The sequence below is a fragment of the Lathyrus oleraceus genome, chromosome 3, assembly GCF_024323335.1.
Source record: "Lathyrus oleraceus cultivar Zhongwan6 chromosome 3, CAAS_Psat_ZW6_1.0, whole genome shotgun sequence".
Classification (NCBI taxonomy): domain Eukaryota; kingdom Viridiplantae; phylum Streptophyta; class Magnoliopsida; order Fabales; family Fabaceae; genus Lathyrus; species Lathyrus oleraceus.
In genome coordinates this window covers 413783167-413855255 of record NC_066581.1, presented here as the reverse complement: position 1 = coordinate 413855255, position 72089 = coordinate 413783167, and the positions used below count along the sequence as shown (strand labels likewise).

The 72089-nt window shown below is 41.4% G+C and overlaps 2 long non-coding RNA genes across 8 annotated transcripts; both read right to left on the bottom strand.

The window, feature by feature from the left end:
• Positions 1-24122: 24122 nt before the first annotated feature.
• LOC127127983 (uncharacterized) lies at positions 24123-63600 on the bottom strand. Of its 7 annotated transcripts, none has more exons than XR_007805585.1 (9): positions 27149-27473; positions 26578-27037; positions 26365-26453; positions 26236-26283; positions 25835-26158; positions 25577-25692; positions 25294-25422; positions 24846-25163; positions 24123-24755 (listed from the first exon to the last, which is right to left on the bottom strand). It is a non-coding gene; the product is annotated as an uncharacterized LOC127127983 (long non-coding RNA). The 7 variants fall into 7 exon arrangements; XR_007805586.1 differs by having other exon boundaries at positions 24123-25163; positions 25835-25972; positions 26097-26158; XR_007805587.1 differs by having other exon boundaries at positions 24123-25163; positions 25835-25967; positions 26097-26158.
• Positions 48428-49589, bottom strand: LOC127127984 (uncharacterized). The gene is made up of 3 exons (XR_007805588.1): positions 49252-49589; positions 48910-49127; positions 48428-48832 (listed from the first exon to the last, which is right to left on the bottom strand). It is a non-coding gene; the product is annotated as an uncharacterized LOC127127984 (long non-coding RNA).
• Positions 63601-72089: the final 8489 nt, after the last annotated feature.

Genomic DNA, 72089 nt, shown 5'->3' with positions numbered 1-72089 from the left:
ACATAAACAAAGAAAAGCAAAATATGGATGTCAGATGCCAATCTGTCTGGGCTTACTCTAACCTCCACAGTATGGTCCTAGGAATACAAATGCCAACTTGCAGGGACTTACAGTTGTATCCTCACATACAAACAAACAAAGCAACATGTGATCATAGGAAAGCAAATGCCAACTTGCAGGGACTTACAATTGCAACCTCACATACAATCAAATGCATCAAGCAAAGAGATGAGTGGCCAATGTGATGGTCTTATACTCACTTCCATATCATAGGAGCAATGGCCAATGAATGGTCTTACAATTGTCCTCAATGGGCAAACAACAATGATAATGTCACAAAGACAAATGAGATGATTATGCATTGATGAGCAATAAATGTTGATAAATGCATAGAGCATACAAGCAAGCATGTGCATATGAAACAATCAAGCAATCAATGAAGTCAATCAGCACACACTATAACCAAACAAGGAGGCTCATACAAAAGGGTTAGGCACTGAGGCCAACTGGAATAGGGTCAAAAGTTGCTCTTAACCTTGCCATTGAGAGGCTAAGGTGAAGCAGATGAAAGGATATGAGGGGTGTGCCTCATTGCTCTTATCCCTGATCAGGGAGAGCATTTGAATATCAGAAAGTGTGGGAGTTCAGAAAGTAGGAACTCTCTCCACAGATATTGACTCGATAGATCTTGGGTTTGGACCTCAATGCTACAACCATGTAATGGGAGCAAGGAGAAGACTCACAGAATAGTAGGGGATAGGCTACTTATCCCTTTGATCTACCAATTGCCTTACTTGAAGGACTTTTCCTGCTTGGGACAAAATTAAACACACACAAGCATTGCCTCTTAAGGAGGACTTCAGACAGTTGCCTGGCCAAATAACAGGCCAGGTCTTCCAGACTACATGAAGAAAGAGGGATTATACCTCAAAGCAAATTGCTAAATAGCAAAGCAAAGCAAGTTCAAAGAACTTAAGCAACTAATGGTACCTGAAATAGTCAAACAAATCAGTACACAGTTCAACAGTTAAAGCAAAAGGAGTTGGGAAACAGTCAACACAGAAAAACAAGTGTGCAAAGCACAAGACCCAAATCATATGAGTCAAGCCTCCTACAAAACAAAGATTAGCACATGATATATAATCAAGCTCAATCAAATTTGCATGATCTCTTTGAGGCATTTGTAGTTTAACCTGAAACATGAACTCAATCATAAGCCAAGAAGACCACTAGGACAAGCCTAGGGTAAAAAATAAATGAGAAAGTCAAAACAGCAAATGAAAGTCAACCAAAATCAAGTTTAAACATTTAAGAAGCAAACTCAATTGGTCCCACATCCATATCATTCATCATCATGATTTCATAAGCAAAAGAAGTCAAAGCATGGCAAATGAAAGCTCAGAGAGGTCAACAGTAAGACTTAGCTCAAAACCAATCATAATCAACTCCAAAAATCATCAAATAATTCATGCTCAATAACAATCCATAACATGACATGCATATAAAATTTCAGCTCAATTGGATCATGGGAAGATGGTCAATTAAAATCAGGAAGTCCAAACAATTTCAATCATGCCCAAAGAAGTCAAATATACATGTATCAACTTCAAAAAATCCTAACTAAATGAAAACGGATGAGAAATGGATGGGATCAACACCAATGCAAAGCTCAAGATGTCTAGTATGCACATGCAAAATTTCATGATCATCCAATGAAGTATGAGAATTTCCCAAATGAAATGGCAAGATGTATCACACAAAGTCAACAATTGACTAGGCAGAGAATAAAAATCTCAAACAAATAGGAAATGGCATAATTAATTCCAAGAAAAATCACAAGTCAACTAGACATATAAGAGAAGGTTCATGCAAAATTTCACATCAATTGGAGGTCAGGAAGCATGTCAACAAAAATCATGAAATTGCATAACATTGGTGTGACACAAATTGTCACACCCTACTTCCAAAATTCATATCTCACAAGCCACATGTGATAAATTCAAGAACTCTACATCAAAACAAACATGAATGAGTGTACATTAACCACAAAAAATTTCAGGGGCATTGGATACATCATCACAATTTCACAAAAGAAATGGCAAAAGGTGTAAAATGTGCATACATGTCAAGAAACCTAATACCATTTAAAATCCAGCCGACCAAAAATTCAGCAAAAATCATGATAAAATAATAGACATTCATGTGAATATGATGGAAAAAATTTCATGAATTTTGGAGTTGAAATGAGTGAGAAATGATTTTTAGAAGTTAAGCAATCAATTTGGAATAACATGAACAACATAACATGATTCAATGGTCAAAGTGTTGACCGAGTGGCATTTTTGAAATTACCACACTCATTGGACAAAACGCAGCGCTTAGGGAGGGCAAATGAAATGTTCTCATTGGTTGTCACCAATGGAACAGTAACTCATGCAGAAAATTCAAACCAACAGCAACCAATCGTGTTTTCTGGAAAAATGGCCATTAGGGTTTAAGGAAACTTAGGGTTTTAACAGCAGCTACACCTTCATGTTCATCATCATGGAAAAACGAATTTCAAACAGAATTATGTAAACAGCATGGCAATGGTATTCGTGCCACATCAAACAGCAACAAACCAAACACGGTTGGGGAAGGAAAACTGGAAAAATGCTAGGGTTTGTTACAGCAACAGGGCAACTTCATCTTCATGCAACCAACAACATTGAAAACGAAATCCAACTAGAATTGTCCAATCAGCATGGCAACGAAACACTATCATCATGCAACATCATACAGTAACAAACCAAACACAATTTCACATGAATTTTGAGCAGATTCTAGGGTTTGTAAACTACAGTAGAGCTTCATCTCCTTCATTCAAATCGTGGAAAATCAAACTACCCAGAACATGAAATTAAGCATGGCAGTCAACACAACAAACATCCAGCATCATAAATCCAGCAAGCATTAACATTAATTCGAGCTAATCATCAAGGAATCTTGCAAAACAAACATGACTAACAAACTTTAAACTCAGATTTCTCCTAGCATAGTTAACCAATTCAAGTGATACAAGGTTCACAATACTCAGCAAGGCAAGGACTACACATGACATAGCAAAATTTTGAGAAAAGAAGAACTCAAAATCTTACTTGATTTGGAAGAAATGGAGGAGACAGGTGTTATTTTGATGATACAAGCTCAAACAGGTCTCCCTTATGCTTTGAAATGATGAATACTTGAAGCTATTTGGCTCAGCAAGGCTTGGAATCACTCCAATCTCGATTTGCCATTGTTGTGCTTTGGAGAAAACAGAGCTCGAAATGAGCTTCCAGCTGGTGCTTTGTGCTGCAAAAGGCTCTCAAATGTTGGCCAGATGATGGAACAAACAAGAACTGCTCGAGTGCTTTGGTGGTTTTGGCAGAAAAATGCAAAGGTGTGAAAATGCAAATTGAGAGAGAATGAGAGTTTCTGATCGTGTTATGGTTGCTGCTAGGTTTAGAATGACAGAAAATGTCCCTTATATTTGCTGTTTAACATTGTTAATGAAGGTGCTAAGCTTGGTTAACTCAAATGAAGTGAATTTGCATTTTGCTAATTTTTGACATATGCACATGGAGGTGTATGGTTCTGGCCGAGTTTGGGCCTTGAACATGTTTCAAATACCATCTTAAACAGATCCCAAATGGCCAAATGTGCTGAAAAGGGCTAAATCAAAAAGTCAACTTTTTTTCACACTTGAATTTAAATAAGACAAGTCCAAAAATGCCATTTTTCATGGTGTGGTTTTGATGAATGATGAATACATTTTTGGAAAGAGGGGAACAAATGGAGCTTGTAGGAAAAAACCCCACCAAAATTGGCCAAATGGTTCATGAGATATGGCCTTTTGAAGTTCACAAATTTTTGAAATTGAATTGATCATAACTTGACAACCATACATGGGAATTGAGAGTTCTTGGACTTTTTGGAAATGGGAGAACAAGATCTTCAACTTTCATGTTGGGAAAAAATTCATTTGAAGCTTTTATCATGATGCAAGATTAAGATCAAGAAGTTTCCATTTTTGGCAGTTAAAATTACAGGTCCACTTTCTATTTTGGGAAATTTTCTGTTTGACCTCAAATTCTTCCATGATGAGGTTTGCATGATATATGAGGCTTGTATGGACATGAATGAGCTCCTTCAAATCAATTCCATCCATCAAATCATTGATTAAATCCACAGTTGACCAAGTTTGACTTTCTAGGGTTTTGCCTGACTGAAGCATGTTCTGGTGAATTCCAAACCCTAATTCCTTGAGAACTTGATTCCAAGTGATGTCCCAAGTCATATGAACTCTTGATTATTGATCATGGTGCCCAAATTCTGCAAGAATGGCCACCATCCATTGCTTAATGGCTGATTTGACTGACTTTGACCTAATTGCTGATGATTGCTTCAACTGCAAATAACATGGTTAGCTGACAATTTTTTGTACTTTTTGGTTAGTAAACATATGAAAGGTGTATGGTTCTGGCCGAGTTTGGGCCTTGAACATGTTTCAAATACCATCTTAAACAGATCCCAAATGGCCAAATGTGCTGAAAAGGGCTAAATCAAAAAGTCAACTTTTTTTCACACTTGAATTTAAATAAGACAAGTCCAAAAATGCCATTTTTCATGGTGTGGTTTTGATGAATGATGAATACATTTTTGGAAAGAGGGGAACAAATGGAGCTTGTAGGAAAAAACCCCACCAAAATTGGCCAAATGGTTCATGAGATATGGCCTTTTGAAGTTCACAAATTTTTGAAATTGAATTGATCATAACTTGACAACCATACATGGGAATTGAGAGTTCTTGGACTTTTTGGAAATGGGAGAACAAGATCTTCAACTTTCATGTTGGGAAAAAATTCATTTGAAGCTTTTATCATGATGCAAGATTAAGATCAAGAAGTTTCCATTTTTGGCAGTTAAAATTACAGGTCCACTTTCTATTTTGGGAAATTTCTGTTTGACCTCAAATTCTTCCATGATGAGGTTTGGCATGATATATGAGGCTTGTATGGACATGAATGAGCTCCTTCAAATCAATTCCATCCATCAAATCATTGATTAAATCCACAGTTGACCAAGTTTGACTTTCTAGGGTTTTGCCTGACTGAAGCATGTTCTGGTGAATTCCAAACCCTAATTCCTTGAGAACTTGATTCCAAGTGATGTCCCAAGTCATATGAACTCTTGATTATTGATCATGGTGCCCAAATTCTGCAAGAATGGCCACCATCCATTGCTTAATGGCTGATTTGACTGACTTTGACCTAATTGCTGATGATTGCTTCAACTGCAAATAACATGGTTAGCTGACAATATTTTTGTACTTTTTGGTTAGTAAACATATGAAAAGCAAAGATATACAAATGCAAGACATGCTTGGTGATCAAGAACCACACTCACAAGGCAACCTACCCACTAGGAGGGGAGCTAGGGCATGCAATGATCCTTGAGGCCATGATATGATATGATATGGGCCATGAGGGATCTTAGGGCCAAAATTGGGGTCTTACAGATGCCCCTATTTAAGGTCATTCTAGCCGGAGAAGTGAAGTTTAGAAATCTTCATCTCGACGCGGTAGAATGGGCTTAAATAACAGTAATGAGACAAATTTTGGTCCCTAAGAGACCTCATGATGCAAATGTATGCATGCAAAAGACACAAATTCTGTGGGGGGAATATGATTCACACAGAATAAAAGACGATCCATCGGAGTAATACACTCACCAGGCACAGATACTCTAACAAGACTCTAGTTGGGGATAAACTGACACAGCGTGAACAAGACACGACTCTGATTAGGGAATACAGAAAAAAGATTGGAGACCTCACTGGGGAGTGAAGGACTCACACTGAGGAAAAGAATTCCAAAGGAAAATAAATCCATTGGAGAGACACAAGCTGACTCCTGGGGAGAAGCAACAGGAAAGACTTCACTGAGGAAGCACCAAAGAAATGAGATGTTACCGGTATAAGGGTAACAAACTCAGGAAAATCTGACTCCACAGGGGGACCAAGGTCATAATAGGGAGCAGAAAGGAAGGAACACCAAGGATACCGGGTTGTAGGTATGTAACAGGTGACCGACCAAAGACGTGAATTGGTGTGTGTTCCAAAACACTCATCATCCTGAAGAGAGCGAAAGCAAACTTGTTTATAGGATGGATATTTGATTCTGTAAAGAATGCAAATCTTACTCAGTTGGGGGAACAAACAAAGTGTTCGACAAAAGAGTGCATGAGACATATTATTCATAGCCGTCAAAACGTGAATAATGTACTCGCATGGAAAATTATCCTGAACCGGGTTGTAGGTTGTTTATAGGATAAAATCCGAAATCGTGCATTGGTTTGTGTTCCAAGACACTCATCACCCTGAAGAAAGCTAGAACAGCAGACTTGTTTATAGGATGGATATTCGAATCCACAACGGGAAAACGAATCTTACTCGACTGGGGAAGATCAACAAAGGATTCCAACTAAAGAGCGCATGAGATATATCATTCATAGCCGTCAAAACGTGACTAATAACCTCGCATGGAAGATTATCCTTAACCGGGTTGTAGGTTGTTTATAGGATAAAATCCGAAGACGTGAATTGGTGTGTGTTCCAAGACACTCATCACCCTGAAGAAAGCTAGAACAACAGACTTTTTTATAGGATGGACATTCGATTCCACAAAGAATACGAATCTTGCTCAGCTGGGGAAAATCAACAAAGGACTCCAACCAAAGAGCGCATGAGACATATTATTCATTACCGGCAGACCGTGAATAATATACTCGAAAGGAAAATTATCCTGAACCGGTTACTGGGTTGTTTATAGGATAAAATCCGAAATCGTGAATTGGTTTGTGTTCCAAAACACTCATCACCCTGAAGAAAGCTAGAACAGCAGACTTGTTTATAGGATGGCCGAAAAAACATGAATTGGTGTGTGTTCCAAAACACTCATCATCCAAAACACAAACTGGTTAAAGGATGGATATTCGATTCTACAAAGAATACGAATCTTGCTCAGCTGGGAAAATCAACAAAGGATTCCAACTAAAGAGCGCATGAGACATATTATTCATTACCGGCAGACCGTGGATAAGATACTCGCATGAGATATATTATCTATTACCGTCAGAACGTAGATAATAAACTCGCATGGTAAGAAACACCAGAGATACCGGTTACTGGGTATATAATAGGTGATCTACCGAAAACGTGAATTGGATTTCACTTCCAAAACACTCATCATCCAAAACACAAATTGGTTAAAGGATGGATATTTGATTCTACAAAGAATACGAATCTTACTCAACTGGGGACACAAACCCAAAGAGTGCATGAGATATAATATCCATTACCAGCAGACCGTGGATAAGATACTCGCATGAGATATATTATCTATTACCGTCAGAACGTAGATAATAAACTCGCATGGTAAGAAACACCAGAGATACCGGTTACTGGGTATATAATAGGTGTTCTACCGAAAACGTGAATTGGATTTCACTTCCAAAACACTCATCATCCAAAACACAAACTGGTTAAAGGATGGATATTCGATTCTACAAAGAATACGAATCTTGCTCAGCTGGGAAAATCAACAAAGGATTCCAACTAAAGAGCGCATGAGACATATTATTCATTACCGGCAGACCGTGAATAATATACTCGCATGGAAGATTATCCACAACCGGTTACTGGGTCAATAAGGATAAATCAACCGAAAAGAAAGGCATCGGGATACCAAACTAGGTATATAATAATGACCAATCAAGAGGAGCAACAGACATTACCAACAAAAGGGTAAATGAAAGACAATCTGCTGAGGATTCATTGATGAAAATCAAATATCCGGGGAACACAATCACTGACACAAGGTGAAAGGACCCGCTGGGGATAAAATTGCTAGCATACGGCAATTATCCGCAAAAGACTTGCTGGGGATATAAGTGCTGATCTGAGCAACTTATCCAAGCAAAGGAAAATCAACATCAAGAACTAGATGAAGATAACCACGAAATTAGGGTTTACATCTACCGAATACGGGGTAGAAGACCAACAAATCCGCGTGGGGATAGAACAAATCACAAATCCGCACGGGAAACCAAGATAGGGTTATATCAAACCACAAACTGCTGGAGAGCAGGAAAATAGGGTTTATAACTACCGACTGAGGTAGAAAACCAAAACTTTGGCTGGAGAATAAAAGGTGTATAACCACAAATTCTGTCAAGAAAGCCAGGACAAATAGGACTTATAACTACCGGTATGAGGGTAGAGGCCCGAAACTACTCCGCTGGGGAACAACCCGCTGGGAAGCACAAGACATTGACAAATAGCCAATTCGGGAATGATCCGAAAAGACGGACTGAATCAAGACACGTCCTAATGAGGATATAACTCAAATAGGAAAATCCATCCCAATATATGTGTTGGGAGGAAACGGAAGAAACCGTCATCCACGAGGATATATCTCGGTGGGGAACTACAGAAGAAAAGACAACATTTTCTGCTTATGGGCTGACTCTAAGTGGAGAGATTTATAACACCCGACATCTGCTTGGGGAGATCTGTAAAGAGATCTATATCACCATAGCAGGAGACACGACAAACAAAAGATATATGGCAAGAAATGCAACATGAATATCTGAATGTTTATGAATATGCATGAATATGCGTGATTTATGTTTGATGAATGCTGACAAAACAGACAATTCTAACACAAACAGGTTCAGGAACCAAAACGCCCGGCATTATACTTCCAGGGGAAAAACCAGCTGGAGAGCCAATCTGCGGAGATCTATATGCTGAGAAGCAAAGATCTGCAGGTACTGCTGAAGAAGCAGCGAGTCGGAGATATCAGGAAACAACCCAATCAGGGTACAGAAAGTCACAACGGGCAGGAGCCACCAAGACAAATCTGTCGGGGAACAAGAGAAAATCCAAGATATCTGCAAGGGATCCCAGTGTCAACTGAGAAACAAAGAGTGCATAAGCACGAACTGCTGTAGAAGCAAATCCACATAACTCCGCTGGGGAACAGCCCACTGAGGGAGAATGATATCATCCAAATAGAATCTAACTGCATAAGCAACTCTACTGGGGAACAACTGTCGGCTACTCTCTTGGGGAACAACCCACTGAGGGAGGACAGCTCAAACAAGTAGATTCTGCAACGAACCTCTCTACTTGGGGAGAATATACATAGCAAACTGATCACAACAAGTAGATTCTGCAATACAAGCCACTCTACTGGGGATCACAAACAGTCAGGAGATCAATCCGTTTACTGGAGGCCAAAGCCATCATCCAACCATATTGGGGATTGAAGGAGCAATCAACGGGCAAAACTGCCACAACAAACGCTCTGCAGACTAAGCTGAGGAAAAGATGGTTGCAATATACTGGGATGTCAACCCAATCAACCACTGAATAAGAAAATAAATCCTGCTCTGCTGAAGAGAATAACTCTGATGGAGAGATAGCAACAATTCCGCAGACGACTTCGCCGGGGAAAAGGTAAAGTACCGGGTATCAAACCGCTTACTTACCGAGTCTTCAAAAAGAAAGCGATCGTGCTGAGGAAACAGACAATTCCGCTGGCAACTGCACTGGGAAGAGTGATAACAACTCTGCTCGCGAATCCGATGGGGATATCAACAACAGCTCTACTCATGACTGTGTTGAGGAGACAAATAAAGTCTGGGGCAGGCGACCCACTGGAGAAAGTGACGGGGCACCAGGATGACAAACCATCAACCGCCGAACCTTCACAAGAAAACACCCATGCTGGGGAAAACTGCTGCTGGAGAAAACAAAGTCTTCAACAACACTCTGTTTGCGACTATACTGGGGAACAACCCCACCAACAACTTTGTTTGAGGAACAACCCCAACAAAGATCTGAAGAAAGAAGATACCACCAAACCAGGAATATAAACAAATGTCTTACCTGTTGGAAATCATGCCACCCTCGGGAGAGCACTGAGATATTCTTGAGTATCTTTTCAATCTTGTGAATGTTCACTTTGTTTAAAGCAATATTTTTTTTGAAAAATTTGATTTGTTTAAAACAATGACATTTTATCAATTTAAAACATGCAAAACATTTGTTGGATTGAAACAAATAAGAGTGCAAATAATTGGATAAAAAGCTCAAATTGATTTGATGGAATGGTAGTCTGCAAATGGCAAGACTCCATAGATCTGTACAAATTTGAAATCAGTGATATATATTGGAAGAGGGCTACATTGAACATAATGATCCTTTCTCTACCAATTTGAATCTCGATGTATCCGAAGCTTCGGTTGACGACGAATCGAGAATCTTCTGACGAAATGACGACTGATGAACCAGAAAGTCTTGTCAGGGTGCAGTTACTTGCCAAATCCCTAATTTTTGCCTAGATTGCCCCAGGGTGAGGTACTCAATCTAGCGGGATGCAAATATTCTCTTTTTCTCAAGTCTCTAACTTTTGCCTGGATCGCCCTTTCGGGTTCTCCACCGAGACGCTCATTTTTGCCTAAGCCGCCCTTTCGGGTTTTCAACTTAGCGAGCCATTCTGTTTTTCATTTGCATATACTTTTTTTTTCTAGGCAAAGTATCTCTTGACTGCATCTGAATTCACAGGACGAGTGAAATCCTCCCCATCCATTGCTGTAAGCATCAAAGCTCCGCCTGAAAAGGCTCTCTTAACAACATATGGACCCTCGTAATTTGGAGCCCACTTGCCCCTTGAATTGGGCGCGAAAGAAAAAACTTTCTTGAGCACAAGGTCACCTTCTCGGAACATACGAGGCTTGACCTTCTTATCGAATGTTTTCTTCATTCTTTGCTGATATAACTGACCATGGCACATGGCAGTTAAACGCTTCTCTTCAATTAAATTCAGTTGGTCGTAACGACTCTGAATCCATTCAGCATCAGTCAACTAGGGACTTGAGGGTATAATTTTTCTTTTTTTCCTTTGGAAAAAGATTTGAAAATTTTTCCTGTTTTTTGATTTTTTCTTCTTTTTTCACCCTCTTTTTTTTTTTTTTTTTTTTTGATTTTTTTTTTTTTGATTTTTATTGCATTTGCAATGCCCCAGTTTGACTGTTTTGCTGATTCTCATGATACAGCTGAATGAGCTCCTTTCGTGCTCAAGAAGGCGAGTAATCTCATCAGGAATCCCCTTCAACATCATCTTCCTCTGCCTCAAATACAAGGAATTCAAGATTGGGAGATGGCGTTGGATCGTTATGTTCAATGGGTTTAGAAATCCCTGCATAATGATTCTGGATAATGAAAAGCTTTTGAATTTAAACAAGCAAATCATTTACGCAGATGAAAAAGCTGTTTTATTGTTTTTCAGGGTTTTTTGTGATCACTGATTTCATGCAAAAGCAAAAAGTGAAAACAAAGGAAAAACAAATGTTTAACAATGCATTAATTGAATGAAAACATCATTGTATTAAATGCTGCCAACAATGTCATCACTTCTCCTTTTGGCATGGGAGAAGGGTTTTAAACAAAGTGAACAAATCATGCTGATTTATGAATGACCGTAGGAACATCCACAGCGACCCAATTGTGGCAGACACCACCAGGAATGATGAAATTGTTCAGGTCTTCTGCATCTTCTTCCAAGATAGCAGCAGCTTCTTCTTCGGGTTGATCGTTATGGATGAATCCTCCACTTGCGAACAAGCCTTGCTCCTTAAGTGCCCCAGAACAGTAGCCAATGCCAGCCCGGGATTGGTTAACCAGGAATAAATCCGTCAACAGTACTAAGTCTGGCAAAATCCTCTTCGAGTTCACAATTCTCTTGCTCAGGATGATCCATCAATCTGGCAGAGATGGCTCTGGTATAATACCGGCAAAGTGCGTCTTCAAAATAAATGAAGATCGCAGGGTCAGACCACAGGACGGGAGACCGGAACAAAACACCTGCTTATGCAAATGATGCATGAAGTGTTTGTGCATATGCTTGTTTTTTATATCAAAGGAACCCGAGGGTTTTATTTGCAAACTTTGAAATATTTAAGCATTTTGATCATATATGAGAATGTCTCATCAGATATATCAGGTGAAAAAATTTTCCCGGTTTTTTCATGTTTTGAAATTTTTTGCAAATAAACTCCTTTGAGTTCCTTGAAAATTTTCTTTTTTCTGATGACATGGATGCGGATGAATGCGTGAATGCATGAATGCAACAATCACACTCAAGGATCAAGCAAGGCACACCAAACAAAGGTCGTGGGAAAGCTCTATGTATCCCTAATATCAATCATCCATTTTGGTGGATTTAGGTTTTCATCTTATCGACACCCAAGTTCCATTGATATTAACGGTACATGAACCGGTTCTGACATTCTTAATATCAACCAGCCGCTTTGGTGGATTTTAGGTTTTACACCTGATCCGGGATCCATTGATATTAACAATGTTTGAACGACTCAACCACGAATCACGGGTTTGTTGAGAGTCACGAGCATGGAGTCTCGGTTAAGAACCACCCAAAGGGAGTGTACTAGGGTTTAAACCTGCCAGACATGTTCTATCAGAGGTTCCCATAATCATCGTTCCATCTTTCGAATATTATCGGAGGAACGAATACTCGTATTCCAAGAATATTCTCAAGAGAAACTCTTATGAGTGTAGTATCGCGTAACAATCGTATCAGAACTGACATCTGAACGACCTCCGCACTACGGTCCTAAAAATAGGCCAGGATGGGTTTGGTAAACTAAGGTCCTTGGCTTCTGCGGAACATGATTGAAAGAATAATGCCTAACCACAAATAACTTGTGTGACATTATTAATTCAACATGACCTCCACCAAGTGAATGGACTCGCAAGTCAACTGGCTAAGGAATACTCCACACCAGTCAACAAGACTATGCCATTCTCCTATCCTAGAGAGCACTCGAGTTCGGGTATAGAACTCATCTCACAGATCACCAAAGCAAACAACAATTGTATATCAAGCAATTCAATCATTACAATCAATACAGTTATCCCAAATTGTACAAAAATATGTCATATAACAAATAACAATATAGCACAACAAGGGTGAAAAGTAGGCAATACCACCAGGGATCAATTCTTCCCCAGCAGAGTCGCCACTTTTCTGTAGCGGTGTATTCGTCGCTATATGATTTATTGATTAAACCATAAGCAAGGTATACAATGAAATTTCGAGTCGCCACCGCACTTTTATTTATCCAAAGGATTGGCTAAAAAAGCGAACAAAAGCCTAAGAAGTTTTACACGTAGAAAACTAATAAAAAGATCAGAGAGTCTGGGTAAGGGGTAAATTACGCAATGGGAAGGTGTTAGGCACCCATCACGTCCTAGGTACTCCTAGGGAGCCCTTTTCACACTTGTTGTAATAAATTGTTATTTGTTATGACATAAATATTGTGCAAACATGATTGGGATGATGAGAAAAGAATATACAATTTTTATTGGATTTAAACGGATGAACCCGCTGCCTACGTACCTTCCATCAAAGGTAAGGATCAAAACGCCGTAGTTCGGCTAAAAGATTTCCAAAAGTTGGTGGATTCAATTTTAAACAATAGCACTGAGGCTTTTCATTATCAATGGGAGAACACTCGACCAAGACCAACATCCACCATGCGAGGATAGCTTCGACGTACTAGAGGGGTTAACCCTGTTTTCAGTACGGAAGTCTTACTGTCGACTCACTAAAGATAAGGTGAGGTTTACATCAACCACAATGATAATTGAAACCTATGGCTAATGCATGAAAAGATTAACAATGGACAAAGCCAAAACAAGTGAATGGGTGAAGTTAATTGATTGTGATTATGAAAATGAAGTCAAAGTATGATTAAGATTGATTTGAAAGAAGTATTATGAAATGGGGTTTGAAAAAAAGTCAAGGACTTGGGGTCCAGGTTTTTAGTTTGAAAACATGAAGATGTTTGCACAATATCTATGTCAAGTTTGAAATCAATGTGTGAAAAGGTTTAGGACATAATGGGGATGAATGGATGAAGATGGATTGTAAAACTTCTTAGAAGGTTCACCTCTTGAGATCATATAGGGGATGATTCAAGTGTGTCCTTTGGAATGAGCAATGGATAATAACAAACAGACAAGAAAGTCAACAAAAGCGGATATCGGATGCCAATCACTGGGCTTATACCAATCTCCTAAAATAAAACTGGATATCAGATGCCACTCAATGGTCTTACACTAATTCTCCTCAAACAAAGAAACAAGAATGAAATATGGAAATCAACTGCCAATCTATCTGGACTTAGGTTAACTCCACATATGATCATAGGAAAACCAATGCCACATTACAGGGACTTACAATGGATCCTCACATACAAGAACAAAAGCAACATATGATCATAGGAAAGCAAATGCCAACTTACAGGGACTTATAATTGCAACCTCACATAAACAAAGAAAAGCAAAATATGGATGTCAGATGCCAATCTGTCTGGGCTTACTCTAACCTCCACAGTATGGTCCTAGGAATACAAATGCCAACTTGCAGGGACTTACAGTTGTATCCTCACATACAAACAAACAAAGCAACATGTGATCATAGGAAAGCAAATGCCAACTTGCAGGGACTTACAATTGCAACCTCACATACAATCAAATGCATCAAGCAAAGAGATGAGTGGCCAATGTGATGGTCTTATACTCACTTCCATATCATAGGAGCAATGGCCAATGAATGGTCTTACAATTGTCCTCAATGGGCAAACAACAATGATAATGTCACAAAGACAAATGAGATGATTATGCATTAATGAGCAATAAATGTTGATAAATGCATAGAGCATACAAGCAAGCATGTGCATATGAAACAATCAAGCAATCAATGAAGTCAATCAGCACACACTATAACCAAACAAGGAGGCTCATACAAAAGGGTTAGGCACTGAGGCCAACTGGAATAGGGTCAAAAGTTGCTCTTAACCTTGCCATTGAGAGGCTAAGGTGAAGCAGATGAAAGGATATGAGGGGTGTGCCTCATTGCTCTTATCCCTGATCAGGGAGAGCATTTGAATATCAGAAAGTGTGGGAGTTCAGAAAGTAGTAACTCTCTCCACAGATATTGACTCGATAGATCTTGGGTTTGGACCTCAATGCTACAACCATGTAATGGGAGCAAGGAGAAGACTCACAGAATAGTAGGGGATAGGCTACTTATCCCTTTGATCTACCAATTGCCTTACTTGAAGGACTTTTCCTGCTTGGGACAAAATTAAACACACACAAGCATTGCCTCTTAAGGAGGACTTCAGACAGTTGCCTGGCCAAATAACAGGCCAGGTCTTCCAGACTACATGAAGAAAGAGGGATTATACCTCAAAGCAAATTGCTAAATAGCAAAGCAAAGCAAGTTCAAAGAACTTAAGCAACTAATGGTACCTGAAATAGTCAAACAAATCAGTACACAGTTCAACAGTTAAAGCAAAAGGAGTTGGGAAACAGTCAACACAGAAAAACAAGTGTGCAAAGCACAAGACCCAAATCATATAAGTCAAGCCTCCTACAAAACAAAGATTAGCACATGATATATAATCAAGCTCAATCAAATTTGCATGATCTCTTTGAGGCATTTGTAGTTTAACCTGAAACATGAACTCAATCATAAGCCAAGAAGACCACTAGGACAAGCCTAGGGTAAAAAATAAATGAGAAAGTCAAAACAGCAAATGAAAGTCAACCAAAATCAAGTTTAAACATTTAAGAAGCAAACTCAATTGGTCCCACATCCATATCATTCATCATCATGATTTCATAAGCAAAAGAAGTCAAAGCATGGCAAATGAAAGCTCATAGAGGTCAACAGCAAGACTTAGCTCAAAACCAATCATAATCAACTCCAAAAATCATCAAATAATTCATGCTCAATAACAATCCATAACATGACATGCATATAAAATTTCAGCTCAATTGGATCATGGGAAGATGGTCAATTAAAATCAGGAAGTCCAAACAATTTCAATCATGCCCAAAGAAGTCAAATATACATGTATCAACTTCAAAAAATCCTAACTAAACGAAAACAGATGAGAAATGGATGGGATCAACACCAATGCAAAGCTCAAGATGTCTAGTATGCACATGTAAAATTTCATGATCATCCAATGAAGTATGAGAATTTCCCAAATGAAATGGCAAGATGTATCACACAAAGTCAACAATTGACTAGGAAGAGAAGAAAAATCTCAAACAAATAGGAAATGGCATAATTAATTCCAAGAACAATCACAAGTCAACTAGACATATAAGAGAAGGTTCATGCAAAATTTCACATCAATTGGAGGTCAGGAAGCATGTCAACAAAAATCATGAAATTGCATAACATTGGTGTGACACAAATTGTCACACCCTACTTCCAAAATTCATATCTCACAAGCCACATATGATAAATTCAAGAACTCTACAGCAAAACAAACATGAATGAGTGTAGATTAACCACAAAAAATTTCAGGGGCATTGGATACATCATCACAATTTCACAAAAGAAATGGCAAAAGGTGTAAAATGTGCATACATGTCAAGAAACCTAATACCATTTAAAATCCAGCCGACCAAAAATTCAGCAAAAATCATGATAAAATAATAGACATTCATGTGAATATGATGGAAAATATTTCATGAATTTTGGAGTTGAAATGAGTGAGAAATGATTTTTAGAAGTTAAGCAATCAATTTGGAATAACATGAACAACATAACATGATTCAATGGTCAAAGTGTTGACCGAGTGGCATTTTTGAAATTACCACACTCATTGGACAAAACGCAGCGCTTAGGGAGGGCAAATGAAATGTTCTCATTAGTTGTCACCAATGGAACAGTAACTCATGCAGAAAATTCAAACCAACAGCAACCAATCGTGTTTTCTGGAAAAATGGCCATTAGGGTTTAAGGAAACTTAGGGTTTTAACAGCAGCTACACCTTCATGTTCATCATCATGGAAAAACGAATTTCAAACAGAATTATGTAAACAGCATGGCAATGATATTCGTGCCACATCAAACAGTAACAAACCAAACACGGTTGGGGAAGGAAAACTGGAAAAATGCTAGGGTTTGTTACAGCAACAGGGCAACTTCATCTTCATGCAACCAACAACATTGAAAACGAAATCCAACTAGAATTGTCCAATCAGCATGGCAACGAAACACTATCATCATGCAACATCATACAGTAACAAACCAAACACAATTTCACATGAATTTTGAGCAGATTCTAGGGTTTGTAAACTACAGTAGAGCTTCATCTCCTTCATTCAAATCGTGGAAAATCAAACTACCCAGAACATGAAATTAAGCATGGCAGTCAACACAACAAACATCCAGCATCATAAATCCAGCAAGCATTAACATTAATTCGAGCTAATCATCAAGGAATCTTGCAAAACAAACATGACTAACAAACTTTAAACTCAGATTTCTCCTAGCATAGTTAACCAATTCAAGTGATACAAGGTTCACAATACTCAGCAAGGCAAGGACTACACATGACATAGCAAAATTTTGAGAAAAGAAGAACTCGAAATCTTACTTGATTTGGAAGAAATGGAGGAGACAGGTGTTATTTTGATGATACAAGCTCAAACAGGTCTCCCTTATGCTTTGAAATGATGAATACTTGAAGCTATTTGGCTCAGCAAGGCTTGGAATCACTCCAATCTCGATTTGCCATTGTTGTGCTTTGGAGAAAACAGAGCTCGAAATGAGCTTCCAGCTGGTGCTTTGTGCTGCAAAAGGCTCTCAAATGTTGGCCAGATGATGGAACAAACAAGAACTGCTCGAGTGCTTTGGTGGTTTTGGCAGAAAAATGCAAAGGTGTGAAAATGCAAATTGAGAGAGAATGAGAGTTTCTGATCGTGTTATGGCTGCTGCTAGGTTTAGAATGACAGAAAATGTCCCTTATATTTGCTGTTTAACATTGTTAATGAAGGTGCTAAGCTTGGTTAACTCAAATGAAGTGAATTTGCATTTTGCTAATTTTTGACATATGCACATGGAGGTGTATGGTTCTGGCCGAGTTTGGGCCTTGAACATGTTTCAAATACCATCTTAAACAGATCCCAAATGGCCAAATGTGCTGAAAAGGGCTAAATCAAAAAGTCAACTTTTTTTCACACTTGAATTTAAATAAGACAAGTCCAAAAATGCCATTTTGCATGGTGTGGTTTTGATGAATGATGAATACATTTTTGGAAAGAGGGGAACAAATGGAGCTTGTAGGAAAAAACCCCACCAAAATTGGCCAAATGGTTCATGAGATATGGCCTTTTGAAGTTCACAAATTTTTGAAATTGAATTGATCATAACTTGACAACCATACATGGGAATTGAGAGTTCTTGGACTTTTTGGAAATGGGAGAACAAGATCTTCAACTTTCATGTTGGGCAAAAATTCATTTGAAGCTTTTATCATGATGCAAGATTAAGATCAAGAAGTTTCCATTTTTGGCAGTTAAAATTACAGGTCCACTTTCTATTTTGGGAAATTTTCTGTTTGACCTCAAATTCTTCCATGATGAGGTTTGGCATGATATATGAGGCTTGTATGGACATGAATGAGCTCCTTCAAATCAATTCCATCCATCAAATCATTGATTAAATCCACAGTTGACCAAGTTTGACTTTCTAGGGTTTTGCCTGACTGAAGCATGTTCTGGTGAATTCCAAACCCTAATTCCTTGAGAACTTGATTCCAAGTGATGTCCCAAGTCATATGAACTCTTGATTATTGATCATGGTGCCCAAATTCTGTAAGAATGGCCACCATCCATTGCTTAATGGCTGATTTGACTGACTTTGACCTAATTGCTGATGATTGCTTCAACTGCAAATAACATGGTTAGCTGACAATATTTTTGTACTTTTTGGTTAGTAAACATATGAAAAGCAAAGATATACAAATGCAAGACATGCTTGGTGATCAAGAACCACACTCACAAGGCAACCTACCCACTAGGAGGGGAGCTAGGGCATGCAATGATCCTTGAGGCCATGATATGATATGATATGGGCCATGAGGGATCTTAGGGCCAAAATTGGGGTCTTACAGGCGTCCCTGGATACATGGGGCTGGAGCAGTGTCGCCAACTCTCCCTCAGAAGCTGAAGTATGTGTGGAATGGTCAGGTTGTGACTGTGTGCGGCGAGGAGGACATTCTTGTGAGTCATCTATCTTCCTTCAAGTATGTGGAGATGGATGGCGAGGTTCATGAAACGTTGTGCCAGGCTTTTGAGACCATTGCTATTGAGAAGATAGCGTTTGTGGAGTAGAAGAAGCCAGGTGTCTCAATTGCATTGTACAAGCAAGCTTTAGAGGTTGTCAACTCGGGCAATGCAGAAGGTTGGGGCAAGATGGTTGACATGCCCGTGAAAGAAGACAAATTCGGTATTGGTTACCAACCTCTTCAGTTAGAGCAAGGGGTTCAGAAAGGGCCGAGTACCTTCACCAGCGCTGGGTTGATGAACCATGGTGATGTATTTGCAGCCAGTAGTGAAGATGGTGACAGTGACTATGATGTGGACAACTGGGTGCGCCCTTGTGCTCCAGGGGAGATGGTGAATAATTGGACAGCCGAAGAAATGGTCCAAGTTACTCTTCAGACAGAGTAATTTTCTTTTGTTTTTCATTCTGCACAAAACCCTACGTTCTTCCCGTGGCGTAGTGGTTCATTGTAGGGCCACATCATGTTTTCAATGATTATCATTAATAAAGGACGTTTTGCAAACAAATTTGTGCTCACTGTCTTTCTGTTTTTGTTTTTGTTTTTCAAAACAATAAAAATGGAAATGTTTTTTGTTTTTGTGATTTTCTTGAACTCTTTTCTAAAATAAAGCATTAAACATGCATAATCGATCTCACGGAATCCGCTAAAAACAGTTCTGTTATGGCTCAGTAAGATTTCGATAATCCCATATACCAAGCCGAAGAGGAGAGTGAGGAAGGTTGTGAACTCCCTAAAGAACTGGTCAGATTATTGAAACAGGAGGAGAGGGTCATTCAGCCTCATCAGGAGGAGTTGGAAATTATTAACCTGGGTACTGAGGACGCCAGGAGAGAGATCAAGATCGGGGCTGCTTTAAAGGAATCTGTCAAGAGAGGGCTGATTGAAATGCTGAAAGAATATGTGGAGATATTCGCTTGGTCGTATCAAGATATGCCTGGGTTGGATACATATATTGTGGTGCACAGGCTACCTCTCAGAGAAGATTGTCCTTCGGTAAAGCAGAAGCTTCGCAGAACTAGTCCTGATATGGCTGTCAAGATCAAAGAGGAAGTACAGAAGCAATTGGATGCGGGTTTTCTGGCAGTTACCAATTATCCCTCGTGGGTGGCCAACATCGTTCCCGTGCCGAAGAAGGATGGCAAAGTCAGGATGTGTGTCGATTACCGGGATTTAAACAGTGCCAGTCCGAAAGATGACTTCCCGTTACCTCACATTGATGTATTGGTTGATAACACTGCTCAATCCTCGGTTTTCTCTTTCATGGATGGTTTCTCTGGCTATAATCAGATCAAGATGGTGCCAGAAGACATGGAAAAGACGACATTCATTACACCTTGGGGCATGTTCTGCTATAAGGTGATGCCATTTGGGCTGAAGAATGCAGGTGCTACCTATTAGAGGGCTATGACAACTCTCTTTCATGACATGATGCACAAAGAAATTGAAGTGTACGTGGATGATATGATTGCGAAGTCTCAGACAGAAGAGGAGCACTTGGTAAACCTGCATAAGTTGTTTGAAAGGGTGAGAAGGTTCAAACTGAGGCTGAATCCGAACAAGTGTACGTTTGGGGTGAGATCCGGGAAGCTGTTAGGCTTCATTGTCAGTGAGAAAGGGATTGAGGTTGATCCAGCGAAAGTAAAAGCTATTCAAGAAATGCCTGAACCGAGAACTGAAAAGCAGGTTCGTGGGTTTTTAGGGAGATTGAACTACATTGCACGATTCATATCTCACCTAACCGCCACGTGCGAACCGATTTTCAAATTGCTAAGAAAAGATCAAGCAATCAGGTGGAACCGTGATTGTCAAAAAGCTTTTGATAAGATAAAAGAGTATTTGCAGAAACCTCCAATCCTTATACCTCTAGTTCCTGGGAGGCCTCTGATAATGTACCTTTCAGTGACCGAGAATTCGATGGGGTGTGTATTGGGACATCATGACGAGTCTGGTCGAAAAGAGCATGCTATATACTACCTTAGCAAAAATTTTACCGACTGTGAAATAAGATATTCGCAGCTCGAGAAAACTTGCTGTGCTTTGGCCTGGGCTGCTCGCCGACTGAGACAGTATATGTTGAACCATACTACCTTGTTGATTTCTAAGATGGATCCAGTGAAGTACATCTTTGAAAAGCCGGCTCTCACCGGACGAGTGGCTCGTTGGCAGATGATTTTAACTGAGTATGATATCCAGTATACGTCGTAGAAGGCCATCAAAGGTAGTATTCTATCTGACTACCTTGCCGAGCAACCGATTGATGATTATCAGCCGATGATGTTTGAATTCCCTGATGAAGACATCATGTATCTAAAGATGAAAGATTGTGAAGAGCCTCTTGACGAGGAAGGACCGGATCCTGATGACAAGTGGACATTGATGTTTGATGGGGCAGTTAATGTGAATGGTAACGGTGTTGAGTCAGTGCTTATCAATCCTAAAGGTGCTCACATACCTTTTTCTGCCAGATTGACGTTTGAGGTAACCAACAACGAGGCTAAGTATGAGGCTTGTATCATGGGTATTGAAGAAGCCATCGATCTAAGGATCAAAACTCTGGACATCTATGGAGATTCAACTCTAGTGATTAACCAAGTCAATGGAGATTGGAATACTCATCAGTCGCATTTGATTCCTTATCGAGATTACACCAGAAGAATTCTGAATTTCTTCAAGATAGTGAAGCTGTATCATGTACCCCGAGATGAAAATCAGATGGCTGATGCTTTGGATACTTTGTCTTCTATGATCAAAGTCCATTGGTGGAATCATGTGCCACACGTTGCTGTGAATCGACTCGAGAGGCCTGCGTATGTGTTTGCAGCCGAGTTTGTAGTTGATGAGAAGCCGTGGTACTATGACATTAAGAATTTCCTCAAGAGTCAGGAGTATCCTGAAGGAGCGTCAAAGAATGTCAAGAAAACCCTAAGAAGGCTAGCTGGAAGCTTTTATTTGAATCAGGATGATGTGTTGTACAAGAGAAACTTTGACATGGTTCTGCTCAGATGCGTGGATAGACACGAAGCAGACATGTTGATGCAAGAAGTACACGAAGGATCTTTCGGTACCCATTCAGGTGGTCATGCAATGTCAAAAAAGTTATTGAGAGCCGGTTATTACTGGATGACTATTGAATCCGATTGTTTCAAATACGCTAGGAAGTGCCATAAATGTCAGATATATGCAGATAAGGTGCATGTGCCACTGAGCCCTCTGAATGTCATGAATTCGCCTTGGCCGTTCGCGATGTGGGGCATCGATATGATTAGGAAGATTGAACCTACTGTGTCTAATGGACATCGCTTCATCCTGGTTGCGATTGATTATTTCACCAAGTGGGTGGAAGCAGCTTCCTATGCTAATGTTACCAAACAGGTGGTTGCCCGGTTCATCAAGAAGGAGATTATCTGTCGTTATGGGGTTCCTGAGAGAATCATTACTAACAATGGTTCGAATCTCAATAACAAGATGATGAAGGAGCTTTGCAGAGATTTTAAGATCGAACACCACAACTCTTCTCCTTACAGACCAAAGATGAATGGTGCTGTAGAGGCGGCAAACAAGAATATTAAGAAGATCGTGCAGAAGATGGTCGTAACATACAAGGATTGGCATGAGATGTTGCCTTTCGCTTTGCATGGGTACCGTACCTCAGTATGTACGTCGACCGAGGCAACCCCTTACTCCCTTGTGTATGGTATGGAAGCAGTCCTACCGGTTGAAGTGGAGATTCCTTCTTTGAGAGTCCTGTTAGATGTCAAGCTGGACGAAGCTGAGTGGATTCGGACAAGGTTTAATGAGTTGAGCCTTATCGAAGAGAGGCGGTTAACAGCTGTGTGCCATGGGCAACTGTATCAAAGAAGGATGAAGAAGGCATTTGATCAGAAAGTGCGTCCTCGAAGCTATCAGGTAGGTGATTTGGTCATGAAGAGGATCCTTCCTCCCGGTACAGATAACAGGGGCAAATGGACTCCGAATTACGAAGGTCCATATGTTGTTAAGAAGGTCTTCTCCGGTGGAGCCTTGATGCTTACAACTATGGATGGTGAAGATTTTCCGTCCCCTGTTAACTCAGATGTAGTCAAAAAATACTTCGCATAAAGAGACCCGCTAGGCAAAAAGAATAAAATAGTCCAGGCAAAAAAGGGCATCCCGGCGAACCAAAAAAAAAAAGAAAAAGGTTCGGGCAAAAGTTTGGGATAAAGAATAAAAAGAATATGTACACCCGGTAAGTCAAAAACCCGCAAGGGAGGCTTAGGCAAAAATGGGTATCCCGGTGGATTGAAAATCCGAAAGGGCGATCCAGGCAAAAGAGGGATTAAAGCGAAGGCTACAGTCTGAGTTATCTGTACTTCATCGCGCTTCATCGTCTACCATCTCGAAGGATATGACCAGTCCAATCATTCTTCTCAGAAAGCAAGGAATTTAGGGGGAATTGACCAGTCCAATCATTCCAGTGTGTGTGCATTCTTTGAGCAGTTAATTAGCAACCTTATTCTATTCTTTTTAGCGTGTGTCATACCCCGATTTTGGTCCTAAAATTTTTATGTTTGTTTGGCATGCTTGGCCTAACCTTACTTTGGTTTTATATGAGGATTGGTTTTTGATCCAAAGTCATGGTGTTGTGATTGTGGATACATCTATGGTCTGGGTCATCTGAACAACCAAGTTTCTTGTTTTTCCAGCCACTTGCCAGTCATGTTATTGGTTCATGGATACTATGTCAAAACCCTAACCTTATGGTCTCATTTCATGACTTTGTTCATGTACATTATCAGTGAAGTTATTTTTCAAAAGTCAAACATTCAAGTCATAAGACAAAACAATTTGGAAACCAATTTCAAACCATTTCAATCCATTCCATGTCATTTTAAACCATTACATTTGATTCTACATAAGAAAATACAAATTTGACATTTTTGACCAATTGTTGACTTTGGTCAACAGTTGACTTTTTGGTCAACTTTGACCAAAGTCAACCCAACTTCCCCAAACCCTAAAATTCACCCATAATTTTCCATTGAATATCCATTTACAAAGAAATCAAAAAGAAAATACATTTTGACCATTTGTTTGACTTTGGTCAACAGTTGACTTTTGGTCAACTTTGACCAAAGTCAACTTTCACTTGCTCTTGCCCATCCAACTTGGCCTGGCCTTTTTCTTCAATGTGTCATCCAACCCTCATGCTTATTTATGTTCGTTCTTGGTAGCTTCCATTACAAGTAACACATGTGGTGCACCTTGACTTTGTAGCTTTTGAACCATTAACCATTTGCCATTGGCCTGCCCCTAACCATGGACCAAGGAGCCCCTAACAGTTCAACCATTATCCTTTGCTCATGCCCTTTGGATGCAACAAAAACCTTATACATGTGCAACAAATCCATGGATGCGAATGATCTAGCCAATACTGCTGCAATAGCCCATGTGACATCCTACTTTGCAAAAGCACCATACCATCATCATCATGCTAGCCGGCTACAACGTAAATCCTGCAGCAAAACAAGGTTAGCAGACTCAGTTATCAGGGCAATGTAATGCAAAGTACTGTTCTAGATAGTGTCATGGCTCAGGAACACAACCAACCAAACATCAGAGTTTGAATGCAATGCTGTTAGAATCATGCTAAGACAACATGCAGCAGGCATCCAAAATAGTCATCAAGCCAAGGCACAACAACAGCAGGGCATAACAGCTACAAAGAAGTTCAAGAGTGGAAAGCACTTAGCATGGTTCAGTCATAACAGTTCCATGATCCAAACAGCTCCATTTGTGACCTGAGATCAATGTGAACCTGCAAGGCCATAGCAACTTCACACATCGAAGTATCCATCCATATAGACCATGATGCTACTGTCCTTACGAGGGTGTATACTAGCTGAACCAGGCTAGTTATCCTGCTGCAAAACCAAGACAGAAACAGTCAGCCATGCAATGCACTCAAGGCAATCACAACATAAATCACAGCTTATGGGATACATAAATCAGTATGAATGGGCATGGAACTAGCTGATAACAATTTGATCTTACATATGGGAATTGAAACCAAGCCATGCAACCAAGGTTCTTAGTGAAAGCAGGCAAGCTGTTCAGTCCAAAACAGCATGAAATAACTTGGCAAATGCAATCCATCATCACCAAACAACATGACCACCAGATCTGCAATAAAAGAATAGAGACAAGTGATTTGCAAGGCATTGGAAACCTAAACCTATTGACTAGCTGGAAGCAACAATTAACCAAACCTCTCAACCAAGTCATAACCAACAAGAAACACCATCAATGCACAAGACATGAAGTGTTGTTGACATACCATGAAACTAAAGCCTTAAGTTTGTTGTCAATGTCCAAGTCATAATCTGTTGTGAGCATAAGCAAGCAGGACCTAATGCGAAATTGCAGCCAACATTGCCTAGCTGGAAGGTCATCCTACAATACAAAGACAGTCCAACAATTATCCAAAAGCTCACCACAAGACAAACAAGGTCCTACAACATGAAGCATGCCAACTCAAGCACATGGTTTTTTCCTTGCATTTCAATAAGAAATCAAACCATGCTTAGCCACTCACCTGCTGAACTGAAAAATGATCCAACATGACATTGCAAGACCAAGTGAGCAGCAACATTACACCTTCATCACAATGTGCACACCTCAAAGCCAAACAGTTTCCAAGCTTGCATCATAGGCTACCAGGGCTAGACCTTAGCTTGAACATGATAGGCCAAGTTCATGTTGCAGCAAGAGAAACAAGTGAGGGCAAGGAATTGAGTGCAAATAGTGGGATTAAAACTTATAAGGCATTGAACCAGAACATGAGACAAAGGACTCACCTACCAAACTATGAACCAAGACAATCTTACAATAGCTGTCGTAGCAAGGCCAAAGCAAATGCCTGCATCAGGTCATGCAATAACTATTCCTAAGGGCATTCCACAACATCTAGCAGTAAGGAAAACTAAGATACCAGACCTGTGATACATCCTGCCATTCCAATGCAATAGAAGTCAATGAACCTACCTGCTACAACAAGGCTACAGTGCAATCAGCATGTAAACACTGCTATAAAATCCTGGAAATTCAGCAACATTGAGACTTAACTGAACATGTTAACAAGTTAGTAACATCAACATTCTCCCTACCATGCCATCATGCACAGGCCAAAATTGAACCAAATGTATACCATAATCCTGCACCAAGCAAAAAGATGCAAGAAAACATGAGCTAATGGCTAAGTCGAGATACCTTGATCATAACTACATGGCATTTGATTTTGACCAAATCAACTAGTATTAATCCTGTAATTATCAGTACCATTTTATATTTGAAACACATGCCTTGCTTGCCTTGCAACACCATGACTGTACCAACTTGTATCAAGCCAAACCACCAAAACCTGTTTCAAACTCAAACGGAACCATGAAGTCCCAAGCAACTACAGCTAACAGACCTGACTTGCAGCAGTACCAAGATCTCAAAACAAAAACAGCAAGAGAAATGAACATTACCCTCTGTAATAAGATGTTAAACCATGAACAAGGATGCATCAAACCAAGCTCACCATTTTTCATTGCAGTAAAAAGGCAAAATTAATTACCAAGCAGTAAAAATTCAAGAAATTCCCAAATTGGAATAGAGATGAAATTCAAGGAAGAAAGCGAAGGTTCAGATTACAATTTTCGAACCTAGCATCAAAGAGGTCAATCCAATTTCTGAGCATCCAAAGTGCTTTGCAGAGTTACCTTTCTGGAACATCAAGGACCCTTTTGAAACCCTAATTCACAGAATATAAAGAGGAAAGGCAAATCAGTGGAAAAAAAAAACAACAGAAGTACCTGGAGGCGAAAATCTAAAACAAAGAAAACCTAAAACCCCAAAATCGTACCTGGAGGCCAGCTTCGCATCCTTCACCACCACCGCAGTGACACTTTGTAAGGACCTCTCTTTCTTTCTCTTTATCCTTCTCATATGCTTGTTGTTTGAAAATATTTGTGAGAGTTGAGAGAGAATGTTTCTTTGAGATTGTGAGCTGAGAGAGCGTTTGAGTGAGATTGAGGGTTAGGAGCGCGCTTGAGAGAGAAGTGTAAGGTTGGGAGAGAAGAAAGATCGTGAGGGCGATACCGGAGGAAGACGAGCTTCTGTCATCTTCTTCTTCGTCTCCATTTCCTTTTTTTCTTTTCTTTTCTTTTCTTTTTTTAATTAATTAAATTTCTTTTTGTTAAACAGAGATAAATAAATAAAAAACCACAAAAATTTGTAATATGTTTAGCATTTTTTTCTTTTTTTTCTTTTATTACATAGTGTATATTAATGTTGTTTAGTTTAGTTAGGCTGTCCAGTAACATTAGTCTATCCCCTCTTTTAATTGATTTGTTTTCTAAACTTTCTCTAGCTAGTTCTGTTTATATTCCCAAGTGTTTGCTAAAATGATAACTAATCATGAATGGCCTAGTGGAGAGAGGGTAGTTTCATAATATTAAGTGGAGAGGGTTCAATACTCATGTGTAGTAGTTTTTGTTTATTATTTTATTTTATCTTCTTTTAGCATTTTTTATTTTAGTATTTTATTAACATTTTCTTTTTTATGTTTATTATACTCATAATTTCATTTGTTAATAATGCATAGTTGTTGTATTTTAATTTAGTTCAAAACCATTTTAAAACTATAAAAATCATATTTTTTCTCGATTTAATATCTAGCCCATTTTTTCACACCCTTGTAAGTCGATTGCTTTTTAAGCATCGCCATCGACCTCACATAGCTTACTCTTGGGCTTTCTTACAATGAGCCGGTTCCTTTGCACTTACACTCATACATTGCATTATTTATTGTTTGGACCCGATTTAATTATTCCAATACTTTGAATCCCCATTCATAACAAATGTATCCCTCTCCCATGAAATGTATAATATTCTTTCATTCTTTATTCATCTGTTAATACAAGAAATAAAACGAACATCCGATAACCATTTCAAAACAAGACCAAAACCTCGATCCAACGTCGAGTAATCATTTTTCAAAACCTAACAGAACCAGCACGTATTCATCCACCCTTTTGTAAGTCGATTGCTTTATGCATCTCCATCAACCTTGTAAGTCGATTGCTTTATGCATCGCCATCAACCTTGTAAGTCAATTGCTTTATGCATCGCCATCAACCTTGTAAGTCGATTGCTTCATGCATCGCCATCTACCCTTATCCCTAACACTTCTCCTTGCTCCACTCGTCAACTCTTGTTCCGATTAGGTAGCACCCATTAGATAGGATTCCCATATCCTTTTGCATGATAACATAGGTAGGATTCCCATATCCTTTTGTATGATAACATAGGTAGGATTCCCTTATTCTTTGCATGCTAACATTAGGTAGATATTCCCATTTGTAAATCCTAACACTTAAGTACATATTGCATGACAACTCTAGGGCAGAGCTTCCCCACTTCTAGACCTTTCCGAGCGTCTCCGATCTTGTGGCATATAGTCCGTTCTATTGCAAAGAGGTAACTGCCTAAGACTCGATTCAGCGAGCTGCGACACCTACTGCTAGGACGTGAACACATTGCCCACTCTCCTTTGACACAACTGGTGTCCTCCTTTTGTAAGTCCATATTCAGATGGCAATCCCTATGTAGGGGAACTACGTCGCCCTGATCCTCATACCAGATGAGGTACGTAGGCAGGAGGTCGTACGAGATCTCTCCGGGCACCCTTTTCTTTTTTGCGTGTGTTTTGTTTGACAGCTATCAGGCTCGAGTTCCCGACTCCCTGTTAGTCTGTGTGTTCACTCTTTTCCTTTCCTTTGTGTGTGTTTGCTTGACAGCTAGCAGGCTCGAGTACCAGACTCCCTATTAGCTTGTTTGTTCAACTTTGCTGTTGCTTCTGACAATTCAGCATCCGGTTAAACCCTTTGTGTGTGTAGGAGTCTGACATAAGTCCAGCGATTGGCAGTTGGTTTCCTGTGTGTGTTTGTTGGTTCGGAGTCCGATGTAAGTCCAGCGATTGGCATTCGGTTTCCATGTTTGCCTGTTTGTGTGGAGTCTGACATAAGTCCAGCGATTGGCAGCCGGTTTCCTGCGTGTGTTTTGTTTGGCGTATGTAGCCGAACTACGGCAACTCTGATTCTCATGTTCAGATGAGATACGTAGGCACAAGATGCGATGTCTTGCCGAGTTTGACTAACGACTAACAACTAATCCTTGTTTGCTTTCGCCCTTGTTGCAATCTTTTCTCTCGCCCTCGTTGCGATCGAGACCTTCCCTTTCTCTCGCCCTCGTTGCGATCGAGACCTTCCCTTTCTCTTGCCCTAGTTGCAATCGAGACCTTTGTTCCCGTAGTTAGTTGAACTACGTTTTGCTCTGATTCTCATTCCCGATGAGATACGTAGACATAATACCCGACGTCTTAGCGAGCACACTCCTCTTTAACCCATAGGTAGCCGAGCTACGAAGACTCTGATTCTCATATTCAGATGAGATACGTATGCAATAGATGCGATATCTGTGCGAGTCATTTTTCTCTTGACCCTTTTAGTAAATAGTACATTAGATAAACACACACCCTTTAGACAAGAACAACAAGAGTGGATCCCGTAGAGTACTACGGATGCGTAGGGGTGCTAATACCTTCCCTTCGCATAATCGACTCCCGAACCCAAGATTTGGTTGCGAGACCTTGTCTTTTCCTTTCCTTCTCTTCAGGTTTACTTAGAGCATTTCCTTTCCCTCCTTTGGGATAAATAACGCACGGTGGCGACTCTTCTATCATTTTTTCTTTCGCCGGTTGTTTTTTCCCTCTACTGTATTTTTCAGGCTGCGACAGCTGGCGACTCTGCTGGGGACGCGGTTTCCCTAAGCGAGTCCCTCCTAGCTTTTGTAGGTTTCGTGTTTGTTGGGTGTTTTTTCTTTTGTACAGTTATTTATTTTCAGCATTTACCTGCTTTACCTTATTGCATTCATGTACATATGTTTGCTGTATATGTGGGTTCTGTGGGTTGTTTTGTTTGTTGGGTTGGGACTGTTCTATGAGAGATAAGCCCACTACCCAGGCTTGAGTGTACACATAGGTGTTAGAGTGGATAGTCATGAGGCTTGCGTGGCATGTTGCTATGTAAATTGTTCATGAGACCCACATTCCAGACGAGGTTTCTGTTGGATATATTTTGTCCTATGGGTGTTCCATAACGACAAATATTCCTTTAGAAATCGTCGACTCTGGTGACCATTTCCCGAGAACTCAGTCGAGGCCTCTCCTCCGAGACGTGATTATGTTAGCTCTGGTGGGCGCATTCTCGCTGCTCAATCCGAGGACCCCGAGACTGGGAACTTGCTTTAGGATGTCCTGTTGAGGGGAGTCAGTGGAGGTCTTTTATCCCGAAATAATACCAAACCTTCAGTGGTAAACGTATTATTCTCGACTGAAGGGCTAAAGCTGACAAACTTCTGTTCTTAGAACCTACCAGTAAGTGGTGGGCTAAATTCAGGGAACCTTAACCTCCAACCAACCCGATTTTCTGGAGCAGAGTTTTGGTCTTGTATTCCTCAGTGGGTTTCTTTTCAGACAGTGCAACCCGACAGATGTTCAAGCAGATACAGCATTCCTGATTTCCATGTCACTGCATTGCATCACATCATTCTGCATTCATATCATTTAACACATGTCTATCTATTCCCAGGGGTTCATATCTTCTTCTTGATTCTAGTCGGGATTTTCTTCTTACACCGTTTACCAAATGTGAGACTGGAATCAAGGGGGTAGAATGCCTTTTGGAATTGATAAACATGTCAGTGCATTTGCATATCCCATAACATGTCACAATGCTGGGGCAGTCTCCTCAACTCTGCATCAAAAGATCAAGTTCCCAATCAATGGAAGAATTGTCACCGTCTGTTGTGAGGAGGACATACTGGTAAGTAACCTGTCTACCTTCAAGTACATAGAGATAGAAGGTGAAATTCATGAGACTCTCTGTCAGGCCTTTGAGTCAGTTCAAATCAAGGTTGCAGCTCCGGTGGAAGAGGATAAAGCGGGTGCCTCTATCTCATCCTTTAGGCAGGCGCAAGCCTTGGTGGATTCAGGTGTTGCTCCCGGTTGGGGACGTCTATTGAAATTACCAATGAAGGACGACAAGTTCGGGATTGGGTATCAACCAGCGCTGACTTCTACAACTTCAGCACTTCAGACTCGTCAGGGGCCGATTACTTTCTCTAGTGTTGGCGTCATCCAATATGACCAGATCTCTGCGATCAACGATGAAAATGGGGATAGTGATTGCGACATCGACAACTGGGTGCGTCCGAGGATCCCTGGTGAAGTCATCAAAAACTGGTCTTCCGAGGAAATTGTCCAAGTCACTCTTCAAGAGGAGTAATTTTTCTTTGTTTATTCATGCATGTCCAAGTCTTACGTTCCGCCCAGGGCGTAATGACTCATTGTAGGGCTCATCTATGTGAATACCTGCATTGTTTATCATAAATGAAGGACGTCTTTTGCATTCAAATATTTTGTTCACTGTCTTTCTATTTTTGCAGTTTTCAAAATTTCAAAAGAATAAAAATATTTGGCAATGTTTTGTTTAGTTTTCACTCACTGTTCACACTCATAAGCACATACCATCACTCATGCAGATGCACATCACCGGATCCTATTGATAACGATTCTGCTATGGCTCGCTTCGACTTCGAAAACCCAATCTTCCAAGCTGAAGAAGAGGGTGATGAAGACTGTGAACTCCCTGAAGAACTTGCCAGGCTGTTAAAACAGGAGGAAAGGGTCATTCAACCGCATCAAGAGTCTACTGAAGTGATTAATCTTGGCACCGAGGACGTCAAGAAAGAAATCAAGATAGGGGCTGCTTTGGAAGATGATGTGAAGAAGGGGTTGATTGAACTGTTGCAAGAGTATGTTGACGTCTTCGCTTGGTCTTATCAGGATATGCCAGGGCTTGGCACAGACATCGTGGTACACCGTTTGCCTCTCAAAGAAGGTTGTCCTCCGGTCAAGTAGAAGCTCAGAAGAACAAGACTAGAGATGGCTGTAAAGATAAAGGAAGAAGTGCAGAAACAGTTGGATGCAGGGTTCCAAGCGGTTACCAATTATCCGCCATGGGTCGCAAACATCGTTCCAGTGCCTAAGAAGGATGGAAAGGTACGGATGTGTGTTGACTACCGGGATCTGAGCAGAGCCAGTCCGAAGGATGATTTCCCATTACCTCACATCGACGTTTTGGTGGATAACACAGCTCAGTTCTCGGTATTCTCCTTCATGGATGGCTTTTCTGGCTATAACCAAATCAAGATGGCACCAGAAGACATGGAGAAGACAACTTTCATAACCCCATGGGGCACCTTCTGCTATAAGGTAATGCCGTTTGGTCTGAAAAACGCTGGGGCAACATATCAACGAGCTATGGTGACTCTGTTCCATGATATGATTCATCATGAAATCGAGGTTTATGTGGACGATATGATTGCCAAATCTCAGACAGAAGAAGAACATCTGGTAAATCTGCAGAAGCTGTTTGAGCGTTTAAGGAAATTCAAGCTGAGGCTTAATCCGAACAAGTGCACTTTCGGGGTGAGATCCGGAAAATTGTTGGGTTTTATTGTTAGCGGAAAAGGGATTGAGGTGGATCCTGACAAAGTGAAAGCAATACAGGAAATGCCTGAGCCAAGAACAGAGAAGCAAGTCCGTGGTTTCTTAGGAAGGTTGAACTACATCGCAAGGTTCACCTCTCATCTAACAGCCACGTGTGAGCCAATTTTCAAATTGCTGAGGAAAGATCAGGCTATCAGGTGGAACGATGATTGTCAAAGGGCTTTTGAAAAGATAAAAGAGTATTTGCAGAATCCCCCTATCCTCATGCCTCCGGTCCCAGGGAGGCCGCTGATTATGTACTTGACAGTACTCGACAATTCCATGGGTTGTGTTCTCGGCCTACACGACGAGACAGGTAGAAAAGAGCATGCCATCTACTACCTGAGTAAAAAATTCACAGACTGCGAGTCGAGATACTCAATGCTTGAAAAGACATGTTGTGCACTTGCATGGGCTGCTAAGCGATTGAGACAATACATGCTGACTCACACAACCTTACTGATCTCCAAGATGGATCCAGTCAAGTATATATTCGAGAAGCCAGCTCTCACCGGAAGGGTTGCTCGTTGGCAAATGGTACTGACAGAGTATGATATCCAGTATACATCCCAGAAAGCCATCAAGGGGAGTATTCTGTCAGACTATCTTGCTCAACAACCGATTGAAGACTATGAGCCGATGAAGTTTGATTTTCCAGATGAAGACATCATGTTCCTCAAGATGAAAGACTGTGAAGAGCCGTTTGTTGGGGAGGGACCTGATCCAGATGAAAAGTGGATTTTAACGTTTGATGGGGCCGTCAACGCCAAAGGAAGTGGAATTGGCGCTGTCATTACTACTCCGAAAGGTGCCCACATGCCTTTCACCGCTCGTCTGACTTTCGAGTGCACCAATAATGAAGCTGAGTACGGGGCCTGTATCTTGGGTATTGAGCAAGCCATTGATTTGAGAATCAAGACTCTGGACATCTTCGGAGATTCAGCTCTAGTGATCAATCAAGTAAATGGTGATTGGAACACTCTCCAGCCCACTCTGGTCCCCTACAGAGATTACACGAGAAGACTGTTGACCTTCTTCACAACAGTAAAACTGTATCATATACCTCATGATGAGAACCAGATGGCAGATGCTCTTGCTACTCTATCCTCCATGATCAAGGTGGTTTGGTGGAACCATGCTCACAGGATCAATGTTATGCGCCTTGATAGGGCCGCGTATGTGTTTGCCGCTGAACTAATGGTCGATGACAAGCCCTGGTATCACGATATCAAGTGCTTTCTGAAGAATCAAGAGTACCCTGCAGGTGCATCCAACAATGACAGAAAGACTTTGAGAAGATTGGCAGGCAGTTTCTTCTTGAACAAAGATGATGTGCTGTATAAGAGGAACTTCGACATGGTTTTGCTCAGATGCGTGGACAGACACGAGGCGGACATGTTAATGCAGGAAGTTCATGAAGGTTCCTTCGGTACTCATGCCGGCGGACATGCAATGGCTAAGAAATTGTTGAGGGCGGGTTATTATTGGATGACCATGGAATCAGATTGTTTCAAGTATGCTCGGAAGTGTCATAAATGCCAGATTTATGCTGACAAGGTGCATGTACCGCCAAATCCTCTGAATGTGATGTCTTCGCCGTGGCCATTTGCGATGTGGGGCATTGACATGATTGGAAAGTTTGAGCCGACTGCTTCCAATGGGCATCGCTTCATCCTTGTTGCCATCGACTATTTCACCAAGTGGGTCGAAGTAGCATCGTTCGCGAATGTCACCAGACATCTGGTTTCCCGTTTCATCAAGAAGGAAATCATTTGTCGCTATGGGATTCCCGAAAGAATCATTACTGATAATGGTTCTAATCTCAACAACAAAATGATGAAGGAGTTGTGCCAGAACTTCAACATTCAGCATCACAATTCTTCCCCTTACCGCCCTAAGATGAACGGCGCTGTTGAGGCAGCAAATAAGAACATAAAGAAGATTGTGCAGAAGATGGTCGTTACGTATAGAGATTGGCATGAGATGCTACCCTTCGCCTTGCATGGGTACCGCACTTCAGTACGTACATCGACCGGGGCAACCCCTTACTCCCTTGTGTATGGTATGGAAGCAATCCTACCTGTCGAAGTGGAGATTCCTTCTCTAAGAGTCCTGTTGGATGTCAAGCTAGATGAAGCTGAATGGATTCGGACAAGGTTCAATGAGTTGTGTCTTATCGAAGAGAAGCGAATGGCAGCCATTTGTCATGGGCAGTTGTATCAGAGTCGGATGAAGAGAGCCTTTGACCAGAAAGTACGTCCTCGATGTTTCCAAGTCGGAGATTTAGTGTTGAAAAGGATTCTTCCTCCTCAGATAGATCACAGGGGCAAGTGGACTCCTAACTATGAGGGACCTTATATTGTCACCATGGTTTTTGATGGAGGGGCCTTAATGCTCGCAACGATGGATGGCGGAGACTTCACTTCCCCGGTAAACTCAGACGCAGTTAAAAAATACTTCGCATGAGATAGACCCGCTGGACAGTAAAAAAGAACAGTCCATGCAAAAATGGGCATCCCGACGAACCAAGAAAATGAAAAGGTTCGGGCAAAAGTTAGGGACTAAAATTAAAAGATTGTACACCCGGTAAGTTGAAAACCTGAAAAGGCAACTTAGGCAAAAATGGGTATCCCGGTGGATTGAAAACCCGAAAGGGCAATCCAGGCAAAAGTTAGGGATCAAGCGAATGACTGCGTTCTGATTTAGTTCTGAATCTCATCTCATGTCGATGACTGGAAACTTTCAAAAGGAAGAAAACAATCTAATCACCTTTTCAGAAGGCTGATCATCTGGAAGATCTTGAAGACGGGCGAGTCATAGCAGAATTGGAACCCAATAGAAATCCATTTCACATTGCCATTAGATTATTTCTGTTTTTATCTTTTGTGCAATTACCTCTTTCCAGGGATTGCTTCGTGATGTAAATGCCTATTCAGAGGCCATTCAATCAATAAAATCATGTGATTCAGTACATCTCTGTGTTCATTGTCATTTTACTATTTTGTTTGCAAAAATGACGTTCGAATTTTTGATAAACATTGCATCATGAAACATAAGAGCTTTACAGGTACATGCTCGATGAACATTTAAAATTGCTGTAAATTTTAAGTACTTTGAATCATCTATTCATAACAGGTACACTCGGGGCATTTCCTTAAGATTCCCAGCAGGTTCTCACTACGGTGCCTCCCAAGCATGTGTTTCAGACTATACACTCCCTAGTAGAGTTAACAGTGCCAGACTGTGTATCCCCAGCGGAGTTAACAGTGCCAGACTGTGTATCCCCAGCGGAGTTAACAGTGCCAGACTGTATATCCCCAGCGGAGTTAACAGTGCCAGACTGTATATCCCCAGCGGAGTTAACATGTGCTTCAGACTATACACTCCCCAGTAGAGTTGACAGTGCCAGGCTACACTCCCCAGCGGAGTTGACAGTACCAGACTGTATCTTCCCAGCAGAAGTAGCTGCTCCTCGGAGTTCGATGCCAGATCGATGTTTTCAATCCCAGATCGATGATCTCTTTCCTGGAAGCATAACCTCGGTACCGTATCGGTGTTTGCCCCCCCTGCTGAGTCATCTCTCGTAGATTATGGTTGCCAGAACCACTATCACTTCCCCCAACAACAGGTTTCCAGCGCCGTTCTCTCCCCAGTCAGAGTCTCGGTATCTCGCCATTGCCGTAACACCGCGCGGCCGGTCATTTCCCCACATAGTTCATTATGCTGTGCATCTCCAACAGTAGTGCCAGGGTCTGGAAGATTATAATCATTTCCCCAACGGGATTCCTTGCTTCAGCTTGGCATTTTCCCCAACATTTCGCATCCCTGCATGTAGAATCATATTGCATTGCATCCTCCCAAATCGCGTAGCATTTCCATTCTCATGGAGCATTACGCCATTGAAAAATTCAAACATACGCATGTAAGCATAAAACATTCTCGGCATCCCAAGTGACAAGCCAGAAGTTTGTTTCCAGTGCTCGGACTGAAGGTTGTTCATGACTCATTATCCCCAGCATGGGTCGTCGGCCCACGTGTCGCCTCAATTATTTTTGTTCCCTATTTCTGCCGATGCTGACAGGCATGAAATTTTCCGGTATTCAGACCGAAGTGGCATTCAGGCCAATTTTCCGGTATCCAGACCGAAGTGGCATTCAGGCCAGTTTTCGATATTCAGATCGAAGAAGTTTCCGACATTCAGGTCGATGCAACTTGTGACATTCAGGCCAGTTTCCGATATTCAGATCGAAGAAGTTTTCGACATTCAGGTCGATGCAACTTGTGGCATTCAGGCCAGTTTCCGATATTCAGATCGAAGAAGTTTCCGACATTCAGGTCGATGCAACTTGTGGCATTCAGGCCAGTTTCCGATATTCAGATCGAAGAAGTTTCCGACATTCAGGTCGATGCAACTTGTGGCATTCAGGCCAGTTTCCGGTATCCAGACCGAAGTGGCATTCAGGCCAGTTTCCGATATTCAGATCGAAGAAGTTTCCGACATTCAAGTCGATGCAACTTGTGGCATTCAGGCCAGTTTCCAATATTCAGATCGAAGAAGTTTCCGACATTCAGGTTGATGCAACTTGTGGCATTCAGGCCAGTTTCCGGTATCCAGACCGAAGTGGCATTCAGGCCAGTTTCCGGTATCCAGACTGAAGAGGCATTCAGGCCAGTTTTCGATTTTTAGATCAAAGAAGTTTCCGACGATCAAGTCGAAGTAATTGTGGCATTCAGGCCAGTTTTCCGATTTCCAGATCGAAGTGGTGTTCAGACCAGATTTCCGGTGATTAGACCAACATTGATACTCTCATATTCCGATGCTTAGTGTTCAGACTAATGTGCGGCAATCAGGCCATGGGTATTCCTGTTTGTGTGGAGTCTGACATAAGTCCAGCGATTGGCAGCCGGTTTCCTGCGTGTGTTTTGTTTGGCGTATGTAGCCGAACTACGGCAACTCTGATTCTCATGTTCAGATGAGATACGTAGGCACAAGATGCGATGTCTTGCCGAGTTTGACTAACGACTAACAACTAATCCTTGTTTGCTTTCGCCCTTGTTGCAATCTTTTCTCTCGCCCTCGTTGCGATCGAGACCTTCCCTTTCTCTCGCCCTCGTTGCGATCGAGACCTTCCCTTTCTCTTGCCTTAGTTGCAATCGAGACCTTTGTTCCCGTAGTTAGTTGAACTACGTTTTGCTCTGATTCTCATTCCCGATGAGATACGTAGACATAATACCCGACGTCTTAGCGAGCACACTCCTCTTTAACCCATAGGTAGCCGAGCTACAAAGACTCTGATTCTCATATTCAGATGAGATACGTATGCAATAGATGCGATATCTGTGCGAGTCATTTTTCTCTTGACCCTTTTAGTAAATAGTACATTAGATAAACACACACCCTTTAGACAAGAACAACAAGAGTGGATCCCGTAGAGTACTACGGATGCGTAGGGGTGCTAATACCTTCCCTTCGCATAATCGACTCCCGAACCCAAGATTTGGTTGCGAGACCTTGTCTTTTCCTTTCCTTCTCTTCAGGTTTACTTAGAGCATTTCCTTTCCCTCCTTTGGGATAAATAACGCACGGTGGCGACTCTTCTATCATTTTTTCTTTCGCCGGTTGTTTTTTCCCTCTACTGTATTTTTCAGGCTGCGACAGCTGGCGACTCTGCTGGGGACGCGGTTTCCCTAAGCGAGTCCCTCCTAGCTTTTGTAGGTTTCGTGTTTGTTGGGTGTTTTTTCTTTTGTACAGTTATTTATTTTCAGCATTTACCTGCTTTACCTTATTGCATTCATGTACATATGTTTGCTGTATATGTGGGTTCTGTGGGTTGTTTTGTTTGTTGGGTTGGGACTGTTCAATGAGAGATAAGCCCACTACCCAGGCTTGAGTGTACACATAGGTGTTAGAGTGGATAGTCATGAGGCTTGCGTGGCATGTTGCTATGTTAAGTTGTTCATGAGACCCACATTCCAGACGAGGTTTCTGTTGGATATATTTTGTCCTATGGGTGTTCCATAACGACAAATATTCCTTTAGAAATCGTCGACTCTGGTGACCATTTCCCGAGAACTCAGTCGAGGCCTCTCCTCCGAGACGTGATTATGTTAGCTCTGGTGGGCGCATTCTCGCTGCTCAATCCGAGGACCCCGAGACTGGGAACTTGCTTTAGGATGTCCTGTTGAGGGGAGTCAGTGGAGGTCTTTTATCCCGAAATAATACCAAACCTTCAGTGGTAAACATATTATTCTCGACTGAAGGGCTAAAGCTGACAAACTTCTGTTCTTAGAACCCACCAGTAAGGGGTGGGCTAAATTCAGGGAACCTTAACCTCCAACCAACCCGATTTTCTGGAGCAGAGTTTTGGTCTTGTATTCCTCAGTGGGTTTCTTTTCAGACAGTGCAACCCGACAAATGTTCAAGCAGATACAGCATTCCTGATTTCCATGTCACTGCATTGCATCACATCATTCTGCATTCATATCATTTAACACATGTCTATCTATTCCCAGGGGTTCATATCTTCTTCTTGATTCTAGTCGGGATTTTCTTCTTACACCGTTTACCAAATGTGAGACTGGAATCAAGGGGGTAGAATGCCTTTTGGAATTGATAAACATGTCAGTGCATTTGCATATCCCATAACATGTCACAATGCTGGGGCAGTCTCCTCAACTCTGCATCAAAAGATCAAGTTCCCAATCAATGGAAGAATTGTCACCGTCTGTTGTGAGGAGGACATACTGGTAAGTAACCTGTCTACCTTCAAGTACGTAGAGATAGAAGGTGAAATTCATGAGACTCTCTGTCAGGCCTTTGAGTCAGTTCAAATCAAGGTTGCAGCTCCGGTGGAAGAGGATAAAGCGGGTGCCTCTATCTCATCCTTTAGGCAGGCGCAAGCCTTGGTGGATTCAGGTGTTGCTCCCGGTTGGGGACGTCTGTTGAAATTACCAATGAAGGACGACAAGTTCGGGATTGGGTATCAACCAGCGCTGACTTCTACAACTTCAGCACTTCAGACTCGTCAGGGGCCGATTACTTTCTCTAGTGTTGGCGTCATCCAATATGACCAGATCTCTGCGATCAACGATGAAAATGGGGATAGTGATTGCGACATCGACAACTGGGTGCGTCCGAGGATCCCTGGTGAAGTCATCAAAAATTGGTCTTCCGAGGAAATTGTCCAAGTCACTCTTCAAGAGGAGTAATTTTTCTTTGTTTATTCATGCATGTCCAAGTCTTACGTTCCGCCCAGGGCGTAATGACTCATTGTAGGGCTCATCTATGTGAATACCTGCATTGTTTATCATAAATGAAGGACGTCTTTTGCATTCAAATATTTTGTTCACTGTCTTTCTATTTTTGCAGTTTTCAAAATTTCAAAAGAATAAAAATATTTGGCAATGTTTTGTTTAGTTTTCACTCACTGTTCACACTCATAAGCACATACCATCACTCATGCAGATGCACATCACCGGATCCTATTGATAACGATTATGCTATGGCTCGCTTCGACTTCGAAAACCCAATCTTCCAAGCTGAAGAAGAGGGTGATGAAGACTGTGAACTCCCTGAAGAACTTGCCAGGCTGTTAAAACAGGAGGAAAGGGTCATTCAACCGCATCAAGAGTCTACTGAAGTGATTAATCTTGGCACCGAGGACGTCAAGAAAGAAATCAAGATAGGGGCTGCTTTGGAAGATGATGTGAAGAAGGGGTTGATTGAACTGTTGCAAGAGTATGTTGACGTCTTCGCTTGGTCTTATCAGGATATGCCAGGGCTTGGCACAAACATCGTGGTACACCGTTTGCCTCTCAAAGAAGGTTGTCCTCCGGTCAAGCAGAAGCTCAGAAGAACAAGACCAGAGATGGCTGTAAAGATAAAGGAAGAAGTGCAGAAACAGTTGGATGCAGGGTTCCAAGCGGTTACCAATTATCCGCCATGGGTCGCAAACATCGTTCCAGTGCCTAAGAAGGATGGAAAGGTACGGATGTGTGTTGACTACCGGGATCTGAGCAGAGCCAGTCCGAAGGATGATTTCCCATTACCTCACATCGACGTTTTGGTGGATAACACAGCTCCGTTCTCGGTATTCTCCTTCATGGATGGCTTTTCTGGCTATAACCAAATCAAGATGGCACCAGAAGACATGGAGAAGACAACTTTCATAACCCCATGGGGCACCTTCTGCTATAAGGTAATGCCGTTTGGTCTGAAAAACGCTGGGGCAACATATCAACGAGCTATGGTGACTCTGTTCCATGATATGATTCATCATGAAATCGAGGTTTATGTGGACGATATGATTGCCAAATCTCAGACAGAAGAAGAACATCTGGTAAATCTGCAGAAGCTGTTTGAGCGTTTAAGGAAATTCAAGCTGAGGCTTAATCCGAACAAGTGCACTTTCGGGGTGAGATCCGGAAAATTGTTGGGTTTTATTGTTAGCGGAAAAGGGATTGAGGTGGATCCTGACAAAGTGAAAGCAATACAGGAAATGCCTGAGCCAAGAACAGAGAAGCAAGTCCGTGGTTTCTTAGGAAGGTTGAACTACATCGCAAGGTTCACCTCTCATCTAACAGCCACGTGTGAGCCAATTTTCAAATTGCTGAGGAAAGATCAGGCTATCAGGTGGAACGATGATTGTCAAAGGGCTTTTGAAAAGATAAAAGAGTATTTGCAGAATCCCCCTATCCTCATGCCTCCGGTCCCAGGGAGGCCGCTGATTATGTACTTGACAGTACTCGACAATTCCATGGGTTGTGTTCTCGGCCTACACGACGAGACAGGTAGAAAAGAGCATGTCATCTACTACCTGAGTAAAAAATTCACAGACTGCGAGTCGAGATACTCAATGCTTGAAAAGACATGTTGTGCACTTGCATGGGCTGCTAAGCGATTGAGACAATACATGCTGACTCACACAACCTTACTGATCTCCAAGATGGATCCAGTCAAGTATATATTCGAGAAGCCAGCTCTCACCGGAAGGGTTGCTCGTTGGCAAATGGTACTGACAGAGTATGATATCCAGTATACATCCCAGAAAGCCATCAAGGGGAGTATTCTGTCAGACTATCTTGCTCAACAACCGATTGAAGACTATGAGCCGATGAAGTTTGATTTTCCAGATGAAGACATCATGTTCCTCAAGATGAAAGACTGTGAAGAGCCGTTTGTTGGGGAGGGACCTGATCCAGATGAAAAGTGGATTTTAACGTTTGATGGGGCCGTCAACGCCAAAGGAAGTGGAATTGGCGCTGTCATTACTACTCCGAAAGGTGCCCACATGCCTTTCACCGCTCGTCTGACTTTCGAGTGCACCAATAATGAAGCTGAGTACGGGGCCTGTATCTTGGGTATTGAGCAAGCCATTGATTTGAGAATCAAGACTCTGGACATCTTCGAAGATTCAGCTCTAGTGATCAATCAAGTAAATGGTGATTGGAACACTCTCCAGCCCACTCTGGTCCCCTACAGAGATTACACGAGAAGACTGTTGACCTTCTTCACAACAGTAAAACTGTATCATATACCTCATGATGAGAACCAGATGGCAGATGCTCTTGCTACTCTATCCTCCATGATCAAGGTGGTTTGGTGGAACCATGCTCACAGGATCAATGTTATGCGCCTTGATAGGGCCGCGTATGTGTTTGCCGCTGAACTAATGGTCGATGACAAGCCCTGGTATCACGATATCAAGTGCTTTCTGAAGAATCAAGAGTACCCTGCAGGTGCATCCAACAATGACAGAAAGACTTTGAGAAGATTGGCAGGCAGTTTCTTCTTGAACAAAGATGATGTGCTGTATAAGAGGAACTTCGACATGGTTTTGCTCAGATGCGTGGACAGACACGAGGCGGACATGTTAATGCAGGAAGTTCATGAAGGTTCCTTCGGTACTCATGCCGGCGGACATGCAATGGCTAAGAAATTGTTGAGGGCGGGTTATTATTGGATGACCATGGAATCAGATTGTTTCAAGTATGCTCGGAAGTGTCATAAATGCCAGATTTATGCTGACAAGGTGCATGTACCGCCAAATCCTCTGAATGTGATGTCTTCGCCGTGGCCATTTGCGATGTGGGGCATTGACATGATTGGAAAGTTTGAGCCGACTGCTTCCAATGGGCATCGCTTCATCCTTGTTGCCATCGACTATTTCACCAAGTTTGTCGAAGCAGCATCGTTCGCGAATGTCACCAGACATCTGGTTTCCCGTTTCATCAAGAAGGAAATCATTTGTCGCTATGGGATTCCCGAAAGAATCATTACTGATAATGGTTCTAATCTCAACAACAAAATGATGAAGGAGTTGTGCCAGAACTTCAACATTCAGCATCACAATTCTTCCCCTTACCGCCCTAAGATGAACGGCGCTGTTGAGGCAGCAAATAAGAACATAAAGAAGATTGTGCAGAAGATGGTCGTTACGTACAGAGATTGGCATGAGATGCTACCCTTCGCCTTGCATGGGTACCGCACTTCAGTACGTACATCGACCGGGGCAACCCCTTACTCCCTTGTGTATGGTATGGAAGCAATCCTACCTGTCGAAGTGGAGATTCCTTCTCTAAGAGTCCTGTTGGATGTCAAGCTAGATGAAGCTGAATGGATTCGGACAAGGTTCAATGAGTTGTGTCTTATCGAAGAGAAGCGAATGGCAGCCATTTGTCATGGGCAGTTGTATCAGAGTCGGATGAAGAGAGCCTTTGACCAGAAAGTACGTCCTCGATGTTTCCAAGTCGGAGATTTAGTGTTGAAAAGGATTCTTCCTCCTCAGACAGATCACAGGGGCAAGTGGACTCCTAACTATGAGGGACCTTATATTGTCACCATGGTTTTTGATGGAGGGGCCTTAATGCTCGCAACGATGGATGGCGAAGACTTCACTTCCCCGGTAAACTCAGACGCAGTTAAAAAGTACTTCGCATGAGATAGACCTGCTGGACAGTAAAAAAGAACAGTCCAGGCAAAAATGGGCATCCCGACGAACCAAGAAAATGAAAAGGTTCGGGCAAAAGTTAGGGACTAAAATTAAAAGATTGTACACCCGGTAAGTTGAAAACCTGAAAAGGCAACTTAGGCAAAAATGGGTATCCCGGTGGATTGAAAACCCGAAAGGGCAATCCAGGCAAAAGTTAGGGATCAAGCGAATGACTGCGTTCTGATTTAGTTCTGAATCTCATCTCATGTCGATGACTGGAAACTTTCAAAAGGAAGAAAACAATCTAATCACCTTTTCAGAAGGCTGATCATCTGGAAGATCTTGAAGACGGGCGAGTCATAGCAGAATTGGAACCCAATAGAAATCCATTTCACATTGCCATTAGATTATTTCTGTTTTTATCTTTTGTGCAATTACCTCTTTCCAGGGATTGCTTCTTGATGTAAATGCCTATTCAGAGGCCATTCAATCAATAAAATCATGTGATTCAGTACATCTCTGTGTTCATTGTCATTTTACTATTTTGTTTGCAAAAATGACGTTCAAATTTTTGATAAACATTGCATCATGAAACATAAGAGCTTTACAGGTACATGCTCGATGAACATTTAAAATTACTGTAAATTTTAAGTACTTTGAATCATCTATTCATAACAGGTACACTCGGGGCATTTCCTTAAGATTCCCAGCAGGTTCTCACTACGGTGCCTCCCAAGCATGTGTTTCAGACTATACACTCCCTAGTAGAGTTAACAGTGCCAGACTGTGTATCCCCAGCGGAGTTAACAGTGCCAGACTGTGTATCCCCAGCGGAGTTAACAGTGCCAGACTGTATATCCCCAGCGGAGTTAACAGTGCCAGACTGTATATCCCCAGCGGAGTTAACATGTGCTTCAGACTATACACTCCCCAGTAGAGTTGACAGTGCCAGGCAACACTCCCCAGCGGAGTTGACAGTACCAGACTGTATCTTCCCAGCAGAAGTAGCTGCTCCTCGGAGTTCGATGCCAGATCGATGTTTTCAATCCCAGATCGATGATCTCTTTCCTGGAAGCATAACCTCGGTACCGTATCGGTGTTTGCCCCCCCTGCTGAGTCATCTCTCGTAGATTATGGTTGCCAGAACCACTATCACTTCCCCCTACAACAGGTTTCCAGCGCCGTTCTCTTCCCAGTCAGAGTCTCGGTATCTCGCCATTGCCAGAACACCGCGCGGCCGGTCATTTCCCCACATAGTTCATTATGCTGTGCATCTCCAACAGTAGTGCCAGGGTCTGGAAGATTATAATCATTTCCCCAACGGGATTCCTTGCTTCAGCTTGGCATTTTCCCCAACATTTCGCATCCCTGCATGTAGAATCATATTGCATTGCATCCTCCCAAATCGCGTAGCATTTCCATTCTCATGGAGCATTACGCCATTGAAAAATTCAAACATACGCATGTAAGCATAAAACATTCTCGGCATCCCAAGTGACAAGCCAGAAGTTTGTTTCCAGTGCTCGGACTGAAGGTTGTTCATGACTCATTATCCCCAGCATGGGTCGTCGGCCCACGTGTCGCCTCAATTATTTTTGTTCCCTATTTCTGCCGATGCTGACAGGCATGAAATTTTCCGGTATTCAGACCGAAGTGGCATTCAGGCCAATTTTCCGGTATCCAGATCGAAGAAGTTTCCGACATTCAGGTCGATGCAACTTGTGACATTCAGGCCAGTTTCCGATATTCAGATCGAAGAAGTTTTCGACATTCAGGTCGATGCAACTTGTGGCATTCAGGCCAGTTTCCGATATTCAGATCGAAGAAGTTTCCGACATTCAGGTCGATGCAACTTGTGGCATTCAGGCCAGTTTCCGATATTCAGATCGAAGAAGTTTCCGACATTCAGGTCGATGCAACTTGTGGCATTCAGGCCAGTTTCCGGTATCCAGACCGAAGTGGCATTCAGGCCAGTTTCCGATATTCAGATCGAAGAAGTTTCCGACATTCAAGTCGATGCAACTTGTGGCATTCAGGCCAGTTTCCAATATTCAGATCGAAGAAGTTTCCGACATTCAGGTTGATGCAACTTGTGGCATTCAGGCCAGTTTCCGGTATCCAGACCGAAGTGGCATTCAGGCCAGTTTCCGGTATCCAGACTGAAGTGGCATTCAGGCCAGTTTTCGATTTTTAGATCAAAGAAGTTTCCGACGATCAAGTCGAAGTAATTGTGGCATTCAGGCCAGTTTTCCGATTTCCAGATCGAAGTGGTGTTCAGACCAGATTTCCGGTGATTAGACCAACATTGATACTCTCATATTCCGATGCTTAGTGTTCAGACTAATGTGCGGCAATCAGGCCATGGGTATTCCTGTGTTACCATTTATTTTGGTATCCAGATCAACTTGCTGTTTCAGTACTCAGGCCGATTTTCACCGTACCAGACGGATTCTTCTTTTGAGATTGCTTCTTTGCCGATTCTGACAGGCATTGTTAATTATTTCAAGGGGATTCAGGGTCAAAATCCGGGTCTTCTTAGTATTTAACCATCTCCCACTATGATCATATGAAGAACGTCCTGCTTCATATTCTCTAGTTGAAGACGCTTAAATAGGGGCAACTGTCATACCCCGATTTTGGTCCTAAAATTTTTATGTTTGTTTGGCATGCTTGGCCTAACCTTACTTTGGTTTTATATGAGGATTGGTTTTTGATCCAAAGTCATGGTGTTGTGATTGTGGATACATCTATGGTCTGGGTCATCTGAACAACCAAGTTTATTGTGTTTCCAGCCACTTGCCAGTCATGTTATTGGTTCATGGATACTATGTCAAAACCCTAACCTTATGGTCTCATTTCATGACTTTGTTCATGTACATTATCAGTCAAGTTATTTTTCAAAAGTCAAACATTCAAGTCATAAGACAAAACAATTTGGAAACCAATTTCAAACCATTTCAATCCATTCCATGTCATTTTAAACCATTACATTTGATTCTACATAAGAAAATACAAATTTGACATTTTTGACCAATTGTTGACTTTGGTCAATAGTTGACTTTTTGGTCAACTTTGACCAAAGTCAACCCAAATTCCCCAAACCCTAAAATTCACCCATAATTTTCCATTGAATATCCATTTACAAAGAAATCAAAAAGAAAATACATTTTGACCATTTTTTTGACTTTGGTCAACAATTGACTTTTGGTCAACTTTGACCAAAGTCAACTTTCACTTGCTCTTGCCCATCCAACTTGGCCTGGCCTTTTTCTTCAATGTGTCATCCAACCCTCATGCTTATTTATGTTCGTTCTTGGTAGCTTCAGTTACAAGTAACACATGTGGTGCACCTTGACTTTGTAGCTTTTGAACCATTAACCATTTGCCATTGGCCTGCCCCTAACCATGGACCAAGGAGCCCCTAACAGTTCAACCATTATCCTTTGCTCATGCCCTTTGGATGCAACAAAAACCTTATACATGTGCAACAAATCCATGGATGCGAATGATCTAGCCAATACTGCTGCAATAGCCCATGTCACATCCTGCTTTGCAAAAGCACCATACCATCATCATCATGCTAGCCGGCTACAACACAAATCCTGCAGCAAAACAAGGCTAGCAGACTCAGTTATCAGGGCAATGTAATGCAAAGTGCTGTTCTAGATAGTGTCATGGCTCAGGAACACAACCAACCAAACATCAGAGTTTGAATGCAATGCTGTTAGAATCATGCTAAGACAACATGCAGCAGGCATCCAAAATAGTCATCAAGCCAAGGCACAACAACAGCAGGGCATAACAGCTACAAAGAAGTTCAAGAGTGGAAAGCACTTAGCATGGTTCAGTCATAACAGTTCCATGATCCAAACAGCTCCATTTGTGACCTGAGATCAATGTGAACCTGCAAGGCCATAGCAACTTCACACATCGAAGTATCCATCCATATAGACCATGATGCTACTGTCCTTACGAGGGTGCATACTAGCTGAACCAGGCTAGTTATCCTGCTGCAAAACCAAGACAGAAACAGTCAGCCATGCAATGCACTCAAGGCAATCACAACATAAATCACAGCTTATGGGATACATAAATCAGTATGAATGGGCATGGAACTAGCTGATAACAATTTGATCTTACATATGGGAATTGAAACCAAGCCATGCAACCAAGGTTCTTAGTGAAAGCAGGCAAGCTGTTCAGTCCAAAACAGCATGAAATAACTTGGCAAATGCAATCCATCATCACCAAACAACATGACCACCAGATCTGCAATAAAAGAATAGAGACAAGTGATTTGCAAGGCATTGGAAACCTAAACCTGTTGACTAGCTGGAAGCAACAATTAACCAAACCTCTCAACCAAGTCATAACCAACAAGAAACACCATCAATGCACAAGACATGAAGTGTTGTTGACATACCATGAAACTAAAGCCTTAAGTTTGTTGTCAATGTCCAAGTCATAATCTGTTGTGAGCATAAGCAAGCAGGACCTAATGCGAAATTGCAGCCAACATTGCCTAGCTGAAAGGTCATCTTACAATACAAAGACAGTCCAACAATTATCCAAAAGCTCACCACAAGACAAACAAGGTCCTACAACATGAAGCATGCCAACTCAAGCACATGGTTTTTTCCTTGCATTTCAATAAGAAATCAAACCATGCTTAGCCACTCACCTGCTGAACTGAAAAATGATCCAACATGACATTGCAAGACCAAGTGAGCAGCAACATTACACCTTCATCACAATGTGCACACCTCAAAGCCAAACAGTTTCCAAGCTTGCATCATAGGCTACCAGGGCTAGACCTTAGCTTGAACATGATAGGCCAAGTTCATGTTGCAGCAAGAGAAACAAGTGAGGGTAAGGAATTGAGTGCAAATAGTGGGATTAAAACTTATAAGGCATTGAACCAGAACATGAGACAAAGGACTCACCTACCAAACTATGAACCAAGACAATCTTACAATAGCTGTCGTAGCAAGGCCAAAGCAAATGCCTGCATCAGGTCATGCAATAACTATTCCTAAGGGCATTCCACAACATCTAGCAGTAAGGCAAACTAAGATACCAGACCTGTGATACATCCTGCCATTCCAATGCAATAGAAGTCAATGAACCTACCTGCTACAACAAGGCTACAGTGCAATCAGCATGTAAACACTGCTATAAAATCCTGGAAATTCAGCAACATTGAGACTTAACTGAACATGTTCACAAGTTAGTAACATCAACATTCTCCCTACCATGCCATCATGCACAGGCCAAAATTGAACCAAATGTATACCATAATCCTGCACCAAGCAAAAAGATGCAAGAAAACATGAGCTAATGGCTAAGTCGAGATACCTTGATCATAACTACATGGCATTTGATTTTGACCAATTCAACTAGTATTAATCCTGTAATTATCAGTACCATTTTATATTTGAAACACATGCCTTGCTTGCCTAGCAACACCATGACTGTACCAACTTGCATCAAGCCAAACCACCAAAACCTGTTTCAAACTCAAACGGAACCATGAAGTCCCAAGCAACTACAGCTAACAGACCTGACTTGCAGCAGTACCAAGATCTCAAAACAAAATCAGCAAGAGAAATGAACATTACCCTCTGTAATAAGATGTTAAACCATGAACAAGGATGCATCAAACCAAGCTCACCATTTTTCATTGCAGTAAAAAGGCAAAATTAATTACCAAGCAGTAAAAATTCAAGAAATTCCCAAATTGGAATAGAGATGAAATTCAAGGAAGAAAGCGAAGGTTTAGATTACCATTTTCGAACCTAGCATCAAAGAGGTCAATCCAATTTCTGAGCATCCAAAGTGCTTTGCAGAGTTACCTTTCTGGAACATCAAGGACCCTTTTGAAACCCTAATTCACAGAATATAAAGAGGAAAGGCAAATCAGTGGAAAAAAAAACAACAGAAGTACCTGGAGGCGAAAATCTGAAACAAAGAAAACCTAAAACCCCAAAATCGTACCTGGAGGCCAGCTTCGCATCCTTCACCACCACCGCAGTGACACTTTGTAAGAACCTCTCTTTCTTTCTCTTTATCCTTCTCATATGCTTGTTGTTTGAAAATATTTGTGAGAGTTGAGAGAGAATGTTTCTTTGAGATTGTGAGCTGAGAGAGCGTTTGAGTGAGATTGAGGGTTAGGAGCGCGCTTGAGAGAGAAGTGTAAGGTTGGGAGAGAAGAAAGATCGTGAGGGCGATACCGGAGGAAGACGAGCTTCTGTCATCTTCTTCTTCGTCTCCATTTCCTTTTTTTCTTTTCTTTTCTTTTCTTTTTTTAATTAATTCAATTTCTTTTTGTTAAACAGAGATAAATAAATAAAAAACCACAAAAATTTGTAATATGTTTAGCATTTCTTTTTTTTTTCTTTTATTACATAGTGTATATTAATGTTGTTTAGTTTAGTTAGGCTGTCCAGTAACATTAGTCTATCCCCTCTTTTAATTGATTTGTTTTCTAAACTATCTCTAGCTAGTTCTGTTTATATTCCCAAGTGTTTGCTAAAATGATAACTAATCATGAATGGCCTAGTGGAGAGAGGGTAGTTTCATAATATTAAGTGGAGAGGGTTCAATACTCATGTGTAGTAGTTTTTGTTTATTATTTTATTTTATCTTCTTTTAGCATTTTTTATTTTAGTATTTTATTAACATTTTCTTTTTTATGTTTATTATACTCATAATTTCATTTGTTAATAATGCATAGTTGTTGTATTTTAATTTAGTTCAAAACCATTTTAAAACTATAAAAATCATATTTTTTCTCGATTTAATATCGAGCCCATTTTTTCACACCCTTGAAAGTCGATTGCTTTTTAAGCATCGCCATCGACCTCACATAGCTTACTCTTGGGCTTTCTTACAATGAGCCGGTTCCTTTGCACTTACACTCATACATTGCATTATTTATTGTTTGGACCCGATTTAATTATTCCAATACTTTGAATCCCCATTCATAACAAATGTATCCCTCTCCCATGAAATGTATGATATTCTTTCATTCTTTATTCATCTGTTAATACAAGAAATAAAACGAACATCCGATAACCATTTCAAAACAAGACCAAAACCTCGATCCAACGTCGAGTAATCATTTTTCAAAACCTAACAGAACCAGCACGTATTCATCCACCCTTTTGTAAGTCGATTGCTTTATGCATCTCCATCAACCTTGTAAGTCGATTGCTTTATGCATCGCCATCAACCTTGTAAGTCAATTTCTTTATGCATCGCCATCAACCTTGTAAGTCGATTGCTTCATGCATCGCCATCTACCCTTATCCCTAACACTTCTCCTTGCTCCACTCGTCAACTCTTGTTCCGATTAGGTAGCACCCATTAGATAGGATTCCCATATCCTTTTGCATGATAACATAGGTAGGATTCCCATATCCTTTTGTATGATAACATAGGTAGGATTCCCTCATTCTTTGCATGCTAACATTAGGTAGATATTCCCATTTGTAAATCCTAACACTTAAGTACATACTGCATGACAACTCTAGGGCAGAGCTTCCCCACTTCTAGACCTTTCCGAGAGTCTCCGGTCTTGTGGCATGTAGTCCGTTCTATTGCAAAGAGGTAACTGCCTAAGACTCGATTCAGCGAGCTGCGACACCTACTGCTAGGACGTGAACACATTGCCCACTCTCCTTTGACACAACTGGTGTCCTCCTTTTGTAAGTCCATATTCAGATGGCAATCCCTATGTAGGGGAACTACGTCGCCCTGATCCTCATACCAAATGAGGTACGTAGGCAGGAGGTCGTACGAGATCTCTCCGGGCACCCTTCTCTTTTTTGCGTGTATTTTGTTTGACAGCTATCAGGCTCGAGTTCCCGACTCCCTGTTAGTCTGTGTGTTCACTCTTTTCCTTTCCTTTGTGTGTGTTTGCTTGACAACTAGCAGGCTCGAGTACCAGACTCCCTGTTAGCTTGTTTGTTCAACTTTGCTGTTGCTTCTGACGATTCAGCGTCCGGTTAAACCCTTTGTGTGTGTAGGAGTCTGACATAAGTCCAGCGATTGGCAGTTGGTTTCCTGTGTGTGTTTGTTGGTTCGGAGTCCGATGTAAGTCCAGCGATTGGCATTCGGTTTCCATGTTTGCCTGTTTGTGTGGAGTCTGACATAAGTCCAGCGATTGGCAGTCGGTTTCCTGCGTGTGTTTTGTTTGGCGTATGTAGCCGAACTACGGCAACTCTGATTCTCATGTTCAGATGAGATACGTAGGCACAAGATGCGATGTCTTACCGAGTTTGACTAACGACTAACAACTAATCCTTGTTTGCTTTCTCCCTTGTTGCAATCTTTTCTCTCGCCCTCGTTGCGATCGAGACCTTCCCTTTCTCTCGCCCTCGTTGCGATCGAGACCTTCCCTTTCTCTTGCCCTAGTTGCAATCGAGACCTTTGTTCCCGTAGTTAGTTGAACTACGTTTTGCTCTGATTCTCATTCCCGATGAGATACGTAGACATAATACCCGACGTCTTAGCGAGCACACTCCTCTTTAACCCATAGGTAGCCGAGCTACGAAGACTCTGATTCTCATATTCAGATGAGATACGTATGCAATAGATGCGATATCTGTGCGAGTCATTTTTCTCTTGACCCTTTTAGTAAATAGTACATTAGATAAACACACACCCTTTAGACAAGAACAACAAGAGTGGATCCCGTAGAGTACTACGGATGCGTAGGGGTGCTAATACCTTCCCTTCGCATAATCGACTCCCGAACCCAAGATTTGGTTGCGAGACCTTGTCTTTTCCTTTCCTTCTCTTCAGGTTTACTTAGAGCGTTTCCTTTCCCTCCTTTGGGATAAATAACGCACGGTGGCGACTCTTCTATCATTTTTTCTTTCGCCGGTTGTTTTTTCCCTCTACTGTATTTTTCAGGCTGCGACAGCTGGCGACTCTGTTGGGGACGCGGTTTCCCTAAGCGAGTCCCTCCTAGCTTTTGTAGGTTTCGTGTTTGTTGGGTGTTTTTTCTTTTGTACAGTTATTTATTTTCAGCATTTACCTGCTTTACCTTATTGCATTCATGTACATATGTTTGTTGTATATGTGGGTTCTGTGGGTTGTTTTGTTTGTTGGGTTGGGACTGTTCTATGAGAGATAAGCCCACTACCCAGGCTTGAGTGTACACATATGTGTTAGAGTGGATTGTCATGAGGCTTGCGTGGCATGTTGCTATGTTAAGTTGTTCATGAGACCCACATTCCAGACGAGGTTTCTGTTGGATATATTTTGTCCTATGGGTGTTCCATAACGACAAATATTCCTTTAGAAATCGTCGACTCTGGTGACCATTTCCCGAGAACTCAGTCGAGGCCTCTCCTCCGAGACGTGATTATGTTAGCTCTGGTGGGCGCATTCTCGCTGCTCAATCCGAGGACCCCGAGACTGGGAACTTGCTTTAGGATGTCCTGTTGAGGGGAGTCAGTGGAGGTCTTTTATCCCGAAATAATACCAAACCTTCAGTGGTAAACGTATTATTCTCGACTGAAGGGCTAAAGCTGACAAACTTCTGTTCTTAGAACCTACCAGTAAGGGGTGGGCTAAATTCAGGGAACCTTAACCTCCAACCAACCCGATTTTCTGGAGCAGAGTTTTGGTCTTGTATTCCTCAGTGGGTTTCTTTTCAGACAGTGCAACCCGACAGATGTTCAAGCAGATACAGCAGTCCTGATTTCCATGTCACTGCATTGCATCACATCATTCTACATTCATATCATTTAACACATGTTTATCTATTCCCAGGGGTTCATATCTTCTTCTTGATTCTAGTCGGGATTTTCTTCTTACACCGTTTACCAAATGTGAGACTGGAATCAAGGGGGTAGAATGCCTTTTGGAATTGATAAACATGTCAGTGCATTTGCATATCCCATAACATGTCACAATGCTGGGGTAGTCTCCTCAACTCTGCATCAAAAGATCAAGTTCCCAGTCAATGGAAGAATTGTCACCGTCTGTTGTGAGGAGGACATACTGGTAAGTAACCTGTCTACCTTCAAGTACGTAGAGATAGAAGGTGAAATTCATGAGACTCTCTGTCAGGCCTTTGAGTCAGTTCAAATCAAGGTTGCAGCTCCGGTGGAAGAGGATAAAGCGGGTGCCTCTATCTCATCCTTTAGGCAGGCGCAAGCCTTGGTGGATTCAGGTGTTGCTCCCGGTTGGGGACGTCTGTTGAAATTACCAATGAAGGACGACAAGTTCGGGATTGGGTATCAACCAGCGCTGACTTCTACAACTTCAGCACTTCAGACTCGTCAGGGGCCGATTACTTTCTCTAGTGATGGCGTCATCCAATATGACCAGATCTCTGCGATCAACGATGAAAATGGGGATAGTGATTGCGACATCGACAACTGGGTGCGTCCGAGGATCCCTGGTGAAGTCATCAACAATTGGTCTTCCGAGGAAATTGTCCAAGTCACTCTTCTAGAGGAGTAATTTTTCTTTGTTTATTCAAGCATGTCCAAGTCTTACGTTCCGCCCAGGGCGTAATGACTCATTGTAGGGCTCATCTATGTGAATACCTGCATTGTTTATCATAAATGAAGGACGTCTTTTGCATTCAAATATTTTGTTCACTGTCTTTCTATTTTTGCAGTTTTCAAAATTTCAAAAGAATAAAAATATTTGGCAATGTTTTGTTTAGTTTTCACTCACTGTTCACACTCATAAGCACATACCATCACTCATGCAGATGCACATCACCAGATCCTATTGATAACGATTCTACTATGGCTCGCTTCGACTTCGAAAACCCAATCTTCCAAGCTGAAGAAGAGGGTGATGAAGACTGTGAACTCCCTGAAGAACTTGCCAGGCTGTTAAAACAGGAGGAAAGGGTCATTCAACCGCATCAAGAGTCTACTGAAGTGATTAATCTTGGCACCGAGGACGTCAAGGAAGAAATCAAGATAGGGGCTGCTTTGGAAGATGATGTGAAGAAGGGGTTGATTGAACTGTTGCAAGAGTATGTTGACGTCTTCGCTTGGTCTTATCAGGATATGCCAGGGCTTGACACAGACATCGTGGTACACCGTTTGCCTCTCAAAGAAGGTTGTCCTCCGGTCAAGCAGAAGCTCAGAAGAACAAGACCAGAGATGGCTGTAAAGATAAAGGAAGAAGTGCAGAAACAGTTGGATGCAGGGTTCCTAGCGGTTACCAATTATCCGCCATGGGTCGCAAACATCGTTCCAGTGCCTAAGAAGGATGGAAAGGTACGGATGTGTGTCGACTACCGGGATCTGAACAGAGCCAGTCCGAAGGATGATTTCCCATTACCTCACATCGACGTTTTGGTGGATAACACAGCTCAGTTCTCGGTATTCTCCTTCATGGATGGCTTTTCTGGCTATAACCAAATCAAGATGGCACCAGAAGACATGGAGAAGACAACTTTCATAACCCCATGGGGCACCTTCTGCTATAAGGTAATGCCGTTTGGTCTGAAAAACGCTGGGGCAACATATCAACGAGCTATGGTGACTCTGTTCCATGATATGATTCATCATGAAATCGAGGTTTATGTGGACGATATGATTGCCAAATCTCAGACAGAAGAAGAACATCTGGTAAATCTGCAGAAGCTGTTTGAGCGTTTAAGGAAATTCAAGCTGAGGCTTAATCCGAACAAGTGCACTTTCGGGGTGAGATCCGGAAAATTGTTGGGTTTTATTGTTAGTGGAAAAGGGATTGAGGTGGATCCTGACAAAGTGAAAGCAATACAGGAAATGCCTGAGCCAAGAACAGAGAAGCAAGTCCGTGGTTTCTTAGGAAGGTTGAACTACATCGCAAGGTTCATCTCTCATCTAACAGCCACGTGTGAGCCAATTTTCAAATTGCTGAGGAAAGATCAGGCTATCAGGTGGAACGATGATTGTCAAAGGGCTTTTGAAAAGATAAAAGAGTATTTGCAGAATCCCCCTATCCTCATGCCTCCGGTCCCAGGGAGGCCGCTGATTATGTACTTGACAGTACTCGACAATTCCATGGGTTGTGTTCTCGGCCAACACGACGAGACAGGTAGAAAAGAGCATGCCATCTACTACCTGAGTAAAAAATTCACAGACTGCGAGTCGAGATACTCAATGCTTGAAAAGACATGTTGTGCACTTGCATGGGCTGCTAAGCGATTGAGACAATACATGCTGACTCACACAACCTTACTGATCTCCAAGATGGATCCAGTCAAGTATATATTCGAGAAGCCAGCTCTCACCGAAAGGGTTGCTCGTTGGCAAATGGTACTGACAGAGTATGATATCCAATATACATCCCAGAAAGCCATCAAGGGGAGTATTCTGTCAGACTATCTTGCTCAACAACCGATTGAAGACTATGAGCCGATGATGTTTGATTTTCCAGATGAAGACATCATGTTCCTCAAGATGAAAGACTGTGAAGAGCCGTTTGTTGGGGAGGGACCTGATCCAGATGAAAAGTGGATTTTAACGTTTGATGGGGCCGTCAACACCAAAGGAAGTGGAATTGGCGTTGTCATTACTACTCCGAAAGGTGCCCACATGCCTTTCACCGCTCGTCTGACTTTCGAGTGCACCAATAATGAAGCTGAGTACGAGGCCTGTATCTTGGGTATTAAGCAAGCCATTGATTTGAGAATCAAGACTATGGACATCTTCGAAGATTCAGCTCTAGTGATCAATCAAGTAAATGGTGATTGGAACACTCTCCAGCCCACTCTGGTCCCCTACAGAGATTACACGAGAAGACTGTTGACCTTTTTCACAACAGTAAAACTGTATCATATACCTCGTGATGAGAACCAGATGGCAGATGCTCTTGCTACTCTATCCTCCATGATCAAGGTGGTTTGGTGGAACCATGCTCCCAGGATCGATGTTATGCGCCTTGATAGGGCCGCGTATGTGTTTGCCGCTGAACTAATGGTCGATGACAAGCCCTGGTATCACGATATCAAGTGCTTTCTGAAGAATCAAGAGTACCCTGCAGGGGCATCCAACAATGACAGAAAGACTTTGAGAAGATTGGCAGGCAGTTTCTTCTTGAACAAAGATGATGTGCTGTATAAGAGGAACTTCGACATGGTTTTGCTCAGATGCGTGGACAGACACGAGGCGGACATGTTAATGCAGGAAGTTCATGAAGGTTCCTTCGGTACTCATGCCGGCGGACATGCAATGGCTAAGAAATTGTTGAGGGCGGGTTATTATTGGATGACCATGGAATCAGATTGTTTCAAGTATGCTCGGAAGTGTCATAAATGCCAGATTTATGCTGACAAGGTGCATGTACCGCCGAATCCTCTGAATGTGATGTCTTCGCCGTGGCCGTTTGCGATGTGGGGCATTGACATGATTGGAAAGTTTGAGCCGACTGCTTCCAATAGGCATCGTTTCATCCTTGTTTCCATCGACTATTTCACCAAGTGGGTCGAAGCAGCATCGTTCGCGAATATCACCAGACATGTGGTTTCCCGTTTCATCAAGAAGGAAATCATTTGTCGCTATGGGATTCCCGAAAGAATCATTACTGATAATGGTTCTAATCTCAACAACAAAATGATGAAGGAGTTGTGCCAGAACTTCAACATTCAGCATCACAATTCTTCCCCTTACCGCCCTAAGATGAACGACGCTGTTGAGGCAGCAAATAAGAACATAAAGAAGATTGTGCAGAAGATGGTCGTTACGTACAAAGATTGGCACGAGATGCTACCCTTCGCCTTGCATGGGTACCGCACTTCAGTACGTACATCGACCGGGGCAACCCCTTAATCCCTTGTGTATGGTATGGAAGCAATCCTACCTGTCGAAGTGGAGATTCCTTCTCTAAGAGTCCTGTTGGATGTCAAGCTAGATGAAGCTGAATGGATTCGGACAAGGTTCAATGAGTTGTGTCTTATCGAAGAGAAGCGAATGGCAGCCATTTGTCATGGGCAGTTGTATCAGAGTCGGATGAAGAGAGCCTTTGACCAGAAAGTACGTCCTCGATGTTTCCAAGTCGGAGATTTAGTGTTGAAAACGATCCTTCCTCCTCAGACAGATCACAGGGGCAAGTGGACTCCTAACTATGAGGGACCTTATATTGTCACCAAGGTTTTTGATGGAGGGGCCTTAATGCTCGCAACGATGGATGGCGAAGACTTCACTTCCCCGGTAAACTCAGACGCAGTTAAAAAATACTTCGCATGAGATAGACCCGCTGGACAGTAAAAAAGAACAGTCCAGGCAAAAATGGGCATCCCGACGAACCAAGAAAATGAAAAGGTTCGGGCAAAAGTTAGGGACTAAAATTAAAAGATTGTACACCCGGTAAGTTGAAAACCTGAAAAGGCAACTTAGGCAAAAATGGGTATCCCGGTGGATTGAAAACCCGAAAGGGCGATCCAGGCAAAAGTTAGGGATCAAGCGAATGACTGCGTTCTGATTTAGTTCTGAATCTCATCTCATGTCGATGACTGGAAACTTTCAAAAGGAAGAAAACAATCTAATCACCTTTTCAGAAGGCTGATCATCTGGAAGATCTTGAAGACGGGCGAGTCATAGCAGAATTGGAACCCAATAGAAATCAATTTCACATTGCCATTAGATTATTTCTGTTTTTATCTTTTGTGCAATTACCTCTTTCCAGGGATTGCTTCCTGATGTAAATGCCTATTCAGAGGCCATTCAATCAATAAAATCATGTGATTCAGTACATCTCTGTGTTCATTGTCATTTTACTATTTTGTTTGCAAAAATGACGTCCGAATTTTTGATAAACATTGCATCATGAAACATAAGAGCTTTACAGGTACATGCTCGATGAACATTTAAAATTGCTGTAAATTTTAAGTACTTTGAATCATCTATTCATAACAGGTACACTCGGGGCATTTCCTTAAGATTCCCAGCAGGTTCTCACTACGGTGCCTCCCAAGCATGTGTTTCAGACTATACACTCCCTAGTAGAGTTAACAGTGCCAGACTGTGTATCCCCAGCGGAGTTAACAGTGCCAGACTGTGTATCCCCAGCGGAGTTAACAGTGCCAGACTGTATATCCCCAGCGGAGTTAACAGTGCCAGACTGTATATCCCCAGCGGAGTTAACATGTGCTTCAGACTATACACTCCCCAGTAGAGTTGACAGTGCCAGGCTACACTCCCCAGCGGAGTTGACAGTACCAGACTGTATCTTCCCAGCAGAAGCAGCTGCTCCTCGGAGTTCGATGCCAGATCGATGTTTTCAATCCCAGATCGATGATCTCTTTCCTGGAAGCATAACCTCGGTACCGTATCGGTGTTTGCCCCCCCTGCTGAGTCATCTCTCGTAGATTATGGTTGCCAGAACCACTATTACTTCCCCCAACAACAGGTTTCCAGCGACGTTCTCTCCCCAGTCAGAGTCTCGGTATCTCGCCATTGCCAGAACACCGCGCGGCCGGTCATTTCCCCACATAGTTCATTATGCTGTGCATCTCCAACAGTAGTGCCAGGGTCTGGAAGATTATAATCATTTCCCCAACGGGATTCCTTGCTTCAGCTTGGCATTTTCCCCAACATTTCGCATCTCTGCATGTAGAATCATATTGCATTGCATCCTCCCAAATCGCGTAGCATTTCCATTCTCATGGAGCATTACGCCATTGAAAAATTCAAACATACGCATGTAAGCATAAAACATTCTCGGCATCCCAAGTGACAAGCCAGAAGTTTGTTTCCAGTGCTCGGACTGAAGGTTGTTCATGACTCATTATCCCCAGCATGGGTTGTCGGCCCACGTGTCGCCTCAATTATTTTTGTTCCCTATTTCTGCCGATGCTGACAGGCATGAAATTTTCCGGTATTCAGACCGAAGTGGCATTCAGGCCAATTTTCCGGTATCCAAACCGAAGTGGCATTCAAGCCAGTTTTTGATATTCAGATTGAAGAAGTTTCCGACATTCAGGTCGATGCAACTTGTGATATTCAGGCCAGTTTCCGATATTCAGATCGAAGAAGTTTCCGACATTCAGGTCGATGCAACTTGTGGCATTCAGGCCAGTTTCCGGTATCCAGACCGAAGTGGCATTCCGACATTCAGGTCGATGCAACTTGTGGCATTCAGGCCAGTTTCCGATATTCAGATCGAAGAAGTTTCCGACATTCAGGTCGATGCAACTTGTGGCATTCAGGCCAGTTTCCGGTATCCAGACCGAAGTGGCATTCAGGCCAGTTTCCGGTATCCAGACTGAAGTGGCATTCAGGCCAGTTTTCGATTTTTAGATCAAAGAAGTTTCCGACGATCAAGTCGAAGTAATTGTGGCATTCAGGCCAGTTTTCCGATTTCCAGATCGAAGTGGTGTTCAGACCAGATTTCCGGTGATTAGACCAACATTGATACTCTCATATTCCGATGCTTAGTGTTCAGACTAATGTGCGGCGTTCAGGCCATGGGTATTCCTGTGTTACCATTTATTTTGGTATCCAGATCAACTTGCTGTTTCAGTACTCAGGCCGATTTTCACTGTACCAGACGGATTCTTCTTTTGAGATTGCTTCTTTGCCGATTCTAACAGGCATTGTTAATTATTTCAAGGGGATTCAGGGTCAAAATCCGGGTCTTCTTAGTATTTAACCATCTCCCACTATGATCATATGAAGAACGTGCTGCTTCATATTCTCTAGTTGAAGACGCTTAAATAGGGGCAACTGTCATACCCCAATTTTGGTCCTAAAATTTTTATGTTTGTTTGGCATGCTTGGCCTAACCTTACTTTGGTTTTATATGAGGATTGGTTTTTGATCCAAAGTCATGGTGTTGTGATTGTGGATACATCTATGGTCTGGGTCATCTGAACAACCAAGTTTCTTGTGTTTCCAGCCACTTGCCAGTCATGTTATTGGTTCATGGATACTATGTCAAAACCCTAACCTTATGGTCTCATTTCATGACTTTGTTCATGTACATTATCAGTCAAGTTATTTTTCAAAAGTCAAACATTCAAGTCATAAGACAAAACAATTTGGAAACCAATTTCAAACCATTTCAATCCATTCCATGTCATTTTAAACCATTACATTTGATTCTACATAAGAAAATACAAATTTGACATTTTTGACCAATTGTTGACTTTGGTCAACAGTTCACTTTTTGGTCAACTTTGACCAAAGTCAACCCAAATTCCCCAAACCCTAAAATTCACCCATAATTTTCCATTGAATATCCATTTACAAAGAAATCAAAAAGAAAATACATTTTGACCATTTGTTTGACTTTGGTCAACAATTGACTTTTGGTCAACTTTCACTTGCTCTTGCCCATCCAACTTGGCCTGGCCTTTTTCTTCAATGTGTCATCCAACCCTCATGCTTATTTATGTTCGTTCTTGGTAGCTTCCATTACAAGTAACACATGTGGTGCACCTTGACTTTGTAGCTTTTGAACCATTAACCATTTGCCATTGGCCTGCCCCTAACCATGGACCAAGGAGCCCCTAACAGTTCAACCATTATCCTTTGCTCATGCCCTTTGGATGCAACAAAAACCTTATACATGTGCAACAAATCCATGGATGCGAATGATCTAGCCAATACTGCTGCAATAGCCCATGTCACATCCTGCTTTGCAAAAGTACCATACCATCATCATCATGCTAGCCGGCTACAACACAAATCCTGCAGCAAAACAAGGCTAGCAGACTCAGTTATCAGGGCAATGTAATGCAAAGTACTGTTCTAGATAGTGTCATGGCTCAGGAACACAACCAACCAAACATCAGAGTTTGAATGCAATGCTGTTAGAATCATGCTAAGACAACATGCAGCAGGCATCCAAAATAGTCATCAAGCCAAGGCACAACAACAGTAGGGCATAACAGCTACAAAGAAGTTCAAGAGTGGAAAGCACTTAGTATGGTTCAGTCATAACAGTTCCATGATCCAAACAACTCCATTTGTGACATGAGATCAATGTGAACCTGCAAGGCCATAGCAACTTCACACATCGAAGTATCCATCCATATAGACCATGATGCTACTGTCCTTACGAGGGTGCATACTAGCTGAACCAGGCTAGTTATCCTGCTGCAAAACCAAGACAGAAACAGTCAGCCATGCAATGCACTCAAGGCAATCACAACATAAATCACAACTTATGGGATACATAAATCAGTATGAATGGGCATGGAACTAGCTGATAACAATTTGATCTTACATATGGGAATTGAAACCAAGCCATGCAACCAAGGTTCTTAGTGAAAGCAGGCAAGCTGTTCAGTCCAAAACAGCATGAAATAACTTGGCAAATGCAATCCATCATCACCAAACAACATGACCACCAGATCTGCAATAAAAGAATAGAGACAAGTGATTTGCAAGGCATTGGAAACCTAAACCTGTTGACTAGCTGGAAGCAACAATTAACCAAACCTCTCAACCAAGTCATAACCAACAAGAAACACCATCAATGCACAAGACATGAAGTGTTGTTGACATACCATGAAACTAAAGCCTTAAGTTTGTTGTCAATGTCCAAGTCATAATCTGTTGTGAGCATAAGCCAGCAGGACCTAATGCGAAATTGCAGCCAACATTGCCTAGCTGAAAGGTCATCTTACAATACAAAGACAGTCCAACAATTATCCAAAAGCTCACCACAAGACAAACAAGGTCCTACAACATGAAGCATGCCAACTCAAGCACATGGTTTTTTCCTTGCATTTCAATAAGAAATCAAACCATGCTTAGCCACTCACCTGCTGAACTGAAAAATGATCCAACATGACATTGCAAGACCAAGTGAGCAGCAACATTACACCTTCATCACAATGTGCACACCTCAAAGCCAAACAGTTTCCAAGCTTGCATCATAGGCTACCAGGGCTAGACCTTAGCTTGAACATGATAGGCCAAGTTCATGTTGCAGCAAGAGAAACAAGTGAGGGTAAGGGATTGAGTGCAAATAGTGGGATTAAAACTTATAAGGCATTGAACCAGAACATGAGACAAAGGACTCACCTACCAAACTATGAACCAAGAGAATCTTACAATAGCTGTCGTAGCAAGGCCAAAGCAAATGCCTGCATCAGGTCATGCAATAACTATTCCTAAGGGCATTCCACAACATCTAGCAGTAAGGCAAACTAAGATACCAGACCTGTGATACATCCTGCCATTCCAATGCAATAGAAGTCAATGAACCTACCTGCTACAACAAGGCTACAGTGCAATCAGCATGTAAACACTGCTATAAAATCCTGGAAATTCAGCAACATTGAGACTTAACTGAACATGTTCACAAGTTAGTAACATCAACATTCTCCCTACCATGCCATCATGCACAGGCCAAAATTGAACCAAATGTATACCAAAATCCTGCACCAAGCAAAAAGATGCAAGAAAACATGAGCTAATGGCTAAGTCGAGATACCTTGATCATAACTACATGGCATTTGATTTTGACCAATTCAACTAGTATTAATCCTGTAATTATCAGTACCATTTTATATTTGAAACACATGCCTTGCTTGCCTTGCAACACCATGACTGTACCAACTTGCATCAAGCCAAACCACCAAAACCTGTTTCAAACTCAAACGGAACCATGAAGTCCCAAGCAACTACAACTAACAGACCTGACTTGCAGCAGTACCAAGATCTCAAAACAAAATCAGCAAGAGAAATGAACATTACCCTCTGTAATAAGATGTTAAACCATGAACAAGGATGCATCAAACCAAGCTCACCATTTTTCATTGCAGTAAAAAGGCAAAATTAATTACCAAGCAGTAAAAATTCAAGAAATTCCCAAATTTGAATAGAGATGAAATTCAAGGAAGAAAGCGAAGGTTCAGATTACCATTTTCGAACCTAGCATCAAAGAGGTCAATCCAATTTCTGAGCATCCAAAGTGCTTTGCAGAGTTACCTTTCTGGAACATCAAGGACCCTTTTGAAACCCTAATTCACAGAATATAAAAAGGAAAGGCAAATCAGTGGAAAAAAAAACAACAGAAGTACCTGGAGGCGAAAATCTGAAACAAAGAAAACCTAAAACCCCCAAAATCGTACCTGGAGGCCAGCTTCGCATCCTTCACCACCACTGCAGTGACACTTTGTAAGGACCTCTCTTTCTTTCTCTTTATCCTTCTCATATGCTTGTTGTTTGAAAATATTTGTGAGAGTTGAGAGAGAATGTTTCTTTGAGATTGTGAGCTGAGAGAGCGTTTGAGTGAGATTGAGGGTTAGGAGCGCGCTTGAGAGAGAAGTGTAAGGTTGGGAGAGAAGAAAGATCGTGAGGGCGATACCGGAGGAAGACGAGCTTCTGTCATCTTCTTCTTCGTCTCCATTTCCTTTTTTTCTTTTCTTTTCTTTTCTTTTTTTAATTAATTCAATTTCTTTTTGTTAAACAGAGATAAATAAATAAAAAACCACAAAAATTTGTAATATGTTTAGCATTTCTTTTTTTTTTCTTTTATTACATAGTGTATATTAATGTTGTTTAGTTTAGTTAGGCTGTCCAGTAACATTAGTCTATCCCCTCTTTTAATTGATTTGTTTTCTAAACTATCTCTAGCTAGTTCTGTTTATATTCCCAAGTGTTTGCTAAAATGATAACTAATCATGAATGGCCTAGTGGAGAGAGGGTAGTTTCATAATATTAAGTGGAGAGGGTTCAATACTCATGTGTAGTAGTTTTTGTTTATTATTTTATTTTATCTTCTTTTAGCATTTTTTATTTTAGTATTTTATTAACATTTTCTTTTTTATGTTTATTATACTCATAATTTCATTTGTTAATAATGCATAGTTGTTGTATTTTAATTTAGTTCAAAACCATTTTAAAACTATAAAAATCATATTTTTTCTCGATTTAATATCGAGCCCATTTTTTCACACCCTTGTAAGTCGATTGCTTTTTAAGCATCGCCATCGACCTCACATAGCTTACTCTTGGGCTTTCTTACAATGAGCCGGTTCCTTTGCACTTACACTCATACATTGCATTATTTATTGTTTGGACCCGATTTAATTATTCCAATACTTTGAATCCCCATTCATAATAACTGTATCCCTCTCCCATGAAATGTATAATATTCTTTCATTCTTTATTCATCTGTTAATACAAGAAATAAAACGAACATCCGATAACCATTTCAAAACAAGACCAAAACCTCGATCCAACGTCGAGTAATCATTTTTCAAAACCTAATAGAACCAGCAAGTATTCATCCACCCTTTTGTAAGTCGATTGCTTTATGCATCTCCATCAACCTTGTAAGTCGATTGCTTTATGCATCACCATCAACCTTGTAAGTCAATTGCTTTATGCATCGCCATCAACCTTGTAAGTCGATTGCTTCATGCATCGCCATCTACCCTTATCCCTAACACTTCTCCTTGCTCCACTCGTCAACTCTTGTTCCGATTAGGTAGCACCCATTAGATAGGATTCCCATATCCTTTTGCATGATAACATAGGTAGGATTCCCATATCCTTTTGTATGATAACATAGGTAGGATTCCCTTATTATTTGCATGCTAACATTAGGTAGATATTCCCATTTGTAAATCCTAACACTTAAGTACATATTGCATGACAACTCTAGGGCAGAGCTTCCCGACTTCTAGACCTTTCCGAGCGTCTCCGATCTTGTGGCATGTAGTCCATTCTATTGCAAAGAGGTAACTTCCTAAGACTCGATTTAGCGAGCTGCGACACCTACTGCTAGGACGTGAACACATTGCCCACTCTCCTTTGACACAACTGGTGTCCTCCTTTTGTAAGTCCATATTCAGATGGCAATCCCTATGTAGGGGAACTATGTCGCCCTGATCCTCATACCAGATGAGGTACGTAGGCAGGAGGTCGTACGAGATCTCTCCGGGCACCCTTTTCTTTTTTGCGTGTGTTTTGTTTGACAGCTATCAGGCTCGAGTTCCCAACTCCCTGTTAGTCTGTGTGTTCACTCTTTTCCTTTCCTTTGTGTGTGTTTGCTTGACAGCTAGCAGGCTCGAGTACCAGACTCCCTATTAGCTTGTTTGTTCAACTTTGCTGTTGCTTCTGACAATTCAGCATCCGGTTAAACCCTTTGTGTGTGTAGGAGTCTGACATAAGTCCAGCGATTGGCAGTTGGTTTCCTGTGTGTGTTTGTTGGTTCGGAGTCCGATGTAAGTCCAGCGATTGGCATTCGGTTTCCATGTTTGCCTGTTTGTGTGGAGTCTGACATAAGTCCAGCGATTGGCAGTCGGTTTCCTGCGTGTGTTTTGTTTGGCGTATGTAGCCGAACTACGGCAACTCTGATTCTCATGTTCAGATGAGATACGTAGGCACAAGATGCGATGTCTTGCCGAGTTTGACTAACGACTAACAACTAATCCTTGTTTGCTTTCGCCCTTGTTGCAATCTTTTTTCTCGCCCTCGTTGCGATCGAGACCTTCCCTTTCTCTCGCCCTCGTTGCGATCGAGACCTTCCCTTTCTCTTGCCCTAGTTGCAATCGAGACCTTTGTTCCCGTAGTTAGTTGAACTACGTTTTGCTCTGATTCTCATTCCCGATGAGATACGTAGGCATAAGACCCGACGTCTTAGCGAGCACACTCCTCTTTAACCCATAGGTAGCCGAGCTACGAAGACTCTGATTCTCATATTCAGATGAGATACGTATGCAATAGATGCGATATCTGTGCGAGTCATTTTTCTCTTGACCCTTTTAGTAAATAGTACATTAGATAAACACACACCCTTTAGACAAGAACAACAAGAGTGGATCCCGTAGAGTACTACGGATGCGTAGGGGTGCTAATACCTTCCCTTCGCATAATCGACTCCCGAACCCAAGATTTGGTTGCGAGACCTTGTCTTTTCCTTTCCTTCTCTTTAGGTTTACTTAGAGCGTTTCCTTTCCCTCCTTTGGGATAAATAACGCACGGTGGCGACTCTTCTGTCATTTTTTCTTTCGCCGGTTATTTTTTCCCTCTACTGTATTTTTCAGGCTGCGACAGCGTGGATCCCGTCGAGTACGACGGATGCGTAGGGGTGCTAATACCTTCCCTTCGCATAACTGACTCCCGATCCCATCAGTCTCTGGTCGTGAGACCATGTCCTTTCCAGGTTTACTTCGAGCATTTCCTTTCCCTCCTTCGGGATAAATAACGCACGGTGGCGGCTCTATGTCTTTTTCCTGCCTGTTTTTCGCGTAATGCGACAACGACCTCAAATAATTGTGACTTCTACATAAGTCCAATTACGATTGCTTAACATAGCGCTAAATTTTTTGATACAAAAAGGCATAGCATTCTAGTTAGTGAGATTGTAAGTCTCCCCTCTTTCATGGTATTGTATGGAAACTTGGCCTTTTTTCCTTACCTTGGAAGATGTCTTGGTTCAAGGATCCATCCTTGTGATAAGTGGGTTGAGTGTTCTCCAAAGAATGACTTAAAAAAATAAAAAGCAAAAGCAATACTAACTTCTAATTCATTAACAACTAATATTTAATTTCAAGGCATTTACTTTTAATGCACTTTAATTTTCAAGTCATTATTCATACCATTCTAATTGTTTATGTTAATGTCATTTTCAATTTGTCCACTTGGACCATATTGTGTGATATATCTTGTTTGTGTATATTTTGTTTATTTGTGTGGTCTTTGACCATTAATGTATATAATAAGAAACAAAAACCCTAAAAAACTATTGTGTGGACTGTTGGTTTGATCTTGGACAATGGGACTTAGAACTTAGGCAACATCCCTATGCAAAAGGACTTGGCCAATGCCAACTCTCATGTAACCAAGTGCTTACAAATTGAAACTTCATCTGATATATCATTGAAGATTCCATTGAGTTCATCTGCAACATGATCACTTTGAAGCTGTTATTTTGAACCTATGACTTGTGGAATTCATCTGTTACACGGGAAAATTTGAAGGAGATCATGGAGTGGCTAAAGCTTGGATGGGGCTATCTTTATATGATGCCTCGCTCTTCAAGTTAATATTGTATGCATTGTTTGTTGCTTGATTCTAATATCCAAGGGAATTTGGGGTTTCTATATGACATTCCTGTCTATTGGATTACAACCCATTGGTTAGATCTTTTCAACTCTGAACTTTTAAATTTATGCTTAGGATTAGTCTCTTCATCTCCTCCCCATTTATTTAATTTCAAAGTCTCTCCCTCCTTTTAAAAAAGCTTATTTTCTTGTGCTTGCTTGTTTTCAAACCTTGACCACTTTTTCAAATTAGAAACTTTGGCCTTATGCCATAGCATTTTCAAACTTCTTTTCTTAAATCAAACTTGTGAATAAATTTAACTATACTTGACTTTAAATTTTCAAAAGACAAAAAGAATTAACTCATTCAAACCATTTTTCTAGGCCCTTGTGCTTTTCAAACTTAATTTTTGATTAAAAGCAATGCATCCATTTTGAAATTTGTATAACGAACTACGAGGTTTTTATCCCTCATTTTTATGTTGATACGTAAGCACAAGTCCGAAGGTCTTGTCAAACACAAAAGTATAATTAATGAATTCTTTTATCATCCCCCCATTCTATTTGTTTGTAAACATCATTTTGTACAAAACACATATGCACACAAGAAAGGGCTCCCTAGGAGTACCTAGGACACTTTCGGTGATAACACCTTCCCTCTGTGTAACCAACCCCCTTACTTGTAATCTCTGGCATTTTATTTGTTTTGATTTGAAAAGTTCTTATTTTGGGCTTTGTTCGTACTTTTCCCTTTTCCCTTGGAAACAATAAAAGCGCGGTGGCGACTCTTGTAATTTGATGTCAAGCTTATCCATAGCTTGGTGATCATGAATTTACCGTTTCAAAAATTAAGTGGCGACTCTGCTGGGGAGAAGTCTCCAGTAGGTTTAGCCTAAATTTTTGTGTGTATATAATTGTATATATGTGATGTATGTATATTTGTGTGATATAATCTTCTTGTTATGCTTGGTGATCTCTGAATGGTAAGATAAGTTTTAAGCCGAACTTGAGTGCAATTAAGATAGGAGGATGGTATAGTCATGTTTGACTTGTGTGGAGTAGTCCTTAACAAGTTGGCTTGAGATTCATCTGCTCAGTGGAGACCCTTTTGAATTTGGAAATGTCACACAAGTATTTTATGGTTAGGCATTACTATCTCTAATTTGGGTCCGAGAAGCTGAGGACCGTAGAACATTTATCCCTCTTGGCCTATTTAGGACGTAGTGCTGAGACTGTTCAAGTGTAGGCTTGATAACAGTTGTTACACGATATTACACTCAGACGAGTTTCTGTTGAGAATATTATGGGTCGATGAAACAGTCATCTTAACCTGTAATATCCGATAGATGGAATTAAGACTCTAGGAACTTTTTAGAACATGATCTATAGGTTTTTATCCTTAGTTCACTCTTTTGGGATGGTTCTTACCCAAACCCCATGCTCGTGACTTACAACAAACCCTTGATTCTTGGTTGATCCAATCAAGTCTTATCAATATCAATGGAACTTGGGTGTTGATAGGGGGTAAACCATAATTCACCAAAATGGATGATTGATCTTGACAATGACTTGATTCATCCCTTGACCTTTGTTTGCTTGGCTTGTGTGTGATCCCTTATTTGTGATTGTTGCATTCATGCATTCATGCGCATCATAACATTCATCACACGAAAGTTTCAAGGAACTGAGGTATTATTTGCAAATATTTTCATACCATGGATTATGGACGAAGGAACACTAAAAAGTACGGTTTCAGAAGTCCTGACTTGAAAGAGTTAAGGAAGCTAGAATCTTTTGTATTAGATCCCTTGGACTTCAAACAACATCATGGGAAGCTATTGTATGTCTTCTCTACTAATGTGGTTGAAGGACTTCTGAGTGTGCTAGTGCACTTCTATGATCCTCTCTACCGTTGCTTCACTTTCCTAGAGTATCAGCTTGTGCCTACATTAGAGGAGTATTCTCATCTCTTGGGGATACCCATTTCTAGTAGAGTGCCTTTTAATGGATTGGAGGAGATTCCCATATCTCATCTTATTGCTGAAGCTCTTCATTTGAAGAAATCTGAGATAGAGGCTCATTGGGTGAAGAAAGGAGGATTGTTTGGGTTGCCATCTTATTTCGTCATCAAGGAAGCTACTGCTTTTGCTCAAGCCGGTAATGTGGACGCTTTTGAAGCTATCTTTGTGTTACTCATTTATGGATTAGCTTTGTTCCCTAACATTGACGGTTTTGTAGATGTTAACGCCATTATACTTTTCTTGATTGGGAATCCTGTTCCTACTTTGTTGGGTGATATGTATTTCTCTTTGCATCTAAGGAACCCTAAAGGTGGTGGAACAATTGTCTGTTGCATTCCTCTTATATACAAGTGGTTTATTTCGCACTTGCCTCTGACACCTGCTTTTATGGAGAACAAACAATGTCTACGGTGGACTCAGAGACTTATGTCTCTGACTAATGATGATATAGTTTGGTACGATCCTTCTTTGAGCAGTTTGGAGATTATTGACTATTGTGGTGACTTCTCTAATGTTCCTCTAATTGGTACACAATGAGGAATTAACTACAACCATGCTTTGGCTCGTCGACAACTTGGGTTCCCCTTGAGAGACAAACCTAATAACACTCAATTAGAAGGTTTTTTTCTATCAAGAGGGTAGAGATTCCCAACATTTGAAGCAGAAGATTGTGCATGCTTGGCATAATGTGCATAGGAAAGGAAGAGTCGAGCTTGGTCTGTGCAAATGTATAGCTTTGGAAGCTTACACTACTCGGGTGAAGAAAAAAGCTTTAGAGTTGAAGATGCCTTATCCTTGTGAAAGACCTATGTCTATGATTGTGGTTGAATCATTAACTCTCCCTAATAAAGATGTAGAGGAGTTGGAAGACACGCTCGCTAAGATGAAGCAAGAGAGGGATATGTGGGAAGAGCGTTTCCATGCTTTGAGCAAGAAGCATGAGGAGTTGCAGTTGGAGTATAAGAACAAAGATGCACTTATTGAGCTACTTGAAGACCGAGTGATAAAGAGACAGAGAGAGCCGGAGGTTTCATCTTCTAGCATGCCTCAGCCTTCCGTCGCTTGGAAGAAGATTGTTGACCAACTTGTCTTCGAGAAGACTCAGATGAAGGCTTCTTTTGAGACCGAGATTTGACGCATTCGAAGGAAGTACGCTCCTACAGTCAGATCTTCTGACATTGTTGTTAGGGATCCTTAGGATGACTAGTCTCCTTTTCTCTTGTATTTTTCATTTAGTTTCTGAAATTATACTAAGTGTAATCCTTCCATTTATATAAATAAAAAGAGATTTTTGGTCATATCAAATTGTTGCAATTGTTGTTAAATATATATATATACGCAAATAATATAGTAGGTTCCTTGAAAAAATAAAAATAAATAAACAAGCATTGCAATTCATGCATCATTTGCATAAGCAGGTTTCTCTTTCGCCAGATGTCTCATTGGTGTTTCTTCTGTGCTTTAGCCAAGCTGAGTCATCGGTACAACACTCGCGCCAATCACTTCAGAATCATGGAACATCTTGAGCAAGAGAATAGAGAGTTGAAGGACGAGATCACTCGACTGAATTCCATGATGGAGTCAGTGCTAGATGCTCAGAGCCAGTCTTCTCCAACACCAGCAACTCCTTCTCCTCAAAGGAATGTTAATTTAGAGGTGGCTACCTCTATCATGCCTGCTGCTGTAGCGGGGTATTCGTTACCATTAGAGATATTGATTAAATCCAAGGTAAATATTACAAGTCGAGTCGCCACCGCACTTCTATTTATCCAAAGGAATGGTTAAAAAGCGAACAAAAACCTAATAGTTTTAACAAAAACTAGTAAAAGAAACAGAGATCTGGGTAAGGGGGTTGATTATGCTATGGGAAGGTGTTAGGCACACAAAACATCCTAGGTACTCCTAGGGAGCCCTTTTCACACTTGTTGTAAGGTTGTTATTTTTTGTGAAAATTTTGTTTGTGCAAACATGATTGAAGAGATGAGAGAAGAATATACAAGTTTATTTACATTTTGTGTTTGAATGGATAAACCCATTGCCTACGTACCATCTTATAAAAAGAATAGGATCAAAACCTCGTAGTTCGGGGTAAAAATATCAAAACAAGTTGGTGAATTGATTGGTCCAAAAGCCTTAAGGTCTTTTGTTATCAAAGGGAGAAAACTCAACCAAACCACAAATCCACCATGTGAAGATAGATTCAACATGCTAGTGAGGGGTTAACCCTATAATAAGCATGGAAGACTCATTGTCAATCACTAAGGATATAGGTGAGT